This window comes from Salmo salar, chromosome ssa22 (genome assembly GCF_905237065.1).
Source record: "Salmo salar chromosome ssa22, Ssal_v3.1, whole genome shotgun sequence".
NCBI classification, from domain to species: Eukaryota; Metazoa; Chordata; class Actinopteri; order Salmoniformes; family Salmonidae; genus Salmo; species Salmo salar.
In genome coordinates this window covers 47694797-47758935 of record NC_059463.1, presented here as the reverse complement: position 1 = coordinate 47758935, position 64139 = coordinate 47694797, and the positions used below count along the sequence as shown (strand labels likewise).

Sequence of the window (64139 nt, the reverse complement as noted above, 5' to 3'; positions counted from 1 at the left end):
ATATGAACTGTAACTCAGTAAAATCTTTGAAATTGTTGCATGTTGAGTTTATATTTTTGTTCAATATACATACACCCACAAGAGTTTAGTAAGGTGAAATTGGGAAAGAAATATGATGCATATTCAGTGAACCAATGCAAATTAATTGATGGTATTAAATGAATGACTACAGTGATATTTATTTTTGGGGCAGCTAAATGTTAATGATCTAGCACCTATTGCACGCAAGCTACATAAGCAAGTAGGGTAATTACAGTATAGACATTGTTACATATACCCAGGTAACAATCAGTTCTGGGCCATACACCACCATTCACTACTACAGTGATATTTCAAATCAAATTTTATGTCACATGTGCTGAATACAACACGTGTACACCTTACAGTGAAATGCTTACTTACAAGCCAAGAAAGTATTTACTAAATAAACTGAAGTAAAAAAAAATTACAAATTAAAGAGCAACAATACAATAACAGTAATGAGGGTATATACAGGGGCTACCGGTACAGAGTCAATGTGCGGGGGCACCGGTTTGTTGAGGTAATATACATACGTAGTAGAGGTAGGTGGGGCGGGGGGGGGGGTCAATGCAAATAGTTCAGGTAGCTATTTGATTAGCTGGTCAGGAATCTTATGGCTTGGGATAGAAGCTGTTAAGAAGCCTTTTGGACCTAGACTTGGTGCTCCGGTACTGCTTGCCGTGCGGTAGCAGAGAGAACAGTCTATGACTAGGGTGACTGGAGTCTTTGGCATTTGTAGGGCCTTCCTCTTCTACCCCTGGTATAGAGGTCCTAGCACCAGTGATGTAATGGGCCGTATGCACTAACCTCTGTAGTGCCTTGCGGTCGGAGGCTGAGCAGTTGCCATACCAGGCGGGGATGCAACCAGTCAGGATGCTCTCGATGGTTCAGCTGTAGAACCTTTTGAGGATCTGAGGACCAATGCCAAATCTTTTCAGTCTCCTGAGGGGGAATATGCGTTGTCGTGCCCTCTTCACGACTGTCTTGATGTGTTTGGACCATGATAGTTTGTTTGTGATGTGGACACCAAGGAACTTGAAGTTCTCAACCTGCTCCACTACAGCCCCGTCAATGAGAATGGGGCCATGCTCGGCCCTCCTTTTCCTGTAGTCCACAATCATCTCCTTTGTCTTGATCACGTTGAGGGAGAGGTTGTTGTCCTGGCACCACACTGCCAGGTCTCTGACCTCCTCCCTATAGGCTGTCTCATCGTTGTCGGTGATCAGGCCTACCACTGTTGTGTCATCATCAAACTTAATGATGGTGTTGGAGTCGTGCTTGGCCATGCAGTGAACAGGGAGTACAGGAGGGGACTGAGCACGCACCCCTGAGGGGTCCTTGTGTTGAGAATCAGTGTGGCAGATGTGTTGTTACCTACCCTTACCACCTGGGGGGGCCTGTCAGGAAGTCCAGGATCCAGTTGCAGAGGGAGGTGTTTAGTCCCAGGGTCCTTAGCTTAGTGATGAGCTTTGAGGGCACTATGGTGTTGAACCGTGAGCTGTAGTCAATGAATAGCATTCTTTTGTCCAGGTAGGGAAAGGAACAGTGTGGAGTGCAATAGAGATTGCGTCATCTGTGGATCTGTTGGGGCGGTATGCAAATTGGAGTGGGTCTAGGGTTTCTGGGATAATGGTCTTGATCTGAGCCATGACCAGTCTTTCAATATGTATAGGCCTTTTAGAAATGTATCAATATTTGGCATGGGTTTATGTTTCTGCAGCTACCTCTAGTGGCTGACTAAACATCAGTAATAAAGGAAGATAGTGATGTAGCACTTATTACATGTAAGCTACATAAGCAAGTATAATGTAATTACAGTGTAGACATGGTTATTAGCATACTTACATCTCACATACCTGCAGCATGTGTATATATATAACCCTCTTTCCAATGGCGTGGCCTTCCCTGTAGCTCAGTTGGTAGAGCATGGTGTTTGCAACGCCAGGGTTGTGGGTTCGATTCCCACGGGGGGCCAGCACAGAAAAAAATGTATGAAATTGTATGAAATGTATGCGTTCACTACTGTAAGTTGCTCTGGATAAGAGCGTCTGCTAAATGACTAAAATGTAAATGTAAAAATATATATATGCAACCATCTAGCTGTAGTTACAGCATACCAGTCAACGTACATATATTAGGGACACACATTACATGGACATGTGGCTGTTAGACAGACTGAATCATTTGTGTTTGTTGATCAAATGACCATCCAGACATTTGGTATGTTCGCTTCTCCCTGGGTCTCAGGGCAGAAGGTCCTGAAAGGAGCCAGTGTGGGTTAGGAACCAAGCGAGTGATCAAACAATCACTTTTTTCCACTTACTCTGAAAGTAGTCTATGGCCCAGGAGAGAAAGCTGCGACCGAAAAATAACCCACCAGTACATCTCGACCCATCATTTGGGAAAACACTGCTGTGAGGAACTTAAGGGAAAGTGTAATTGTAATGGGAGAGATTAGTAAATACAAGGTTACATTTCTTAACCAATAAACATGGTTGGTGGGAGGACAGAGTAATAAAGCCATGATAGATTCTCAAAAAACTGTAAACAAGGCCTTTAGGAAAGGTGTTGAAATGTTCTTGCTCCACAATCAATAATCCGTTTGGCTATTTAAAACAAAACAAGACTTATGAAATAAAAGCAAAACCGCACCATACTGTACAGTATGTGCTTTAAAAAGTAATGCGCTTGTTCATTTGGACTACCCTTCGTGTAGCTTTCCCTCCCAGAGTTTCAATGATTTCACTGTTATAGACACTAAGCATCACATAGTTGGAGCATACAAACGTTTCTAACATATCTTTACCTTTGCCCTGCCTCCAAAGTCGACCTGTTACATAACACAAGAGAGACAAAAGAAATGATAAGCGGCTTCGATATTTGACATTTTTGTTCTTGAGAATGTAAATCTCTAACATTGTTTTGGTTATTGGCATGATAGACTAGCAAGCCAGGGCAGTATCTGCATTCCACCGTAATACTTATTGTCAGTGTTTCATTCTGCTGTGTCAGACCACATCTGTCAGAGAACTGGAAGCGGCGGGAGAGCAGGGATGAGGAGAAAAGACAACTGCAAACCAGTTTCAAATACACAGAGAAAAAAAGACGTCAATCATTAATACTGTTTTTGCCATCTTTACTGCAGAGCAAGCAGTATTTTATTAATCATCTCAAAGTCAGCTACAACATCCCTTTTAGAGATGATTTGGGCATGAAATATGAAGTTTGCTAATTGGGGTACATTGACTAGCACTGGAATTTGGTTACAAAATTGTCATTTTAGCAGTTGGTGGCAGTGGCTAGTTTAACTAAACCAAAGCGTGGATTGCACTCTCTCTTTGTCCATAGACATTTCACGTATGGCCCAATCATCCCTTTAATAACCCTGCAAGCTTATATTTGAAAACGAAGGCCATGATGGTAAGGTGTAACTGTCACTCAAATGACAAGAAGGACAGCATCTGCTGTGGCAATAGTAGGGCAAAGGAGAAAATTACAGCAAAGTGAGACACAGTCACACACAGAGAGAGACCCAGAGAGAGAGCGCGCTCCCTGGCATGGTCTCTCGCTCTGTGCTTGACACAGATCTGAGGCTGAGCACCCTTGTGATATTGTCGGGGCGTAAGAGCTCACTCACTCCCCTCCCTTCTTCCCTCCCCACCTCCTCCTCCTCCATCAAGCCATCCCTCCTCCTCCTCTAAAAAATTACACTCTGTCCCAGGATTCATTGCAAGCACAATTTTGTCCAGATGAGGTGAAGGGTCCATTTGTTTATGGGAACATGTTCCCAGACAGTACAACAAACTGCGTGAGTGGCTCCACATAAAATGGGTAAATAAAAACAAACTCAGTTTGTTACAAATATGGGGATGGTTTGGTCTCTAAGCAAAGAATTGTTCAGCTCTTCGTGGACACCAGGGACTAGTGAAACTGTACTGTCCCCTACTGGACAACAATGATAAAACGGTGAAACTTTGAGATGACAGAAGACACACAGAAAACGAGAGGAGGTACAGAATGATTCTCCTTGTTCACACTCCAAGTTTGTAACTGAAATTGTTACTCATTTTACATCTGTACTTATTTGCTATTAGTCATCTAACGCTCACATAGAATGGTCGGTAGAATGGTCACACTTTAAAGCTGTAATGTGTAACTTTTTAGGCGACCCAACCAAATTAACTTAGAAACCGGAATTATAGATCTGTAACTCTCATTGAACGCAAGTATGAAGAAATCAGTAGATCTGCGCTATTTCTATGATTCCCGGTTTTGTACACCAGCTTCAAACAACTGAAAATATTTTTGGTTACTGAAAATACATTTCACAGCGGTTTGCACAATGATTCCCTCCACAATGACTGCTTGTTTTGTCACAAACTGAAATTAGGCAAACTATTAGAATTTGATCAACCAGGAAATGGCAGAGCGATTTATGAATATTGCTCTTTTAAACTAGCGTTTAAATGCATCTTATAAAGACTCAAGGAAACCTTCGTAAGATCTTTATTAGGCCTATATAAAATGCATCACTCTGTATAGCACCTTGACTTTTCATGAGCAAGTTTGATCATCCAAAGCACCAGCAGAGGACGCATGGGTCCATACCCCGCACCCTGCCATTGTGTGAACCATAGAGAGAATCATAGGAAGAGGTACATTCCACTCATACTAGATATAAACTCAGCAAAAAAAGAAATGTCCTCTCGCTGTCAACTGCGTTTATTTTCAGCAAACTTAACATGTGTAAATATGTGTATTAACATAACAAGATTCAACAACTGAGACATAAACTGAACAAGTTCCACAGACATGTGACTAACAGAAATGGAATAATGTCCCTGAACAAAGGGGCTGTCAAAATCAAAAGTAACAATCAGTATCTGGTGTGGCCACCAGCTGCATTAAGTACTGCAGTGCATCTCCTCCTCATGGACTGTACCAGATTTGCCAGTTCTTGCTGTGAGATGTTACCCCACTCTTCCACCAAGGCACCTGCAAGTTCCCGGACATTTCTAGGGGGAATGGCCCTAGCCCTCACCCTCCGATCCAACAGGTCCCAGATGTGCTCAATGGGATTGAGATCCGGGCTCTTTGCTGGCCATGGCAGAACACTGACATTCCTGTCTTGCAGGAAATCACGCACAGAACAAGCAGTATGGCTGGTGGCATTGTCATGCTGGAGGGTCATGTCAGGATGAGCCTGCAGGAAGGGTACCACATGAGGGAGGAGGATGTCTTCCCTGTAACGCACAGCGTTGAGATTGCCTGCAATGACAACAAGCTCAGTCCGATGATGCTGTGACACACCGCCCCAGACCATGACGGACCCTCCACCTCCAAATCGGTCCCGCTCCAGAGGCCTCGGTGTAACGCTCATTCCTTCGACGATAAACGCAAATCCGACCATCACCCCTGGTGAGACAAAACCGTGACTCATCGGTGAAGAGCACTTTTTGCCAGTCCTGTCTGGTCCAGCGACGGTGGGTTTGTGCCCATAGGCAATGTTGTTGCCGGTGATATCCGGTGAGGACCTGCCTTACAACAGGCCTACTAGCCCTCAGTCCAGCCTATTGTGGACAGTGTGAGCACTGATGGAGGGATTGTGCGTTCCTGGTGTAACTCGGGCAGTTGTTGCCATCCTGCACCTGTCCCGCAGGTGTGATGTTCGGATGTACCGATCTTGTGCAGCTGTTGTTACACGTGGTCTGCCACTGCGAGGACGATCAGCTGTCCATCCTGTCTCCCTGTAGCGCTGTCTTAGGTGTCTCACAGTACGGACATTGCAATTTATTGCCCTGGCCACATCTGCAGTCCTCATGCCTCCTTGCAGCATGCCCAAGGCACATTCACACAGATGAGCAGGGACCCTGAGCATCTTTCTTTTGGTGTTTTTCAGAGTCAGTAGAAAGGCCTCTTTAGTGTCCTAAGTTTTCATAACTGTGACCTTAATTGCATGCCGTCTGAACAGGTGCATGTTCATTAATTGTTTATGGTTCATTGAACAAGCATGGGAAACAGTGTTTAAACCCTTTACAATAAAGATCTGTGAAGTTATTTGGATTTTTATGAATTATCTTTGAAAGACAAGGTCCTGAAAAAGGGACGTTTCTTTTTTTGCTGAGTTTAGTTCCTGAGTCACTGATGCAGGATGAGTCAGCGACAGCTCAAGGAAGTCTTAAAACCTTTAGTTCTACTTGTAATAAACCAAACAGCATTACCTGTTCAGTTTTCAATGCAAAGTACTAAGCATACTGTATATGTCCATTGAATGTAATCAAGTTAATGACTGATGATTGTTTGAGTCTAAGAATAACAAAATGCCACATAAAACCTGTACTTATAGTTGAACATGTTTCAACACAAGACATGTTTCAACACAACAGTGGTGGTTAGGGTCATTATTTGCAGTGAGGCAGGAATAACATGACTTGTCATTGTGAGTCACAGAAGTTGTTGGCTGTTTTCTGGTAACAATCACAGAGCACACAAAGTTCGAGGTCACTTTATCTAGCCCGCCTTGGGTACATTTCCTTCTGTACCATAAAGGTATGGGAGAAAAATCGATAGGAGACCAAATGTTGTGGTTTTTGGGTCTTTGTACAGTGTTTGCAATCCTTGACAACTTCATTTTCAGTGAGAGAGGAACAGGCCTTGTTCTTTATAAATATGGGCCCTGATCTCAAAAAGATAGAACAGGACTAGAAAAGTTTACTTACGAATTTATTCAACCCCTTTGGACGATTCAGGTATGTTGCCACAGATTTCTAGTAACGGACTTGAATTACTCCATCACCTTAAACTCTGGGAACAGGTTGATTAACGGAGGGATGGAGCTGTGTTTGAATTACTCCATCACCTTAAATAAACTCTGGGAACAGGTTGATTAACGGAGGGATGGAGCTGTGTTTGAATTACTCCATCACCTTAAATAAACTCTGGGAACAGGTTGATTAACGGAGGGATGGAGCTGTGTTTGTTTGTTAAGCTCTCAATGATAAACAGACAAAATAAATGAATCATATCTCCGGTAGATTGCTTTTCAATTCAACTGAGGGACTATAAAGTTAATTAAAATTCAAAGACCAGAGTTGTCATGGCAGCATGTGCAGGTGACACCGTTTACACACCCAAGCGAAAGACAGAACCACTAAACCCAACAAAAGCTTCACACCAGTCCAGGCTCTTTTGATCATGACCGCCACTGACTGCATGAATAGACCATAGCAATTGATACACAAATCTGAACGGAAACACCCCATTATACATTTTTCAAAACGTCCTTGTCTGATGTATAGGGAAATGAATGGGAGACCACTTCAACGTGGTTTGATCGACTGTACCGATGTGGACGAAGAATGAAGAGGATTAAAATAATCTCGTCACTATGAAAACTGCACACCCACCTTGTACTGAAAAACAGTTCTCAGCAAACAGAATATTGGTTTTCCTAAAAATGTACCTCAGTTCAAAATGTTTCAATATAATATAATTTCTGAAATGTACAGGTTGAAGAATAATTGGGACAATATACATATTTCCCCCTCCCAATACACCTACTAATGGTTTATGATATGCAAGTAATGAGGTGCTGATATAGTCTAGTCACAGATCTGTTTGTGCCAGGACAAACTGATCTGAGTGTAAGCCACATTGCTAGTCCTTTCCAGTAAGGAGGAAACGTCATAGCACACTGATAAGACTTTTTACACACCCGATTCCCGGGTATGAACTCTGATCTTATCTCAGGAAATTAAGAGGCAGGTTGCTAAGGAACGCCCAAACACTCGATATTTCCTTAGGTACTTTCCTGTAAACCGGACATGCTCGTCTCGCATGCACAAGATTACCACATCAACCACACGGAACAGGTCGTTTCATGATAGAAGCAAAAATAAAAGTAACATCTTAAATTTCACTGACACAAACAAGAGTCAAGACGATAGTTTGCATGTTGACATTGTCTTTCAAGACTTTAATAAAAGTAATCTACAAAAACGGTGATACCAGTGAAGCAGTCATTTATACATTTGGACCGGTGTCACTGCTCAACTGTAGGCAGAAAATAACTCTTAAATACTGTCCTCTACCAGATAGGATACATTTTACATACACAACGCAGAGGCAAACAAAACAGCAAGATCAAACTGATACAAAAGAAGCATTTATTTAATTATCCACTGAAAACTTTTAAAGTGTGTGTGCATGTGTGTCAAATATATAAGATAAATCACTACAATTCATGTCTTATGTATTCAGTCATTGGAATTACTAACAGTGTTTTCTGAAGCAGGACAGAGATTTGAATGATGGTTCAGAGGCTCTTTCTTTTGACTTCTCCTACATGCACCTTTTTGGTAACACTTTGGTTAACACTTGAGAAACGGCAAGTTCGACACCATGAGAAATACTGATATTTAAAAATATATATTTTTAAACATCCATTGCCCCACATTAAACTTGATTTCAATATCTGAGATATCGGACAATATACACTTCTGATGATAAATAATGCCTGGAATGTTGATGGCTTGCCAGAGAAGAGACGTGATGACAAAAGAGAATAAACATATCTTAGGACATAATAGTTAACTTCCACCGAGTAAAAATGACCAGGCGTTTCCACCACACTGGATCAGAGAATTATTGTATCCATTCAGTCAAACCCTGGATGTGTGCCAGCTGTTGTTAACATACTACATGAGTCATTATACGCAAGTGTGTATATATATATATATATGTGTGTGTTTAAGTTTGGACGAAGGGTTCGGTTCACCCCTGGTGTCTTTGGACAGAGGGACATCGGTTCTAGCCCACCACAGTGATTGGGTTAAGGGCCAGCACGTCAAACAGCACTCACCCATCCCTAGAGAGGGGTGGTGCACCTCTGAGGAAGACACACACAGGGTGCCTTGTGAAAGCAGCAGAGTAACCCCGCTATCTAGCAGGCTGTCCCATAGATCGTTAATCACCTCATATTATGTTTCCTTTTATGTCCACGCTACAGGCCCCCTCAGAGCATTTATTGGCTCAATCTTTCAGACAGTATTATACTGACCCACTAGTTCCCCACCCCTATTCTCAAATCTGTGGTTTCATCCGTTCAGACCCCCCCCAGTTTCTGATCACCTTATTGGTTTTTCCTGAGAAGCGATTGGTCTTGGGTATAGAGTTAGAGGAGGCCAGGTTGGCGCAGAGCTACGAGGTGAGAGATCTAAGATGGAGAACAGGACAGCCCGTTAAACAAGCATGGTTTAACCTCAGCAGCCCTTCTGGGTGATGGCACCGCCCGAGCTCTTGGTCACCTCCATGGTGGTGAAGATCTGGAAGAGAAGCAGAAAGACCGTTGAGCTCTGCATCGTAGCGAGGTGGCACGACTCGTTCGCAATATAATTATAATTGTTTTTAAAGGTCAGAGCCAAGCGAGCAAAGCTCAAACCATAGAGATGGATAGAGGGTGCGCTTTCCACGAAATACTGATGACATTAGCCTTGAACATTACGTAGTTACCTATAACGGGGGTTCTCAAAGTGGGGTCCCCGGACAAAGTACTGCAGGGGTCCGCGGCCAGATCTCTCATTCATTCATTCTCACACACACACACACACCTCTCTTCCCTGTGGCTCATGGTGTGTGCAACGCCAGGGTTGCGTGTTCGATTCCCACGGGGGCCAGTACAAAAAAAATGCATGAAATGAAATGTATGCATTCACTACTGTAAGTCGGTTTGGATAAGAGCGTCTGCTAAATGACTAAAATGTAAATATATATTTTTGTTATTTAAAAAAAATAAACTAAAAGATTAAACAGACTTTGGCCTAGGAATCTGTGAAATAAGTTGAGGGTGTAACACAATGCACTGTAATATAATGAATATACAACGCATGTTGTTAACCCTGGGAAACATGGGCCTGGGGGCTCACTGAGTATGAAACCACTTTTTTGCACCGTGGAGGGACTTATTATACCTGCCACTAATAAATAAATAAATAAATAAAATATATGGGGGGGGGTCAGTCGGTAGAGCATAGTGCTTGCAACGCCAATTGTAGTGAGGGGGGGAGCAACTCAAATCAAATGCAGCTGGTCTGGGATCAGTCTTACCTCAGCGCAGGTGGGGTGTATGCCAATGGTGTTGTCCAGCTGCTCTTTGGTCAGGCCACATTTCATGGCCACGCCGTAGCCCTGCGTCACCTCTCCCGCATTGGGCCCCAAGTAATGGAACCCGATCACACGGTCCTGCAGGGAGAGAGAGAGAGGGGTGTTACAGGGTCTGATAGTACATTACCGATACACTTGATCTATTTTGTTATGTTAGCCAGACCCTGCATGGAGGAACTTGTGTTCGTCTTCAACATGGGCTATTGAATTTCACATACGTGTCAGTTATTCTAGAATAGCTTTCAGAAACAAGTGACAACAGGTTCGCATTGTCAGGGTGGAAGCCTTCTGTTCCCATTTCCATTTTTTCACCTTTATTTAACTAGGTAGGCCAGTTGAGAACAAGTTCTCATTTACAATGCGAATGTCATTTGTCTGGCTCCCAGACACCCTGTTTTCAATGTGAGAAAGTCTGAACTCTATACGGCAAAATAGGTGACAATAATTGCCGTATCTATGAATTAAAACAGGTAGTCAGGTAAGTTTGGAAAGAGGGTGTTCTTACATTGTCCAGTTTATTACAGATGATCTTTGAGTAGCACTTGTTGTTATCCCTGTTGGGGACGGTGAACTCCAGAGGCCAGAAGAGACTGTGGTACACCTACACAGTTAACAAGGACATTAAATACACATACCGTAATGGAAGAATAACATGTATTTTATTAATAAGGGGGGGAAAAAATTCTGTTAAGTATCAGTTAGAAAAGTTGAAAGAAATGATAGAAATCATAAGTGAACACAGAACCAGAACTCTGGTTTTCCACTGTCTAATAGCTAGCCGTTTTAGCTGGTGAGTCAATGGCTTTGTTCCAGTGTCCACATTTCAACTGGTATGCTAGCTAGAGTGCATATGCGAGCAGAGCCAAAATGTCAGTTGATATCGGTCCAATATGTATTATTCAGTGGCTGCGGGTGTGTGCGATGTGGCTGAAGTACCAATCAGGTTCCTAAAACTAACTTTGGCTACCAGCCACTGTGGCAGGTAGATAAAAATATATATATCTACCAGTCACTCAGATTTTTTTAACCAGCCAATTTTGCTTCCATAATTACAATTTTTTTGACATTATTTTTTAAAGATTGACATGCTTAGTAATCTTTCTAAAACAAGAAATATATTACTAGTAAGATAATGTGGTATATTGCTCAATAAAATTTTATGTGACCTGTCTTTTAACCAAAATATCACAGAGACAAAAACGCAGCTGCCCCTTTAAGCTTACCTAGGTAACGGGGCCTAGAGTCATGTGTGCCTATGAGGAATCTCAATAGCAGAGGCCAATTGATGTCTCTTTGCTAGCAGTAGAAGCAAACTCAAACATTGAAAAACAACGTAGCTTACATAATGGATACTGAACAAAAATATAAAAAACGCAACATGTAAAAGTGTTGGTCCCACGTTTCATGAGATGACATAAAAGATCCCATCAAATTTTCTAAAGCTTATTTCTCAAACTTTGGGCACAAATTTGTTGACATCCGTGTTATTGAGCATTTCTCCTTTCCCAAGATAACCCATCCACCTGACAGGTGTGGCATATCAAGAAACTGATTAAACAGCATGATAATTTAATTGTCCCCCTTGTGCTGGGGACACATTTTTTTTTTTAAACACTCAAATGTGCAGTTTTGCCACACGTCTCAAGTTGAGAGCGTGCCAGATAATTGAATGTTCATTTATTTCTCTACCATAAGCCACCTCCAATATAATTTTGGAGAATTTGGCAGTTGTCCAACCGGCCTCACAACGTGTAACCAGCTACCCGGACAGCTAATGAAACAGAGGAGTATCTCTGTCTGTAATAAAGCCCTTGTGGGGTTAAACTCATTCTGATTGGCTGGGCCTGGCTCCCCAGTGGGTGGGCCTATGCCCTCCAAGGCCCACCCATGGCTGCATCCCTGCCCAGTTAGGCCCTAATCTATGGATTTCACATACATTTAAGGCTTAATGATCTCCTGGTATTAACAAGTAAGATCTTTGAAATTGTTGCATGTTGCGTTCATATTTTTTTGTTCAGTATAAATAGCCAAGAAACACAAGGAAAGTATCAATTCAGTATACTTCAGTAAATTAGACCAACTTTAATGCGCATTGCTTCTAAAAACAAATCTTTCTTGCGCGCACAGCCCCCCAGACAGGCAGTGTTGCTGCACGAGAAGGTATAGCTATAATGTTAGGAATCTTATTTCTTTGTGCATTACCAAATATGAAACAAAATGGCAGAAATACTTCGACAACATCTACTGCAGCATTTATTTTGCTATAAAATCACAACTCACATGTGGCCATACTTGACTTTTGACTATTTTTATGAAATACTACCACTGTAGAGCTCAAAGTGTGACCACCCACCAACATGGATGGTGAATTAGACATTCTTACCCGCCAATCCCAAAATCTACACGTATTTGGCAGGGTGTTCATTTTAGGCCCGGCTACCACTAGGCTGGAAGTGGAGCGTGTGTTGCGTCAGTAGCTACCTCCAGGTTGTCTTGGCCGTACAGCTCCATAGCTTTCTCCTCAGACAGCCCACAGGCGCCATACTCCAGAGGGGTGAACACCGTGGTGGGAACATTCACGTAGTCACACTGCACACAAAATTCAACCGCAATTAGTAACAATTTACTGTCTGTACCAGGCGGTGTCACAGAGGTTCACCAGGCAAAATATCCTACTGTATAATAGAAGCTAGGGAAAAACTGTACATGGTTTCTTCTAGTTTATACATTGTAGGTGGGGCGCAAAGACCCCACCACATAACACCAACGAGGGCCAACATCCATATTTTCATTTGAAAGAAACAAGCTAATCTCCTCAAAGCAGAGACAGAGACAGTACTACCAGAGGGTCACACTGTCAATCTGCTATGGTCTACCAATAGAAAATGGCAACTCCTAGGGGGTAAATTGAAGGCCCGCTGTCTGACAATTACCTTGAGCGAGGCGCCCGCGTACAGGCGGCGTGCCAGCAGCTTGCCAGCCTGGATAGCCACGGGCGTCAGCTCCCACTTGCCCTCCAGGATGTCTCCGATGGCGTAGATGTGCGGCACGTTGGTCTGCTCCTCGTCGTTCACCGGGATCTTACCATTCCTGGGGAAGGCGGAGAAAGCGTGGAAGCTTAGCGAGGGGAACATGACTGGCGACTCCCATCTGACTCATTTTAGATCCCCATGTAGAGAGATATATATATATATATTTTTTTTTTTAATAACAGAACAATCACCAAAATAAATAACGAAACAGTCAGGGAGAATCTGAAATTAATTCAGATACTATAGGAACACGACAAACCATGGCAAATGTTGTGAACTGAATAAAGTTAGCTTTAAAAATGCAAATGTTCTCAGCCCCATGGCAAAATTAGCGTTAAAAATGACAGCATTTTAGTGGGCTATGCCCACGTCACACCCATCACCTAAACCCCATTTTGATCCTGGAAAAACCAGTGTGCCATTGTATTTGCATAATCTGATATCTGACCATGCAAAACAACTCCGACCAGGTCTAGAGTGTGTTTGGACAGAATGTGTGTGTGCGCGTCTATACAAGAGAATTCTATACCACAATGAACAACTTCTCAAGTCACATTAAAAACGAGTCATTTCTCTGTTATTCATTAGACAATTCCTTTGTCAATAATCCCTCCTACACGACACCTAGTGCAACCCCGTAAACGACACCTAGTGCAACCCCGTAAACGACACCTAGTGCAACCCCGTAAACGACACCTAGTGCAACCCCGTAAACGACACGTAGTGCAACCCTGGTGCCCCTTTAGCCGTGTGTCAGTCAGCCCCATGTTAAAATGCTGCTAGGGTCCCAGTCACATGACTGACTCAGAGGTGCAGTCACTCCTAAACCTGGCTCATGCGATTGTCTTATCCCTATGGCCTAAAGCACTTTAAGGCTGACCCGTTCATAACCAAACACCATGTTACGAACATGAAAAACACATCATCCTCAATCCAGTTTACATGATTGTGAAGAAGCCCAAGGTTTTTAAGATAGCGTTGTGTCCTAATGTTACAGCATTTTACGTTTTAGTAATTTAGCAGACGCTCTTATCCAGAGTGACCCAACGTTCTTAACCGCTAGGCTATTTGCCACCCCGGCACAAGGGAGTTTCTCTAATTACAAAGCACTTTAGGGGGTGGATCAGCTATAATATTGATAGAAGCCACAATGTAATTGTCTGCATCATTTCCAATTCCCATACATAGACATTCAATATATTTTCCTTTATTATTTCCCCTAACCCTCCCCTAATTGGAGTAAACTAATGAAGCACAAAAATCCCAACAGTGTCAGTTCTCATGTCTCTCTCACACACCCCCCCCCAGGGGTGGCAATAGTGCTGAATCACCATGACTGAAGTCTTAAAGGTACAGGCACACACAAAACACAGCGCCTTGTCTACATCTCCTTGGTGACGGCTGCAAGTGCGAATCAGTGGATGAATGAACTAAGGGAGAGGAAATAAAAAGGAAGGAAACTTACTTGGGGTTGACTTTGACCCCGGCTTGATCCAAGCCGATCTTTCCTGTACAGGCGTCGCGCCCCACTGCTATCAACACCTGAGTGAGGAGAAGGAAGTCACCTGGTTAACAGGACATTTCTCCAGCTGTAGCATATCATTAAAACAAAGCAGGAATTATTCAATTTTGCTGACAAATTTTTGTTTTAACAAATGCTCTAAGATGGACAACCCTGCAGAGTTAATTCCTAATGCAACATGTTTAAGTAGTATATTTTCAGATTTAACTCTTAGTTTCAGTAATTTATTTGACCATGCTGGTCATTTATGACCATTTTAACATCTTGACCATGTGCTGTTATAATATCCACCCGGCACAGCCAGAAGAGGACTGGCCACCCCTCATAGCCTGGTTCCTCTCTAGGTTTCTTCCTAGGTTTTTGGCCTTTCTAGGGAGTTTTTCCTAGGGAGTTTTTCCTAGCCACCGTGCTTCTTTCACATGCATTGCTTGCTGTTTGGGGTTTTAGGCTGGGTTTCTGTACAGCACTTTGAGATATCAGCTGATGTACGAAGGGCTATATAAATACATTTGATTTGATAAGTGCTAGATTTACTTTGGGACTCCTAACCTATATCGGATATTGAGCATTACGGTGATGGTACGTACAGTGTTGTACTCTCCCTCGATGGTCTCGTCTCCCTCCGTGCTCTTGGCTGTCACCTTCAGCCTCCCAGGAGTACCTGCTTCCAGCTCCTCCACCTGGCGTGTGCACACACACACACACACACACACACACACACACACACACAAAAATATAAAATAAATTGTATGCAAGGTATTTGTATCTAGTTACAAAATGTCTTTAATGCTACAATGGCCAGGGCCGGGCGAACTGAAGGCATCTTTTTCTGAAAGAGCACGTGGTTTTTCATTCAGTTTGCCCTTACAGGCTAACAGCCATCAAAGTTAGACTTAAACTGATGACAACCCTTTAGATAGAGAGCAAAATATTACACAACTTCCCTGATGACAGAGCAATTTAGTACCAGGCATTTCCAAGCCATAACAGCTGAGGAAAGACACAATGTCCTTGTACACAGATCTAGGTTTAAACACTATCTGAAATTATTTTACATACTAGCTGTACTTCATTGAGTTTACCTGTTGCAATGGAACCCATATCTACTACCCACCTGGCATTTCAGGCAGGCAAAAAGCTAAACAAAAGATTTCAAAAAGGATTTTAACCCAGGTCTGGTAGTAGATAAGTCACGCACCTTGACGGGGACGTACTTCCGGAGGAACTTTACACCATGCTCCTCCATGTGCTTGCCGGCACGGTTGGCCATGTCCTGGTCGAAGCCCCTCAGAAGGATGGAGCGTACCATGACTGTCACATCCAGGCCCAGGCCCGCCAGAAAACCCCCGCACTCCAGTGCCACGTAGGACGCCCCGATCACCAGGGTCTTGCCAGGGCAGTGGGGCAGAGAGAACAGGTCGTCGCTGCGTGAAAGGGATGGATACACACAGGAAGAGCAGCCAGAGTGCACCTCCGTTAAAACCATAAAGCTCTTAGATGTATCAATGCCAAAATTCACCCATTCCTTCTGCAATAAGCATGTGAAATACTTGGAATGTCAGATTGATTCACTAAACAAAGTTATATCCTTAAAATGTCAACAGTTAATCTCCCAAACTATACACAAAAAGACTGGTTATGTAGTCTGAAATGAGCCTGGGTCTTTATGAGACCAGTAGATAAGTATGTAATCTGAGAACTTAGTTATTCAGCCACAATTAGGGCTGACCCCATTTAGTGAACTGGTCGATTGTTTGGTCGACCAAGATTTCTTTAGTCGAGCAGTAGCAAAACATTTTATTAAATCATGGTGTACAAGACACCTGCCTGATTGGCACCTGTCTGAATGGACTAATCCATTGCGGAGGACATGGGGATGGCACAGTCCATCACTAAGACGCGCTACTGAAATTGTATATGTTATATTATGCAACACAAAAAAAGTATATTATTTTATAACAAATGCGCCTTCGCCCACGTTGGAAAGCGGTCGCTGTCCACGGTTCTGAAACACACCAGTGCGCTGTTGAATTGGCGCCATTTCCTAGACCATGTTGCTATGTGCATAATAGCACATTTTACCAGCATATTGGTGTTGAGAACAATGCGGCGGAGGAGACAGCGGAGTTAAGAGACGAGAAAACATCCATTGCCTTTAATTGTCTAAGAAAAGTGAGAAGAGAGGAAACGAACTTAATTGAATCTATAAATCAATAGCCTGACTATTCAAATGTGCCTGGCTTTATAAATCATACATATACATCTACAGAAATAATCCACATCCTGCTTCTGTTTGAGTGTTTGTTTAATAGCCTACTGATTCCGTGAGCACCAAGCCTCACGCAACCACATCGGAAAAACACAGCAGCCTTGTATAACCACCATTGAGCTGTAGGCCTAAGACCGCATCCGATTTAGTCTTAACACTAACTTACTGAGGCCTAATATTTCAATACTTACAGTAGCCTAAATACTGTATCAATCATTAATTTGTTCATGTCATCACACAGCATGAATGATTCATGACTTGAAATGCAATCAAGCAATTTAGTTTTAAAATAAAGCAACCATTGAATAATTAGTGTAAACAATAAATAGGCCTAAGCACTTATAATTCAGTGTTGTTTACATTGTTCCAAACGGTCAGAAAAAATATTGTAGTAACCCGTTTCGCACACATAATATGCACACAGCGCTTGCTCCTTACCTTTTTCTTGATCTCAAGTATTTTCCACAACTAGTCAAATTTATTCCACACATCTGACTTCCTATTTACCTCATGAGCAACCAGTAAACATTCCCCCGTTTCGAGTTTGTCACGTCCTCTCCATTTTGCTGTCACACATTAGTGTTAAGGGTTTGATATAATTCTGACATGCTATAGGTCAGGCCCTATTGGTGACGTGCATGTGACGCAGACGTGTCACGTAAAGAGAGCAAGTGTTGAGGGAATAGGGAAGGTTTTTCCTAAACAAATTTTGGTAACAACTTTCAGTCAGAAATGACTGTTCCGGAAGTGTGATCACGCTCTCCAAAGCCAATGTGAGTAAGACCTTTAAACAGGTAAACATTCACAAGGTCGCAGGGCCATATGGATTACCAGGACGTATACTGCGAACATGCGCTGCCCAACTGGCAAGTGTCTTCACTGACATTTTCAACCTCTCCCTGTCTGAGTCTAATACAAACATGTTTGAAGCAGACGACCATAGTGCCTGTGCCCAAGAACACTAAGGTACCTGCCTAAATGATTACCAACCCGTAGCACTCACGTCTGTAGCCATGAAGTGCTTCACCATTATCCCAGAAACCCTAGACCCACTCCAATTTGCATACCGCCCCAACAGATCCACAGGTGATGCACTCTCTACTGCACTCCACACCTAGACAAAAGGAACACCTATGTGAGAATGCTATTCATCGACTACAGCTCAGCGTTCAAAACCATAGTGCCCTCAAAGCTCATCAATAAGCTAAGGACCCTGGGACAAAACACATCCCTCTGCAACTGGATCCTGGACTTCCTGACGGGCCGCCCCCAGGTGGTAAGGGTAGGTAACACATCTGCCACTCTGATCCTCAACACAGGGGCCCCTCAGGGGTGCGTGCTCAGTCCCCTCCTGTACTCCCTGTTCATGCATGACTGCACGGCCAGGCACGACTCCAACACCATCATTAAGTTTACAGATGACACAAGAGTGGTAGGCCTGATCACCGACAACGACAAGAGCCTATAGGGAGATGATTGTGGACTACAGGAAAAAGAGGACCGAGCACACCCCCATTCTCATCGACGGGGCTGCAGTGGTGCAGGTTGAGAACGTCAAGTTCCTTGGTGTCCACATCACCAACAAACTAACATGGCCCAAGCACACCAAGACAGTCGTGAAGAGGGCACGACAAAACCCATTTCCTCTCAGGAGACTGAAAAGATATGGCATGGGTCCTCAGGTCCTCAAAAGGTTCTACAGCGGCACCATTGAGAGCATCCAACTGCAAGGTACTACAGAGGATAGTGTGAACGGCCCAGTACATCACTGGGGCCAAGCTTCCTGCCATCCAGGACCTCTATACCTGGCGGTGTCAGAGGAAGGCCCTAAAAATTGTCAAAGACTCCAGCCTCCCTAGTCATAGACTGTTCTCTCTGCTACCGCACGGCAAGCGGTACCCGGAGCACCAAGTCTAGGTCCAAGATGTTTCTAAACAGCTTCTACCCCCAAGCCATAAGACTCCTGAACACCTAATCGATTGGCTACCAGACTATTTGCATTGCCCCCCCCCCCTTCTTTTACACCACTGCTACTCTGTCATCATCTATGCATAGTCACTTTAATAACTCTACCTACATGTACATATTACCTAAACTAACCGGTGACCCCACACATTGACTCTGTACCGGTACCTCCTATGTATAGTCTCACTATTGTTATTTCACTGCTGCTCTTTAATTACTTGTTACTTTTACTTCTTATTCATTTTTTTTTTACTGCATTGTTGGTTAGGGGCTCGTACGTAAGAATTTCACTGTAAGGTCTACACCTGTTGTATTTGGAACTTGTGACTAATAATAAAAATAAAAAAAATTGTTGCAGCTTCAGCAACACGAACAGCGCGATAAACTGTTAACGTTCTGTGGTGGTCGCTGCAGCAGGGAGGAGAGGGAGACAACAGGTGCTACTCAGTCACTTTCTCTCATTTTCTTTTTAACACAGCAAGTCTGAGCCAGGCCATTCCCTCTAGTCATTTGTCTTAATTTCATCAAAACAGCTTAAAGCATCAGACAAGCTCAGTGCAGATAGTTAATTTGATTAAAGCACATGGGATGTGTTTATATACAGAAAAATACATGTTTAAAAAAAGTCGACCAATAGATTGTCAAAAGAACAGACAACTCTTGGTCAACCAAGATGATTTTTTTTGCCAGGGACAGCCATAGGTCACAATACAACCATTAGACATAGCCATCTCTGTACCATTTAAAGCAGGTTCTATCAGGGTCTGTTCCTATGACAACACACCAGTCTACAGCAGCAGAGGGTAATCTTCTGGGAATCCTGTGTTTAGACCAGTGGGAGATTATAGCCTTACTAAATGAGTACCCTGAATTACAAGGCTTCCTGTGGTGAAAATTAGAAAAGTGAGTGAGTATGCGCATATATATATATATATATATATATATATATATATATATATATATATATATATATATATATATATATATATATATATATATAAATATATATATATATATATATATATATATATATATATATATATATATTTTTATATATATATATATATATATATTATATATATATATTATATATATTATATATATATATATATATATATATATATATATATATATATAAAATATATATATATAAAATATATAATATATATATATAAAATATATAAATATAAAATATATATAAAATATATAAATATAAAATATATATAAAATATATAAATATAAAATATATAAATATATAAATATAAAATATATAAATATATATATATATATATATATAAAATATATATATATAAAATATATATATATAAAATATATATATATATACAAAATATATATATAAAATATATATAAAATATATATAAAATATATATATATAAAATATATATAAAATATATATATAAAATATATATATATATATAGTTGAAGTCGGAAGTTTACATACACTTAGGTTGGAGTCATTAAAAATTGTTTTTCAACCACTTCAAATTTCTTGCTAATAAACTATAGTTTTGTCAAGTCGGTTAGGACATCTACTTTGTGCATGATTTTTCTAACAATTGTTTACAGACAGATTATTTCACTGTATCACAATTCCAGTGGGTCAGAAGCTTACATACACTAAGTTGACTGTGCCTTTAAACAGCTTGGAAAATTCCAGAAAATGATGTCATGGCTTTAGAAGCTTCTGATAGGCTAATTGATATCATTTGAGTCGATTGGAGGTGTACCTGTGGATGTATTTCAAGGCGTACCTTCAAACTCAGTGCCTCTTTGCTTGATATCATGGGAAAATCAAAAGAAATCAGCCAATACCTCAGAAAAAACATTATAGACCTCCACAAGTCTGGTTCATCCTTGGGAGCAATTTCGAAATGCCTGAAGGTGCCACATTCATCTGTACAAACAATAGTACGCAAGTATAAACACCATGGGACCACGAAGCCATTATACCGCTCAGGAAGGAGACGCGTTCTGTCTCCTAGAGATGAACGTACTTTGGTGCGAAAAGTGCAAATCAATCCCAGAACAACAGCAAAGGACCTTGTGAAGATGCTGGAGGAAACAGGTGCAAAAGTATCTATATCCACAGTAAAACAAGTCCTATATTGAAATAACCTGAAAGGCCACTCAGCAAGGAAGAAGCCACTGCTCCAAAACAGCCATAAAAAGGCCAGACTACCATTTGCAACTGCACATGGTGACAAAGATTGTACTTTTTGGAGAAATGTCCTCTGGTCTGATTAAACAAAATATAACTGTTTGGCCATAATGACCATCGTTATGTTTGGAGGAAAAAGGGAGAAGCTTGCAAGCGAAAGAACACCATCCCAACCATGAAGCACCATGTTGTGGGGGTGCTTTGCTGCAGGATGCACTGGGGGACTTCACAAAATAGATGGCATCATGAGGCAGGAAAATTATGTGGATATATTGAAGCAACATCTCAAGACATCAGTCAGGAAGTTAAAGCTTGGTCGCAAATGGGTCTTCCAAATGGACAATGACCCCAAGCATACTTCCAAAGTTGTGGCAAAATGGCTTAAGGACAACAAAGTCAAGGTATTGGAGAGGCCTTCAAAGCCCTGACCTCAAGCCTATAGAAAATGTGTGGGCAGAATTGAAAAAGCGTGTGCGAGCAAGGAGCCCTACAAACCTGACTCAGGAATGGGCCAAAATTCACCCAACTTATTGTGGGAAGCTTGTGGAAGGCTACCTGAAACGTTTGACCCAAGTTCAACAATTTAAAGACAATGCTACCAAATACTAATTGAGTGTATGTAAAACTTCTGACCCAGTGGGAATGTCATGAAAGAAATAAAAGCTGAAATAATTAATCTCTACTATTATTCTGACATTTCACATTCTTAAAATAAAGTGGTGATCCTAACTGACCTAAGACACGGAATTCTAACAAGGATTAAATGTGAGGAACTGTGAAATACTGAGTTTAAATATATTTTGCTAAGGTGTATGTAAACTTCCGACTTCAACTGTATATGTATGCATGCATAATACACACACAGACACGTCAGCATTACAGACAAATGCTTTAATCTGTACAGTCTTGCTAGAGCTGGGTCATATTCACTAGACTCCAAACGGAAGGACACATCCAAACAGGGAGGCATCACCTGATCTTGTCCAATTACAAATACTTGATTTTCCCATTTCCTTTGCAAACGGTTTCGCCACAGTGTGCACTACTGAATACAACCCTGCAGTGCATTTGTCTCTATTGTGGTGATGAGGGCTTTCCCCTCGCTGGACAGCAGTCTAAATGGATTGTGGGTTAAATAATGCCTGCGGTGTGCTGGGAGGGAAGGGTCTCACCTGGTGATGCAGTATTCTTTGTCTCCGGGGATGCCCAGGTAACGCGGCCTCTCGCCTGTCGCCAGGATAAACTTTGCGGCCGTATGGAAGGTCTCCTTCCCTCGCTTGTTGGTCGCCTGGTAGGTGGAGTGGGTAAGTACAGTGTCAAACATACTTCACTAATTTATTTCTCTCGTACACAAGTTAATATCCAGTTTCAGAATACATCATGTGCTTTGCATCTAAAAAGTTCACATCCATTTTCATACTGAATTGACTGCCTTCTAAAATGGGTTAAATTGGAAGAGTCAATTTCGTATGAAAATGAAAGGCAGTCAATTCATTAATAACTGTTGTCAAAGATCTGCTTGTAAACTCACGAAGCGCCTACACACCTTGATTTTGTGCGACTCAATGAACTCAGCGTAGGAGTTGACGTAGTTGACGTTCTTGTCGCGCAGCGCCACCCGGTAGCCCCAGTTCAACGAGCCAATGTAGTTGTTCACCGCCGTCTTCATCGTCTCCCAGTTGTGCTTCACTAAGAACCAGATGAGCATTTCAAAGTCAACAATGACCACAAAAACAAGTCTTTAGTTGTTTACTACCATTACTGAAAAAGTACTCCACTGGAAATGTAACATTGACATTTGTGACGTTAAGTTACCTCAGGCTCATGAAGAGGGCTTAAACAAGAATGTTTTCAAATCAAAAAGTGACATATGCCTTCACATGTTTCATTCCTAGCACTGGCCATTGCTCTGTTCCAATATCCTTACTACTTTGGTTGAGGCCATGTGTTGGGTAGGGATGGGCATTTGACATTTGACTGTTCGAGTACTCACATTATAAAAATGTTTTCCAGAGTACTCGGAAGGGGGGGGGGGGGGGATAAAGATCTACTTTAGAACAAAGGCAAGACCTGGCTGGAAGAAAAAAAACATTTGGCCATTTATCTACGCCAACAGTACATAACAATGCCTAATTTATCATAACCATTAGCGATTACAAACCTTAATTTCCTCATACTGTATATTGAGTCAAAAAGGCAAGAGCCATTTAAGATTAATTTATTGAAACCCTAATATCAACTGGTTATATTATGGAACACAATCTTCAAAAAGGCAGTAACCTCAGCAGTGGCATTTGCTTGAAGACTGTGGCTGTGCAATGGCATAGCCTTGTTTTGTTAATTTAGCAGATAAGACACACTTATTTTCCGAGCCCTTATCACTGTCAAGACAAACCTATTACATAGCAACACAGGAGGTTGCACCTTAGAGGACAGGCTTGTGGTAATGCCTGGAGCGGAATGGATTCAAATACATCAAATGGTTTTCATGCGTTTGATGCCATTTCATTACATCCTCCCCTCAGCAGCCTCTAATGTTAATAGCAAAACACATGAAATATAGCAGAATAAAATACAACCAAATATTTTTCCAAATTAAAAAGTTGCCAGTGCGAAGTGATGCGTGTCTGGAATAGTTATTCTCAAAGGCTGATCATATGAAACGGGGCTTAGTTTGGAGCGTTGAAATGCAATTTCTTTCATGGTTACAAAACAAAATCTGGTCTTCCTTTCGCTATATGCCTACAGGCGTACAATTTAGTTTATTCTGCCTGTTCTTTGGAATTTTCAAAAATTGTTGAATATTTCCACATGGAACACTGCATGGTGCTGAATTACAGCCACAACATGTTTGTTTGGTGAGTAGGCCTAGGCTTAACGATTGAGGAAAATACACTTATCAAAATGATGTTTTTGCACATTTTCAGTGCGGAACCTGTCTATGTTTAGGGGGTTATAGACCAGGCTAACCAATTCTGAAAATGGCACTAGCAGTTTGCAAAGTAGCCCAAGCGGAAAATAAATGGGATAGAATTATTCCAAACTGCAGCTCGTTGTTGGAAACTGTTGTTATTTGGCAAGGAATGTAGCTTGTGTATCCCACCAGTTAAAGGCATTTTTTTATGCCCACCATATTTAATAGGCATTTATTTCTGTAGGCCTAATGGGAGCTTGTGTGCAAACTCCGCATGCGTGTCGAGGGAGTGAGAAGTGAAGGGAACTGTGATGCTTGCCTTGGTTTCTTTTTTGTTGTGTCTGCAAATGCACATGTACAAATGGAACACTAGAGTCAAAGCAAATTAACTTTAGCTGTGTTTGATTACCCATACTACACACACACACACAATTAGTTCATTTTAGTATACTGTAAACGAACGGTATCCATTCAGTTGAGCGTACTAGCGCTTCGCATGTCTACCAGAAGTTGATGCTGTTCCTATGCAATCTCTTGCTAGCTTGTTAGCATAGCAAATTACTAGCTAGACATTTTACGACTTTGGGTGTGTTATTAAAATCCAATCTGGAGTGCCAGAGTGCACTCTGGGCGTTCGTAAATTAAGAGCGTTTTTAGATTGTAAATTCAGAGCGTTTCACTCTGCCAGGCAGTGTCACTGGACGCACCTCACAACCGCAGTCAAGCACCTAAGCTAACTGGCTAGCTACTGCAAGACACAAATGAGACAATTTTACTCGCCCTAGCAGAGCTGGTTAGGCTGTTTAAGTTATCTAGAGCGTTGGTGACCAACTGTGCTGCTGGCAACAATTTAATTACGCTTTTTTGCAAACTGACACCGGCCATATTCAACTGGTGTTGAGTGTTCGTTCGTAAAATCATCAGTTATTCTGTGCTCTGGCACACTCGGACGAGAGTGCTCTGAAATCGAAGTAGATAGCCAGAGCAAATTTACGAATGCACCCGAATGTCCATTGAGAACGCACGACTATACCACTAAACTATGAATGACGGGAATAGTCAAGTCAATAAACATTGGGTAGTTAGATAGCGTATAGTTAATATTCTGGCAAGTTCTATGTAGGGCTGGGCGGTATATCATAAAATAAGGTATTGCGGTATTGGTGCAGGGACCGGTTTGGGTTTTTACTTTACCTTCTATACCGGTATTTGAATGTTTGGTTTGTTAAATGTGATACGCCATGTGGAATGTACATTTTTATAGTTTACTTCGCTACTTGAGTCATCCCTCTCTCCGCACCACTTTCCACAATCTAGCCAAGCCCCCTGTCACTCAAGGAGCGTATTTGATGTTCCTCAACCACGACACTTGCGTTCAGTCTGCATGGTCAATGCAGCACATGCAACAATGTTGACAACAACAGTGCTGTTTTCACTTTGCTTCTTAATATTAATCGACTAGTGTTCTATAATGACACTATTAGTTTGTGTTTCTTACAACAGCAAACAGCTAGTTTGTCTTTTCTTAGGAAGTTGCCCTACATCTTGTGAGACGCTAATTGTTAGCCTCTAATGCTAATAGCTAGCTAGCTAATAAATGTGTAAAAGCAAACGTAGTTAGCTTATACAGCTTAATAATACCAGTGATGGTGTAGGCCTAAATCAGCATGTTGTTTGTGCAACAGTATCTTCTAAATCAAATAGGAACATGCAAAGCAAGAATATGTTAGCTACATGAAGTAGCTAAGAGAGAACATGCAATGTAGCCAAAGCTTATAGGGTCTCCTAGGAAACACTTATCAACATTTTAGTTCCTAGCCTGTTACAATAACTCCTCCCTGGCATTTTAATTTGTTGTCATATCAAACACTGTATTCAAAGTGCCCACTATTATATTCTAACCATAGAACAGTCATTCTATTTCCATGATTCCAACAGTTTTTCACAAATTTGTCAAGTCAAATCACAATTGAACATTTGGTTAAAAATAAGTCCTAGATTATTTGCCCATATCGTGCAGCCCTACGTGGCAGTGTGGAAATTCTCAATTGAGCAGTGGTGTAAAGTACTTAAGTAAAACTACTTTCAAGTACTACTTAAGTAGGTATCTGTACTTTATTTTTTGACAACTTTTACTTTACTACATTCCTAAAGAAAATACTGGACCTTGTACTCCATACATTTTCCCTGACACCTAAAAGTACTCGTTACATTTCATTTTTGAATGCGTCGCAGGACAGGAAAATGGTCCAATTCAAGCACTTGACCAGGTATGTTCTCTTGACATATACTGCCTCTGATCTGGAGGACTCACTAAACACAAATGCTTTGTTTGTAAATGACGTGTTGGAGTGTGCCCCTTGCTATCCGTAAATTAAAAAAGAAAAAGAATGGTGCCATCTGGTTTGCTTAACATAAGGAATTTGAAATGATTTATACTTTCACTTTTGATACTCAAGTACATTTACTTTTGACACTTAAGTATATTTAAAACCAAATACTTTTAGACTTTTGCTCAAGTAGTATTTAACTGGGTACTTTCACTTTTACTTGAATCATTTTCTATTAACGTATCATTACTTTAACTCAAGTATGACAATTGGGTACTTTTTCCACCACTACAATTGAGTGCAGGAAATGCAGAAATGATAAAAGTGCTGAAATTTGTTTTGGTTGAAGTTGAATTGAACAGTATAAAACAAATCAGAATGGAGAAAGACTCATTGAAATCACTTAGAATGTGTGTTTTGCCACCCTAGGATCACTCACTACTCAAAAAGCAAATGTACAACTTTTATTATTCAAAAAATAAAAATAGTCAAATACCATCCACATTTTATTTTATTTTTTAATACTGTGATATAATATTTTGGCCATATCGCCCAGCCCTAGTTTGATGTATTAGTAGCCAACTAATGTTAGGTAGCTAGATAACATACCGGTACATACTGCTGTAATGATATGCTATATGGTTTGTAAGAATAGCGTAGCTAAAAACTTGTCAGCCAACCTAAGGTAACTTATTTGAAAGGTAATTACATTGCTCAACATTTTAACATTTGTAATAATTAGTTGAAGCAGTGGATATGTATCCACTCTCGTTGGACTTCGGCTGCATATTTTCCGCCATTTTCTTCAAATCTGAAAACGTTGTGACGCACGGAAATGGTGTCGACTGCTTGTAATACTTGGTATTTTGGTGACTGTAGTACGATATCCGGGAACTCTAGGCATACTGACTATACTATGACCAATAAGCATGCTATGTACTCAATTTGTCACAAATAGTACAGTTAGTATGACTATTGGAACACAGCTGTTGTCTTCAAGCCACAAAGCACACTCCACCAAATAGTTTTACAGTACTTAAATGTTTTTGTTATCACTGGTTAGAGATTGAGTTTTGACGTCCGTTCGAGTACTCATGCCCGTCTCTAGTGTTGGGCATGCATTCCAAGTGACTAAAATGGACATTGGAACCTAAACTGCTGACCTTTGAGCCAGACGCCAACCCAATTGTTACCTGTCTCCTCCGGCAACTCCCAGCCAAACTTGCGAGCGTCCTGTATGGAAGTCCCTAGCAGGGCTGTCTGGTGCATCAGCTTCTTGGGGATGCAGCCCACGTTCACGCATGTGCCGCCCAGGCCTGTCCCGAACCAAAGAAACACAAAATCACACATTTGGAGATTTAATTTTCATCCACATTGACACATGCAGACATGTTGTTACTGATAACAGCAGAATTCTGCAAGCCATTTTGATTTGGGCTTCGGTGGGCCTGCAGCAGGGGGTATGTTTGATGCACGCGACTGAACTCTTCAATGTCAACTGAAGAGTGTGACACGTGAAGCTCTACTCACCCCATGTGTTCCCTTTCGGCGTGGGCACCACATAGTCCAACACCATCACCTTCTTGCCAAGCAACGCTGCCTCCTATGCCAGGAGAAGCACAAAAGGGCAGACGGCCATTTAGACAACTTGATTAAGACAACCACTTGTCAACTAGCTCAGCTTATATGCTTAGTTTTATTGCTACGATAATGAGCCATCTGAAATCCTCCCCGTGGCTGTCTGAAAACATTACTAGCAATCATGTTCTTGCTTCCTCCGTCCTAACTTCATCTCCAAGCTCTTTAGAGGAAGGACCTTAGGCCCTCTCCTCCAATGCGCTTTGAGAGGAATTGAAGAAACAAGGACAGAGGACACATGGCTTGTACAGGTAGTAACGTTCTCAGACAGAGCCAATGATGGACTGGACTTACAGCCTTCCTTCATGGGCCTCAATACTACACTAGAAAGGTGCAGGTCTGGAGGTAAGGTTGGTTTTGAAAGCGTTATCTGGGAGGCTCTCACCTTTGAGCATGCTAGGCCTCCTGAGCCGCCCCCGATGACAATGAGGTCGTAGTCGTATACCTTATTCTCTCCGCACAGCAGCTGCTGCAGGACACCATCTTTGTGGGCCTGAGAAGAGGACGACAGGTGGTCAGACACAATGGTGAAAACAATATTAACCCAGCAGTCTTAAAAAGGGCACAAACATTTTTCTGCTTCTGGTGGGAAATAGACAAGTGTAATACAGTAAGGATACCAGCATGCTAATTTATGGTCCCAAAATGGGTCTTATTGAAAAGTGTGCATGGCTACAAGTGGCGAAAGGTAGCCTAGCGGTTAAGAACGTTGGGCCAGTAACCAAAAGGTCGCTGGTTAGAATCATTGAGCAGACTAGGTGAAGAAAAAAAAAATGGTCGATGTGCCCTTGAGCAAGGCACTTATTCAGAGCAACTTATAGGAGCAATTAGGGTTAAGAGTGTCTGCTAAATGACTAAAATGTAAAAAAGGTATTCTACATTCAACAGCGATTCTGACACCATTCATGCCGGAGGGATATTCTCCGTGCCACATGACAGAAATAAACCAGCATTTGTTAGAAAAGGGCAGGAGACAGAACACGTGGTGATATTGTCAGGATTATAATGTATCAGGAGAATGTTGGTGGCTTCAAGTGAAATATACACCATTGTGTCATGCTGACAAAGTGCCAGCTTATGCAAAGCATGACCAGGCAAAACAATTGTTTCATTAGCTAAATCGCAGCTCAGTGTAGAGGGAAGAGAAGACTAGGTTTGGGTGTTCCTAAGTAGCCATTTTGATGTAAAAAGACAAATGTAGTGCATTTAGATGTAAATCGGCTTAACCACACTTGACCCAAATAGATTCACTCAACCCTTGTTTCTGGCAAACAGACAAAGACTCTTTCGTAATATTGCAACACAATTAAAGCCTGTGGTGGGCATAATCTACCACACTCTAAAATACAAGGGGAACCTATGAATAACAAAGATATCTTTTGTTGCCAAAACCTGAGATTTTTGCCAAGTTTTATGTATGCTTGAATATCAAGACAGGATGAACTCAAAACTCTAAAGTCAGTGGCACTAGCAAAACCACGAGTGAAATGAGAATGATCTGTGGTTCATGAAAGCTGCTACATCGATCCATACCTTCATTGTTTTGTCACAACCACCGACGTGTGTCTTGTTGATGAAGACATTGGGGACAGTTTTCTGCCCGGTCATCTCAAGCAGCAGTTCTTGATAGTTTGATCCATCCTCTAGACACAAGCATTAAGAGATGTTAGCAGAATAGCAGCTACACTTACATGAAATTAATCATTCATCCTACTCTTCCTGTCATATCGCTGACATGTACACTAGTCATATACATGACTTAAGTGCTGACAGCCTGTGCAGTCTATAATGTAAATGTACTTTGGTTCTGCAAACAAACAGAGCGTGTTTAAATAAACTGCATAATTCAGTACTGAAAAATATTTTCTATGTATTTGCCAGAGCAATAGTTATGTAATACACAGTGTGTATTTATACCAGAACAGCTGTGACTGGTGAGAGATCAAATGGCAGGGGGGAGAACGAGAGAGCGACTCAGCACGTTTTGTGGTGGCCCGTAGCTAATGTTGACAGTGGTAAAACATAACATCTTCACTACGTAAAAACAGTGTATATTTGCAAAAAAGGCACCCATTAGCCTTTTTTTACCTTTCGATCAACTGTCGACATTTAAGAAATAGCAGACAAAGCCATAAGGAAAAGCTAAAAGGTGAGCTTGAGTAAACAAGCTAAGTACAATAATAGGTCCTATACATGTACTACATCACCCAAATGAGTGGATTTGTCCATTTCAGCCACACCCATTGCTGACAGGTGTATAAAATCATGTTTTATGTGCCGATTACAATAGTTGTAGACCTTATAGTGAAATGCTGACTTAGAAGCCCTTAACCAACAACGCAGTTTTATGAAAATCCCCCAAAAAGTAACAGATAAGAATAACAAATAATTAAAGCACAGCAGTAAATAACAATAGCGGGGCTATATACAGGGGATATCGGTACAGAGTCAATGTGTAGGAGGCACCAGTGTCAAGGTAATATGTACATGTAGGTAGAGTTATTAAAGTGGCAACACTCACTACCGAGTTCCAAACTGCCTCTGGAAGCAACATCTGCACAATAACTGTTCGTCGGGAGCTTCATAAAATGGGGTTCCATGGCCGAGCAGCCACACACAAGCCTAAGATCACCATTCGCAATGCCAAGCGTCGGTTGGAGTAGTGTAAAGCTCGCCGCCATTAGATTAGTGGAAACGCATTCGAGTGATGAATCACGCTTCAACATCTGGCAGTCTGATGGACAAATGCATAGTGCCAATTGTAATGTTTGGTGTAGGAGGAATAGTGGTCTGGCGTGGTTTTTCATGGTTTGGGCAAGGCCCCTTAGTTCCATTGAAGGGAAATCTTAACTCTACAGCATATAATGACATTCTAGACAATTCTGTGCTTCCAACTTTATGGCAACAGTTTGGGGAAGGCCCTTTCCTGTTTCAGCATTTCAATGCCCCCATGCACAAAGCGAGGTCCATACAGAAATGGTTTGTCGAGATCGGTGTGGAAGAACTTGACTGGCCTGCACAGAACCGAACTCAACCCCATCAAACACCTTTGGGATGAATTGTGACACCGACTGCGAGCTAGGCCAAATCGCCCAACCTCACTAATGCTCGTGGCTGAATGGAAGCAAGTCCCCGCAGCAATGTTCCAAGTAACATCTAGTGGAAAGCCTTCCCAGAAGAGTGGACGCTGTTATAGCAACAAAGGTGGGACCAACTCCATATTAATGCACATGATTTTGTAATGAGATGTTTGACAAGCAGGTGTCCACATACTTTTAGTCATGTAGTGTATTTTTATGTTACGCCATTCAAAACATGTACTGCAAATGTTTGTATGTTCGTTGATCCTTAGAGTACTCAAGACCTTTGGAACTTCAATTGAAGGCAATTCAATGACATCCCAAAACGTGTGTGAGTATATAACATCACTGTTATTAAAATCCAACGTTGCAAGTGTAGAAAGATTACTTTTTTTTTTCAAATCCTCATATAGTCTCATGAAAAGGTATGTGCTCTGCTCTGTTTCTTGTGCAGGCTGCACATACTTCATCAGTCTCTCATTCACAATTTGACAAGCACTCGATAATATTCTCACCCATCAGGCTATTCTCAATGTAATCTGGTCTTATTAATAATGATGTGGAATATTTTTTATTTCAAATGGCCAACAACAAAAATATCTACATACACATCATCCTTAACCTGCACTGGAATAGTGAATGGAGGTTGTGTTCGGTTACGTTTGTAATATGCCAGGTAGGCGACACTGGATTTATGTGCTTAATATAGCAGTACGAGAAAGCTGCGATCCTGTTATAAATAGCGGCCAGTCAAAACTCAGTTTCACACGCGACTCCGTGGGCTTATGAGAACACATTCCCTAGGTTCTGTAGGTTATGGGCTCTCCAACACTGTTCCAGGGGTCCCATGCCTATAGGCTACACTTCAAGTTATTTGGCCACTTTAGTTGTGATGCAAACCTTATCAAAAAATATATGCCTATGGGCTAGGCTACAAGATGCATGCAACAATGATTTGAAAAGTAAAAAACACTGGGCATCATTCACAAGTGATAATATTCTCACCCAGCTGACTATTATGCAGTTACTAATTTTCTTCACATATACTAAATAAAATGGGTGAATTTAGTTTTGATTAGGTCATTATCATGCACCTGTCATAACAGGGTGTGTGGGGTGGACAACCCTTATGCACTTGAATAGTGAATAGTGTACACTTCTCCTGTGTTTCATTTTCATGCCTGCCAGGTAGACTACTCTGGTTGTAAAGCGAAGCAATGTGCTTAATATTAGGAAAGTTGTGACAAATAATAGGCCTAGCCTATAGAAAGCTGATGGGCTCTTCCACTTTTAGATAGAGCCATTACATTTACATCATTTAGCAGAACCTCTTATCCAGAGCGACTTACAAATTGGTGCATTCACCTTATGATATCCAGTGGAACAACCACTTTACAATAGTACATCTAGCCATCAAAACTATTTCTTCATGCAACTGCATAGCCTATAGAAATGTTGAGCAACATGGTCTTATAGGAACACTTTCATTCCATGCATCAACCAGCTATGTGGAGCTGGCTCTCCCTGCGCAACAGGTCCTATTCCACTCAAACTCAATGCCAGGGCTCTCATTAAGTGTTTGATTTTCGATTTAATTTGCATTGATGTCCGAGTGATTAGAGGGGCAATAAAGTGCTGAGAACCAGGCAAGTTTGGTAGGCTACTAATCAGCGCGCAGTTTTGGAGAAGCCTAGTTACCGTGACGTGACTGCCGATAATACAGTCACCCCAACAGACCTAGTTGGTACAATTGTGATCATACCAATCAATGATAACTACATGTGGTGTGACTGGCATAAATTGAGAATATACAGTGCGGAGTACACCGGTATTTCAAGACAAAATCTTGACACATACTGGGAACAACTCCTTACCAATTAAATCCAACTCCACCACATTGCAGTTCACGTTCAGCTCCTTGAACAGATCCTTTACCTGGAAAGAAAAACAGATATGCTGCTTGAACCCCGTCGTTCTGTCGACTCGGTTATCTATTGGTTATTACTAGCGATGTACCTCGCTAGCCAGCGTGGTAGTCATCCAGCTAGCTTTAGATACCCACAACGGGGAGATGAGTGGTGCCTCAGTCAATACATTTTTATAACGGCAAGCTAAAACACTTGTTAGTAGCAAAAGACAACTAAAAGTTAGTTATGTTAAGTTTTCTAACGTTAGCCCAAGATAACTACATAGCTATACCCTAGACCCGACTAGTATCCTAACAGGTCCGGGTCTAGACCCGATTGGGTGGACCCGTGAAGAACTCTACTTGCAGCCAACTAATGTTACTTGCGGGAGAATGCGGCTAACTTACTCGCGGGAGAAATAAGTAAGACAAAAGCTAGCTAGCCAGCCAGTTAAGACAAAAGGTAAACGCATATGTTGGACTTACCTTCACACAAAATGGACAGTAGCTTTTACTGAATACCAACACTTGATTAGAATCAATAAGCTCCTGTATCCGAGATTTTAGTTCATTCCTCCCGGTGTCATTGTCGATGGGAGGCATTTTCGGACTATTTCGGTCTGACTTGCCTCTTGGCAGCTTCAATTTGTGTCTAACAATGGAAAAGAGGAGCGAAATTCCCTCCAACAACTGGTTGTCCTTGCGAATCTCAGATAAAGAGAAACTAACTAGCTTCCTGGACCACTTGAAGTATAATATGGACTACAATTCCAACGGGACAACTTTTGTCCTCATGTCATTTCAGCGCCCGCCCAGTAGTACATCAACACAGTGAAAAGTCTTGCGTAAATTTTAGGGTCTGCCTGCAGCCACGAATGTCTAAACCACGCCTATTTCTGCTAATATTTTTCTTAAAATAAAACCCGAGTTTAAACCTAAACTTACCAACACTGCTAACCTTAAATGAAGACAAAAAAAAATAAACAAAGAATGGTTGTCATGAATTTTTAAGATATAGGCAATTTTGACTTTGTGGCTGTGGTAACTAGTGAAAACCCTGTGTGCTTCTGCATGCGTAAAGATCAGTGGGATGTCTGTTTACTTTCCTAAATAAATACTAACACTTGCTTCAAACCTTATTCTGAAGAAATGTATTTATATGTGATCCAACCACATTATAACATGAAACTGACGAAGCAGTGAAATTGATATCGATAATGGATGTAATATTAGGAGGACCATCAGGCAATATCTTTAGACAGCTAAAACATTACATTCGGTGGCTTTCTGAGGGTCCTAAACCCCGGTATTTTGGTCATGTCTAGATGTAATGCAGTTTTTATCGTCAAAGATAGGTTTTTGGAGGGCAATTTAGCTAACCCTAACCTAATTCTCCTAACCCGCTACGTAAAGTCAATTTTGACAAAACTGTATCCCTTCTAGACAAAACCGCCTACTTCTACAATGTATCTTCTTAAAATCTGATTTTAAACCTTACCAGAGAAGTGAAGCCTCAATCAATATAATAATGTATGACCTAACCACACTGCTAACCTTATGCCTAACCCTAACCTAAAATGAAGACCAAAAATATTATTTTAGATTTGATACAGTTTTATGATATAGCCAATTTGGACTTTGCTGCTTTCCCTTTTATTGGAAACCTTTCTGGCTTTACTAGTGTCGGGTCGCGTAAATTCGTATCTGGTGTCAGAACAAAGAGAAACTCTGGTCGCTAGTACCGTTTCACAGCTGTTTATTAAGCTAAGTAAATAGTGATAAATGCAATGTTCGGAAATACGGGCTCACTGTAACACCTCGCAGGGCAGACAGAGAACTGAGTGACACATCCTTTGCGTTTCATTAAATACTCTGCCAGAGATAGTTCCTGCTCACTGCTGGCCTGTCAGAGGGAGGATGAGCGTGGTTTAAACTTACTCATCCTATCGTTGGCGTGCAGGCTGGTCCCAGCCTCTAGACGCATCTTTGTTGCCAAGCATAGTTGTCTTCTAGCTTATCTTCATGTGTATACCCGAGAGTCAGACACCCAAGGACAGTGCCTGTTTTTATGCTACAGTTAGGACAGTTTGTGCTTTTGTGCTACAGCCATCTTCCATTCTACCAGCCCCTCCCGTACACCTGTCCTTGAGCGGCCCCACAACCAGGCATTGTGTGTGTGTGTCACGAGTCTACTCAGCCTACACTCCTACTAGCCAGCAACCCTCCAGTTAGTCATGTCCACTATATGTTGCTCAATCTATGCTAATACAATATAAACCTCTTATGTTTAGCATCAGTATTCATAAACTATGCACCACAACTAATTTTATTATATAGGTTTAAATAGTTGTATTATATTGGTTATGCAAACAAATAGTTGGTTAAACCCTAACACTAGACCAAAATTGTTAATGCAATGCAGTATCATTGGGACGTCCCTACCCTAAACCCTAACCTTAACCCTTAACTAACCTTAACCTTTTTAAATGTCAACTTCAATGGAGGGTAGGGACGTCACAAGGATTCTGGATAGCAAGAGAAAATACTTGATAGCCACATGCAATATGCTTGAGGGGGAGAGCACAAAGAAATACATAAATATGTATTTGCATCGTTCTATATACTACATCTGTTTACACATGTATGTGTTACTCAGTATAAGGATTTAAAAAAGTATTAGACCATAAACTTAAATTCTCTGGGTCTGTACTTTTTTAGGCTACATTACTTATTTGATATAAGGCTGATATAATCCATTGCAATAAGAAAGCATAACTCGGACCCAATGTTTCGGCTCATAGCACCGTCTGCTGGAAAGCAAGTGTACATCACGTTCCCACTCCCAGTGTCCAAACCATATAATGAGCTTTAAACAGTAAATTAGACCACATACTCGCTTTTCATTATTGTTTTAATTAATGATTTATGTCTTCAAATGTTCACTAGTAAATCACATATCATCATCACCCACCCCCACCAATTAAGGTAAAATGAGCTTCGAACACACCGACTGTGTATTGCGTTTTGGTACACCAGTACATTATTTTCCAATGGAACGCTGCGTTTGCCTAGCAGCATTGCGTTGCAGAGGCAGTTGCAGTGTGTTCAAATTGTATGCATAGACTTGACAGAATGTAGAAAAATGTGAATGTTTAATTTTTGTTGCACACATATGCAGTAGAAAAATGTGGGATTACATGATAAAAACAGTTTGATTGCATCATTTCTTTACATATTTTATTCATTTATTTGATGACATCTACAATTTTATTGTGAGAGCCTATAATTTTCCCCCAAAATGCATAGTTTTGGAGCGAAATTTAATAATAAATAGTCAAGATAGTAAAGAGTAGTCTCTTTCAACAATGAGACTAACTTTGAGAAAGAGACTAACTTCTGATCGCGCTGTTGGGCTGGGACCAGCCCCGCCGAAAGTGCAGGTCTGTGTGGGTCCAGAGATGGTTGAAGTCCCGAAAGCATGCAGGGGCGTTCCACCGTCTCATTCAAGAGCTTCAACTTTTGAGAGGAATTTCGAAGTTACTTTCGTCTGGACCGAAGTGAGTTCGATCACCTGCACCAGATGGTTGGAGCCAGGATCGCCTGGATGGATTACAACTACCGGGAGTCCATTAGCCCAGTTGAAAGCCTGGAGATCGGGACTCCATTAACCCAGATAAACACCTGGCGATTTGTGTTCGGTAAGCTAAATTCTAGTGAATTATTAAAGCCTTTGATACCGTAATTGATTGATATTAGATATAGATATTTTTTATTTCATTTCACCTTTATTTAACCAGGTAGGCCAGTTGAGAACAAGTTCTCATTTACAATTGCGACCTGGTTAAGATAAAGCAAAGCAGTGCGACAAAAACAACACAGAGTTACACATAAACAAATGTACAGTCAATAACACAATAGAAAAATATATGTGCAGTGTGTGCAAATGTAGAAGAGTAGGGAGGTAAGGCAATAAATAGGCCATAGAGGTGAAATAATTGCAATTTAGCATTAACACTGGAGTGATAGATGTGCAAGTAGAGATACTGGGGTGCAAAAGAGCAAGAGGATAAGTAACAATATGAGGATGAGGTAGTTAGGTGTGCTATTTACAGATGGGCTATGTACAGGTACAGTGATCGATAAGCTGCTCTGACAGCTGATGCTTAAAGTTAGAGAGGGAGATATAAGACTCCAGCTCCAGTGATTTTTGCAATTCATTCCAGTCATTGGCAGTAGAGAACTGAAAGGAAAGGTGGTCAAAGGAAGTGTTGGCTTTGGGGATGACCAGTGAAATATACCTGCTGGAGCACGTGCTATGGGTGGGTGTTGCTATGGTGACCAGTGAGCTGAGATAAGGCGGGACTTTACCTAGCATAGACTTATAGATGACCTGGAGCCGCGACGAAAATGTAATGAGGGACAGCCAACGAGAGCATACAGGTTGCAGTGGTGGGTAGTATATGGGGCTTTGGTGACAAAACGGATGGCACTGTGATAGACTCCATCCAGTTTGCTGAGTGTTGGAGGCTATTTTGTAAATTACATTGCCAAAGTCAAGGATCGGTAGGATAGTCAGTTTTACGAGGGTATGTTTGGCAGCATGAGTTAAGGAGGCTTTGTTGCGAAATAGGAAGCCGCTTCTAGATTTAATTTTGGATTGGAGATGCTTAATGTGAGTCTGGAAGGAGAGTTTACAGTCCCATCTGTCTATCGCCTCCTTTGAATTCCATGCTGTCACAGTTACCAGCCCTTTCAAGCTTAACATCCTTATCATTTATCGCCCTCCAGGTTCCCTTGGAGAGTTCATCAATGAGCTTGACGCCTTGATAAGTTCCTTTCCTGAGGATGGCTCACCTCTCACAGTTCTGGGTGACTTTAACCTCCCCACGTCTACCTTTGACTCATTCCTCTCTGCCTCCTTCTTTCCACTCCTCTCCTCTTTTGACCTCACCCTCTCACCTTCCCCCCCTACTCACAAGGCAGGCAATACGCTTGACCTCATCTTTACTAGATGCTGTTCTTCCACTAATCTCATTGCAACTCCCCTCCAAGTCTCCGACCACTACCTTGTATCCTTTTCCCTCTCGCTCTCATCCAACACTTCTCACTCTGCCCCTACTCGGATGGTATTGCGCCGTCCTAACCTTCGCTCTCTCTCCCCCGCTACTCTCTCCTCTTCCATCCTATCATCTCTTCCCTCTGCTCAAACCTTCTCCAACCTATCTCCTGATTCTGCCTCCTCAACCCTCCTCTCCTCCCTTTCTGCATCCTTTGACTCTGTATGTCCACTATCCTCCAGGCCGGCTCGGTCCTCCCTTCCTGCTCCGTGGCTCGACGACTCATTGCGAGCTCACAGAACAGGGCTCCGGGCAGCCGAGCGGAAATGGAGGAAAACTCGCCTCCTGCGGACCTGGCATCCTTTCACTCCCTCCTCTCTACATTTTCCTCTTCTGTCTCTGCTGCTAAAGCCACTTTCTACCACTCTAAATTCCAAGCATCTGCCTCTAACCCTAGGAAGCTCTTTGCCACCTTCTCCTCCCTCCTGAATCCTCCTCCCCCTCCCCCCCCTCCTCCCTCTCTGCGGATGACTTCGTCAACCATTTTGAAAAGAAGGTCGACGACATCCGATCCTCGTTTGCTAAGTCAAACGACACCGCTGGTCCTGCTCACACTGCCCTACCCTGTGCTTTGACCTCTTTCTCCCCTCTCTCTCCAGATGAAATCTCGCGTCTTGTGACGGCCGGCCGCCCAACAACCTGCCCGCTTGACCCTATCCCCTCCTCTCTTCTCCAGACCATTTCCGGAGACCTTCTCCCTTACCTCACCTCGCTCATCAACTCATCCTTGACCGCTGGCTACGTCCCTTCCGTCTTCAAGAGAGCGAGAGTTGCACCCCTTCTGAAAAAACCTACACTCGGATCCCTGCGATGTCAACAACTACAGACCAGTATCCCTTCTTTCTTTTCTCTCCAAAACTCTTGAACGTGCCGTCCTTGGCCAGCTCTCCTGCTATCTCTCTCAGAATGACCTTCTTGATCCAAATCAGTCAGGTTTCAAGACTGGTCATTCAACTGAGACTGCTCTTCTCTGTGTCACGGAGGCGCTCCGCACTGCTAAAGCTAACTCTCTCTCCTCTGCTCTCATCCTTCTAGACCTATCGGCTGCCTTTGATACTGTGAACCATCAGATCCTCCTCTCCACCCTCTCCGAGTTGGGTATCCCCGGTGCGGCCCACGCTTGGATTGCGTCCTACCTGACAGGTCGCTCCTACCAGGTGGCGTGGCGAGAATCTGTCTCCTCACCACGTGTTCTCACCACTGGTGTCCCCCAGGGCTCTGTTCTAGGCCCTCTCCTATTCTCGCTATACACCAAGTCACTTGGCTCTGTCATATCCTCACATGGTCTCTCCTATCATTGCTATGCAGACGACACACAATTAAACTTCTCCTTTCCCCCTTCTGATAACCAGGTGGCGAATCGCATCTCTGCATGTCTGGGAGACATATCAGTGTGGATGACGGATCACCACCTCAAGCTGAACCTCGGCAAGACAGAGCTGCTCTTCCTCCCGGGGAAGGACTGCCCTTTTCCACGGTTGACAACTCCATTGTGTCCTCTTCCCAGAGTGCTAAGAACCTTGGCGTGACCCTGGACAACACCCTGTCGTTCTCCACTAACATCAAGGCGGTGACCCGATCCTGTAGGTTCATGCTCTACAACATTCGCAGAGTACGACCCTGCCTCACACAGGAAGCGGCGCAGGTCCTAATCCAGGCACTTGTCATCTCCCGTCTGGATTACTGCAACTCGCTGTTGGCAGGGCTCCCTGCCTGTGCCATTAAACCCCTACAACTCATCCAGAACGCCGCAGCCCGTCTGGTGTTCAACCTTCCCAAGTTCTCTCACGTCACCCCGCTCCTCCGCTCTCTCCACTGGCTTCCAGTTGAAGCTCGCATCCGCTACAAGACCATGGTGCTTGCCTACGGAGCTGTGAGGGGAACGGCACCTCCGTACCTTCAGGCTCTGATTAGGCCCTACACCCAAACAAGGGCACTGCGTTCATCCACCTCTGGCCTGCTCGCCTCCCTACCTCTGAGGAAGCACAGTTCCCGCTCAGCCCAGTCAAAACTGTTCGCTGCTCTGGCACCCCAATGGTGGAACAAGCTCCCTCACGACGCCTGGACAGCGGAGTCAATCACCACCTTCCGGAGACACCTGAAACCCCACCTCTTTAAGGAATACCTAGGATAGGATAAAGTAATCCTTCTAACCCCCCCCCCCCCTTAAAAGAATTAGATGCACTATTGTGAAGTGGTTGTTCCACTGGATATCATAAGGTGAATGCACCAATTTGTAAGTCGCTCTGGATAAGAACGTCTGCTAAATGACTTAAATGTAAATGTAACCAGACACCTAGGTATTTGTAGTTGTCCACATATTTTAAGTCAGAACCGTCCAGAGTAGTGATGCTAGTCGGGCGGGAGGGTGTGGGCAGCAATCGGTTGAAGAGCATGCACTTAGTTTTACTAGCATTTAAAAGCAGTTGGAGGCCACGGAAGGAGTGTTGTAAGGCATTGAAGCTCGTTTGGAGGTTTGTTAGCACATTGTCCAAAGAAGGGCCAGATGTATACAGAATGGTGTCATCTGCGTTGAGGTGGATCAGAGAATCACCAGCAGCAATAGCGACATCATTGATGTATACAGAGAAGAGAGTCGGCCCGAGAATTGAACCCTGTGGCACCCCCATAGAGACTGCCAGAGGTCCGGACAACAGGCCCTCCGATTTGACACACTGAACTCTATCTGAGAAGTAGTTTGTGAACCAGGCAAGGCAGTCATTTGAGAAGCCAAGGCTATTGAGTCTGCCGATAAGAATGTGGTGATTGACAGAGTCGAAAGCCTTGGCCAGGTTGATGAAGACGGTGTAAGTGACTCCAATAAGAATTGAATGAATGACAGTCATAGACTGAATTGTACTGTTTCAAGGCATTGCTAATGATGGTTGATGAGTATTACAATATAATTAGTAGAGCATAATAAACTGTAATGAGGTAGATATATGAGTAGATAGAATATGTGGGTGGAATTTGAAGTTAGACAATATTGATAATTATTTTGAATTATATTTCAGATTCTTGGTGACAGGGGACTCCTACAGGACCATTGGATTCAGCTTCCGAGTTGTACGGTTCACAGTGGCAGGCATGCGCCATTTGGGACTGTCTGGTTGGTGAATACATGCCTGTCCCCAAGGAGGAAGACTGGAGGGCCATTGCTGCAGAGTTCCTGGAGAGGTGGAATTTCCCCAACTGTCTTGGCTCCATTGCAGGTAAACCTGTAGTAATCCAGGCTCCACCGTGCTCGGGTTCACAATTCTACAACTACAAGGGTACATATTCAGTTGTACTCTTGGCTGTTGTCGATGCCTTCTACTGTTTCCGTGTCGTCGATGTTGGTGCGAACGGCAAGTGAAGTGATGGCGGGACCCTCCAGGCACTCCAGGATGGCACTTTGGAGATTCCACCACCTGCATCACTCCCTGGGGCTGAAGACCTGGGATCTGTTCCCCACGTCTTCGTCAGCGACGAGGCCTTCCCTTGAGACCCAACCTCATGAGGCCCTAAGCTGGACGCCAGCTGCCATTGCCAAAGCCTGCAGTGGTCTTTAACAAACAACTATCCAGTGCAAGGTTGGTTGTTGAATGCGCCTTTGGGATTCTGGCAGCCCGCTGGATAATGTATTGGAGAGTGCTTGGTCTCAGCCTCTGAAATGTCGATGCCTGCGTGAAGGCTTCATGTGTTCTCCACAACTACCTGCGGAGGTCATTCCAGGAGCCGTTCCGGATAGAGACGGGCACGCCAAATGGTCACCTACCTGATGTCTCCAGGGCAGATGCCCAGACAGGCACTCCATGTGAGGGAGAAGCTGACCAACTACTTCTCATCGCCAGCAGGTGAAGTCCCATGGCAGTATGCCGTGGAGTGAAACGGCTCTTTTAAGAGCCCCCTAACACCAAGGTTATTTTAAGAACCATCTACGGTTGTCCATAAAACAGCATTTTTTCCCTGATTATTTTATGTCTCTCTTCATTTGGAAGTTATATTTAAGTGAAATTTGGGAGTAAAGACCACACCTTAACCCCTTCCCTCTCCCATTAACGTCAGTATTATACACACCTGGCATGGTACATCAGGTGTGCAGGACCTCTAGTTAAGGTTATACAACATACAGTTAGTATGATAACAATGGGAAAAGGTAACCTAGGGTCCATACAAATAGCACAGTTTACCACCATCTTCACTGGTCTGACAAAATGCAGGTGGAAAAAAACTATTAAGAAGAGAATGTGTTTTTACTTTAATCTTGTCTTAGATCTGCAAAGGTGTAGGAAAGAAATAAGCAGATTAAGTATAAATGACATATTAATAAACAAATGAAACTGACTATGAAAACATTAGAATTTAATAAGTATTCAAGTACTCGAAAGAACATGACAGGTACGTGTGTTGTAAAAATGTTACAAAAAATAAAAACTATTGAAAGAGGTGTGTGTGTGTATGTACAGTTGAAGTCAGAAGTTTACATACACTTAGGTTAGAGTCATTAAAACTCGTTTTTCAACCACTCCACAAATTTCTTGTTAACAAACTATAGTTTTGGCAAGTCGGTTAGGACATCTACTTTGTGCATGACACAAGTAATTTTTCCAACTATTGTTTACAGATTATTTCACTTATAATTCACTGTATCACAATTCCAGTGGGTCAGAAGTTTACATACACTAAGTTGACTGTGCCTTTAAAAAGCTTGTAAAATTCCAGAAAATGTCTTGGCTTTAGAAGCTTCTGATAGGCTTTTTCAAGGTCAGTCTTGCAAAAATAAGCATTCTTCCGTTCTAACTACCCGCTATTAAAAGTGCTCTGAACAAATTAAGGGAATCGTTCACAAACATTGGCACATTCTAAGATCCGATGATAGTATCGGTAATGTGTTTTCAGACCTTCCCTTGGTCGTATTCTCGCGGGGCAGAGATCAACGGGTAAACTCTGATTTACCACCCCAAGATATCCCTACACAACGTGTATTTGCGCCCCTACTGGATGGAAACTACAAGTGTAATGGCTGTTCTCAATGCAATGGCACTTATAAATGTAGATCCTTCAAACACCCCCAAACAGGGAAACAGATCCCAATCAAAGGTGTTATCACGTTCTCCACTAAGGCAGTTATTTATCTTACAACTTGTCCTTGTAAAAATTATGTGGGTAAAACAAAGCGTGAATTAAAAGTACGTATCTTGGAGCATCGTCGCACCATTAGGTGCAAAAACTCGACTTACCCAGTTGCGGCCTACTTTTTGGAAGAAAACCACTCGATTTCGGCTCTGCGTTATATTGGCATCGAACATGTCACCCTCCCTAGGAGAGGGGGTGACCTCGACAATTTATTGTTGAAACGAGAGGCTGCTTGGATCTTTCATTTAAAGACGCTTGCTCCCTTCGGTCTCAATGTCGACTTTGATCTGAAGCCATTCTTGTGATTATTGTGATTTTGCTATTGTAAATGTTTGTAGGCTTACGTAGCCAAATTGTATCTATGATCGTACGCTATCCATTTGTTTTTTGTATACTATTTTAATATATGAGAATTAACCAATGATATCAGGCCACACCCGGCCATGATTACAGACACCTGTGTGTCTTTTGACACTATATAAATGAGTCACCCGCAGTGTTTGTCATTACACCCTGATGAAGACAGCTTGTCTGTCGAAAACGTTGGACATAAATATTTTTGCATCTGAGCTCCTAGAGAGTGCGGCTCTCCTTTATTTTTTTAAGTGTTCCACCGCGCTAGCTAGCACCTCGCCTAAATAGGTGTGCGTTTCTTTCGCCTCTGGATTATACTGTAAAAATTACCGACTTCACTGTCGCAATACTTATGACACTACCTGTATAGTGGAGAATTTTTTTTACCATTGAACTCGGCATTGAAAAGCAGCTGATGAATTTTAACCTTGACTGCTGCTTTTCTTTGCTGAGGCAGCCTCTTCAGTGTTGACACCAGGCTCATGGCAAAGAGGGTGTCTTCATCCTCCTTCCTGTGAGCATCAGGTTGGGCTGCATCCCTCTCGAAGGCTTGGAGGAGCCTCTGCTGAAATGAGTTGATCTGGGGTCTGGTACCGCTGATGGCAACGTTGTTCCCCTTCGTTTCTCTTCTCGTTTCTCTCCACGGCCACATCCTGTTCAACAAGGTCCTCAGTGGTCACTTCTGAGAGGGTCATAATAATCTCAGGTGGAAATAGATCCAGAGGTGCTTCCTCCATTTCATCATCTTCCATAGCTGCACTGGTGGTGGTCATACTTGTGGATGATGTAGACGTTGTAGAGGGTCTCGCTGCACCGGCGATGGTCGCACTAGTAGATGACGTAGTGTCTCGCTGCACCGGTGGAGGCGGTGGTCTCACTTGTAAATGACGTAGAGGGTCTTGATGCACCGGTGGCGTCCACACTTGTGGATGATGTAAAGGGTCTGGCTGTAAAATTGCCAGTTGTTGCCCTAGGCACAATAAATGGATCCAGAAAAGAATGTGGCTGAAGCACCAAAGCTGCTGGCCTGAAGCTGCTGACCCAGACCTCTTCTCTTTCTCTGACCTTCTCTCTCTGATACCTGTCCCTGAGTCCTCTCCACTTCCTCCTACAGTCTTCTTCTACATAGACATGAACATGATAAGCCAAACCATCACCTAGCATAGCTATAGTTTTTAGGTAGCTATCATGGTCATGTCACCTACTGTACACACAGACACATGGTTATCTGACCAAATTATCAGGGGTACAGCAGTATCTACCATTTCTATTACTATTTATCTGACATACACACTCATACTCTTTCAAACATGATTATTTGGGCAAGTTATCAGGGGTAGTAACTAGCATAATTGATATTACTATTTCTTACACACACACACACCTCATTAGCTAGGTTAGCTAGCTAGCTAACTAGCCACATCATTTTTGCAAATGTATAAAAATAAATACAAAACTGAAATATCACATTTACATAAGTATTCAGACCCTTTACTCAGTACTTTGTTGGAGCACCTTAGGCAGCAATTACAGCCTGAAATCTTCTTGGATATGACGCTACAAGCTTGGCATAACTGTATTTGAGGAGTTTCTCCAATTCTTCTCTGCAGATCCTCTCAAGCTCTGTCAGCTTGGATAGGGAGCATCGCTGCACAGCTATTGTCAGGTCTCTCCAGAGATGTTCAATCTGGTTCATGTCCGGGCTCTGGCGGGCCACTCAAGGACATTCAGAGACTTGTCCCGAAGCCACTCCTGCATTGTCTTGCCTGTGTGCTTAGGGTCATTGTCCTGTTGGAAGGTGAACCTTCGCCTCAGTCTGAGGTCCTGAGTGCTCTGCAGCAGGTTTTCATCAAGGATCTCTCTGTACTTTGCTCCTTTCGTCTTTCCTTTGATCCTGGCTAGTCTCCCAGTCCCTGCTGCTGAAAAACATCCCCACAGCATGATGCTGCCACCACCATGCTTCACCGTAGGGATGGTGCCAGGTTTCTTCCAGATTTGGCATTAAGGCAAAAGAATTCCATCTTGGTTTCATCAGAACAGAGAATCATGTTTCTCATGGTCTGAGTCCTTTACGTGCCTTTTGGCAAACTCCAAGAAGGCTGTCATGTGCCTTTTACTGAGGAGTGGCTTCCGTCTGGCCACTCTACCATAAAGGTCTGATTGGTGGAGTGCTGCAGAGATGGTTGTCCTTCTGGAAAGTTCTCCCATCTCCATAGAGGAACTCTGGAGCTCTGTCAGAGTGACCATCATGTTCTTGGTCACCTCCCTGACCAAGGCCCTTCTTCCCGATTACACAGTTTGGCCAGGCAGCCAGCTCTAGGAAGAGTCTTGGTGGTTCCAAACTTCTTCCATTTAAGAATGATGGAGGCCACTGTGTTCTTGGGGACCTTCAATGCTGCAGACATTTCTTGGTACCCTTCACTTGAACTCTGTTGAACTCTGCATCCAGCAAATGAGTAGATAAAGTTTGTCTGGTTGGAGGGGTGTATGCTGGGCGAAGAACATTCAGAAATCTCTTCCAATACACATTGCCTGTGAGCATCAGAGGTGAACCAGTTGCATACACAGCTCGAGCAAGACATTCATCAGTATTTCTCTGACTACGTTCCTCCATTGAGTCCAAAAAACTTCTGATTCCAGGAGGACCATGAGCTGTTGCTATCGATAAGGTGTCTGATTCATCATTTTCACCTTGAATAGAAGTAGAGGGACTTTTGTCAGAGGTTGCTTGTTGTGAGCGCTGAGGGAACTTTATGCACTTGGCCAGATGATTCTGCATCTTTGTTGCATTCTTCACATAATTTGGCACAGTATTTGCAAATGCACACAGCTTTTCCTTCTATATTAGCTGCAATGAAATGTCTCCACACATCAGATAGTGCCCGTGGCATTTTCCTGTAAAGATTAGAAAAAAATGACTAAAAAAAAACTAAAACAATTCCATGTACAGATAAATAGTTAAGCAGTTAGATTAAACAACTCCTTTGTAAGATAAATGTTTTAAAATGAAACATGTATGAAACAGGTGAATTAACACTCCTCAGTCAGCAGGCTCAAGCAAACTAAAACCCACATGATAGCAAAAACTAACTAGCAGAAATTGTTAACAAGTTCAAAATTATATAACACACTTTGCTGTAGGCTACTATTTACTAGTTAACAAAAAATCATGTTTGTCATATCAAATATATTCACCCCACACAGTATTGTAATCAAAACTTACCAAAAAGCATGTAGTCCTTGGCTCAGACAGTGTAGTAGTGTGGGCTCAATAGCATCTCATTAGTGTGCAAGATCTTGAGAATCAGCTGTACATGTGATCGAAGAATGCACTGTGCATTCAGAGGGTTGCAATTCCATTGAATTGGAGATAGTTTAACCGAAATATGCCTCAAGACCTAGAATTGACTTATGTGTATCCCACAAAAAACTTTCACTGTTATAAGCTTTTTGATGAATTTAAGAAAAATTCCCAAAATTACAGGGCTTAACTTCCCATGGAAAATTTCCGGAAAAAAATCTGGAAATTTACCAGAAAGTTTCTGACCCTTTACAACCCTAATCTGTGTAGATGAAGGGGAGGAGACAGGTTAAAGAAGGATTTTGAAGCATTGAGACAATTGAGACATGGATTGTGTATGTGTGTCATTCAGAGGATGAACAGGCAAGACAAAATACTTAAGTGCGGGGTATGGTAGTAGGTGCCAGGCACACTGGTTTGTGTCAAGAACTGAAACGTTGCTGCGTTTTCTGTGTATATCAAGAATGGTCCACCAGCCAAAGGACATCCACCGAACAAGCATTAGAGTCAACATGGGCCAGCATCCCTGTGGAACGCATTCGACACCTTGCAGAGACCATGCTCTGACAAATTGAGGCTGTTCTGAGGGCAAAAAGGGGTGCAATTTAATATTAGGAAGGTGTTCCTAATGTTTTGTACAGTTTATAAAACACAGGAAACTCCAGAAGGGTGCAATTGCGGCCCGCAATTCGGGGGGTTCCTGCATGTGGCCATTCCTGCAGCTGCAAGAACCCTTTCTTTATAATTCTATTGGTTCATTTTTAAGCTAGGTACACTAGCGGGATGCGCTCCAGTACAGTAGGTGGCGGTAATGTATCATAACATTGGAAGAAGAGGCGGGGGTGACAACGGTAGCATAGATAGAACAAGGAGCAGTTAGGGTAATTTATAAATATCTTTGACAGTAGCTAGCTAGCTAGCAGTGTCCTTCATCCCCACCCGTCTCGCACCGCTTTCCGGAAGTTCTGTTAACGATGGCAGGTGTTCGGCAGGCAGTCTAAGACACTGTGTGCTAGCTAACTAGGAGGACTACAGTACACAGCAGGCGGGTGAATTATTTATTTCTATTTTATTTAACTAGGCAAGACAGTTAAGAACAAATTCTTATTTACAATGACGGCCTAGGAACAGTGGGTTAAGGCAGAAGGACATATTTATACCTTGTACGCTTGGGGATTCAATCTAACAACCTTTCATTTACTGGCCCAATGCTCTAACCACTAGACTACCTGCCGCCCTAATGGCTGGCCGCAATCACACTCTATTTGGAAAATCACGTTTTTGACTGCCCTGACAAAACGGCTGCATTGGACCTTTAACTAATTTACCATGATGTCACCAGGGCTGCCTTCAGACGTTTTTACGTTCTGGAATATTCAATTGAATGGAAACAGTCCTGTCCTGAACGAGCAGTTTAAAAACGGGGAGGGGTTGTGGGTTAGGGAATGATGTCAGCATGGCCTCTTCTCTTTTAAAACGTCACTCATTGCTTCAACCCACACCCATCAAACCGGATGAAACATACCTCAAAGTCTGTTCAAGAACGTTTTTGGGGGGAAACGTGTCGTTCAGTACCAACCATTCAAGCGAACTGAACCCACCTCTAGATATAGAACAGGAATAGAACAACAAGTTAACGTTTCGTGTTTTTCAGGTGAGTAGTATATTCATCCTGCGATCTACCTGTGTTTGGTTGCGCAAAAGCATTGCGTTTACTTGCGGATGACGGGATAAGCATGGTGTGAATCACGGAGGTGAGTCAAGTCTAGTCTTTATCATGTTGAAGCAATTTCTTGGATATTGGGTAAATATCTCTAAAGACACCGCCCTCCTGCCGCAACGTAATATTCACTGACTATTTTACAAGTTTGTACAAGAGGATCGAGTATGTTTCATGTTGTCTGTCGACTTATTTTGAAACCAGCATGTTATTACCCGTTTCATTGCAAGATAACATTTTTGAAGCTGGCACAAACATTACATGGGTATACTACAGCTAAGTCGCGTGTGTGTTAGAGAGAGTCCTCTGAGATCGGAACTGAATCTTCCTCTCCGCCCCCCAAGTAACTCAACAGATATAAGCACCAGAGCAGCGGCTTAACAAGAGGAATCATACATAGACCGCAGTGAGAAGACACGATGGCAGAGAACAAGATGGGGCCAAACATCGGGGCTGGGGCTGGAGGTTTTGCCAAACTGGTACAAAAGTCATTGAATCGAGCTCAGGAGAAGGTAAGCAACTAGTGAACCGTGGCATCTTTGTTACCCTGAAATCAAGATTGCCACAATTCTTTAGGCTATTCTACACGACTATCCTTGTTATTTGGGCTACTTGAACTAGTGATGCTCAAGTTATTGGCCTGTTTATGCATATTGATATTAAATTATTATGGTGACAGTAGGCCCACGTTGTCTGTTACAGTAATACAATTTCTTCAGACATTGTCTATCGATGCTGACTGTTGTCTGGGGGTTTAAGTATTTCATCTGTTTGAAGAATCATTATGCTGAATGTAGGCCTTTGATGTTGATATCTCCCAGCTTAATTCCTTGAGACACAAATAAACCCAGTTCAAACAATATTCCATTGACCTTTTTTTTGAGCTAGCCTATATAAAGTTAGTTGTCTATTCCAATAGAAATCAGCCGAATTAACTCTCTCGCCTTTATGGAGGAATTTCCATGGGCTTTGTCAGTATTAGTTTGTTAATTCCTTTTTGTTGATGTTTTTGCAAATGCCACTTCCTGCCTCTGCTGTACACTTCCTCTCCCCTGCTACTCTTACTTGGTGGCTTTGTGGTTCACTGCTTGGCCTGGGTTCTGCTCTGCTAGTTTCACTTTGCTGCTGAAACCCTCAAAACAGAACAGAGCGTGTCGTTTGATGTGTTGTCAGATATTGTAGTCTATGTAAAATTAAATCGGTTCAGTTGTGCCCAAGTTCCATCCTATCATTTGGGGTCAACCACAGAGGTCATTTTTGGGAAGGGGAATGCAAGACATGATGTTGGCCTCTGTATAGAAAATAGTGTGGCCCTTATCCTATTACAGTTCGCTTTTTAACTCGTTGATTAGAATCATTATGGAATACAACGTAGGGCCTAGTATAATGTAAGTGCGATTGTTAGTACCTCACACTGGTCAACCTCAACAACAGTACCTGTTTAGAGACTCAAGTCTTTTTAATGTTAGCTGGGGACCTATCCACAGGTTTCAGACATGTTTGTTTTCATCTTGTCATAGGTCATGCAGAAGCTGGGTAAGAACATGGAGACAAAAGATGAACAGTTTGAGCAGTACTCCCAGAACCTTCTCAAACAACAGGTACCGATGGCGATGTATGCATTTTCTTCAATCAAAATAAACGTTCAACCATGTTATTTTTGCAAAACCTATTAGATTCTGAGTTCGGACATTGTTTGTATGAGAACTATTTCTAAGATGCATACTTAGAGTTATTCCGAACTTGCACATCATAGGGTGTCTTGCACTACCGGTCCTGGCACAGCAGCAGATCTATTAAATCTGCGTTCCAGCCGTATAAGCAGTTTACATTTTTTAATCATTCGTAAGATTGCTCAGAAAATCAGGTGTTTGAATCAGCGTATGCGGACTTCAATTTTGACCGTACGCCAATTTAAGATAAGCAGAGTAAAATTTTTACATGGCTATTGCTATACTCGGCCTACTGCCATAATTAGTGTAATGTCGAATTATTAGTGTGCATGTTAACATACTGACTGATGCACATCGATACAAACTTTATGTAACTTATATTAGGTAATGAGTCGTACTTACTGTTGGTTGCTCAAGTCTCTTCTAGAGGTCGACCGATTAATCGGAATGGTCGATTAATTGGGGCCGATTTCAAGTTTTCATAACAATCGGAAATTGCTATTTTTGGATGCCGATTTGAAATAAATAATCATTTCTTTTCTTTTTTATTATTATATATATATATATTTTTTACACCTAACTTTAACTAGGCAAGGCAGTAAAGAACACATTCTTATTTTCAATGACGGCCTAGGAACAGTGGGTTAACTGCCTTGTTAAGGGGCAGAACGAGATTTTTACCTTGTCAGCTCGGGGATTCAATCTTGCAACCTTACGGTTTACTAGTCCAATGCTCTAACCACCTGCTCTACATTGCACTCCACGAGGAGCTTGCCTGTTACGCGACTGCAGTAAGAAGCCAAGGTATGTTGCTCGCTAGCATTAAACTTATCTTAAAAAACAATCAATCAATCATAATCACTAGTTAACTACACATGGTTGATGATTATTACTAGTTTATCTAGCCTGTCCTGCGTTGCATATAATCGGTGCGCATTCGCGAAAAAGGACATGAATTTCTTTTAACTAGGGAAAATGTGTCACCTCTGCAACAGAGTCAGGGTATGTGCAGCAGTTTGGGCCGCGTGGCTCGTTGCGAACTGTGAAGACTATTTCTTCCTAACAAAGACGGCCAACTTCGCCAATCGGGGGATGATTTAACAAAAGCGCATTTGCGAAAAAAGCACAATCGTTGCACGACTGTACCTAACCATAAACATCAATGCCTTTCTTAAAATTAATACACAGAAGTATATATTTTTAAACCTGCATATTTAGCTAAAAGAAATCAAGGTTAGCAGGCAATATTAACCAGGTGAAATTGTCACTTCTCTTGCGTTCATTGCATGCAGAGTCAGGGGTATATGCAACAGTTTGGGCCGTCTGGCTCGTTGCGAACTAATTTGCCAGAATTTTACGTAATTATGACATAACATTCAAGGTTGTGCAATGTAACAGGAATATTTAGACTTAGGGATGCCACCCGTTAGATAAAATACGGAACGGTTCCGTATTTCACTGAAAGAATAAACGTTTTGTTTTCGAAATGATAGTTTACGGATTCGACCATATTAATGACCTAAGGCTCGTATTTCTGTGTGTTATAATTAAGTCTATGATTTGATATTTGATAGAGCAGTCTGACTGAGCGGTGGTAGGCACCAGCAGGCTCGTAAGCATTCATTCAAACAGCACTTTCGTGCGTTTTGCCAGCAGCTCTTCGCAATGCTTCAAGCATTGCGCTGTTTATGACTTCAAGCCTATCAACTCCCGAGATTAGGCTGGTGTAACCGATGTGAAATGGCTGGCTAGTTAGCGGGGTGCGCGCTAATAGCGTTTCAAACGTCACTCGCTCTGAGACTTGGAGTAGTTGTTTCCCTTGCTCTGCATGGGTAACGCTGCTTCGAGGGTGGCTGTTGTCGATGTGTTCCTGGTTCGAGCCCAGGTAGGAGCGAGGAGAGCGACGGAAGCTACACTGTTACACTGGCAATGCTGAAGTGCCTATAAGAACATCCAATAGTCAAAGGTATATGAAATACAAATCATATAGAGAGAAATAGTCCTATAATTCTTAGAATAACTACAACCTAAAACTTCTTACCTGGGAATATTGAAGACTCGTTAAAAGGAACCACCAGCTTTCATATGTTCTCATGTTCTGAGCAAGGAACTTAAACGTTAGCTTTCTTACATGGCACATAATGCACTTTTACTTTCTTCTCCAACACTTTGTTTTTGCATTATTTAAACCAAATTGAACATGTTTCATTATTTATTTGAGGCTAAATTGACTTTATTGATGTGTTATATTAAGTTAAAATAAGTGTTCATTCAGTATTGTTGTAATTGTCATTATTACAAAAATATCGGCTGATTTTAATCGGTATCGACGTTTTTTGGTCCTCCAATAATCGGTATCGACGTTGAAAAATCATAATTGGTCGACGTCTAGTCTCTTCATCCCTTAAGTCACATAAGGACCATATTCACACGACTGAAACTTTTTTGCATTGCTAATTTAATGGATTTAAACTCCAGGCATTTGGAACGGTGGTCTTCCTTGCACTTTGTTTACATTCTTAGTAAACATGTAATTTTACTGGCTGATATGCTGTCAAATGGCTTACTGACTCTAGCCACTGGTCAGTCACTCGTTTGGAAAAAGCACTTTATAACAGATGTTTTGTCTGCTTAATAATTTTGTTTTTACTGTCCTTGTGTTGGTCAACCATACAAATGTTCTCCGATAGATTCAGTTTATATCTTGAAAGTGAGCCATATCTGACGTTAGGTTAACCGTTTAACTGCCCTCAGAGCTGTGTGTCATCTTAAATCTCTGTGTTTTGGGGCATTTCACCAAATCAGCATGTATCATTTGAGAAATAGTCATTAGTCTGAACATTTTCTCCGAAATAATTTTAATAAATTCCATGACGACCTGTCCGTTAACCTCTGACTTTTCTCAGCTCTGACCAATTTTGTGCATGCCGATAACATGACATGTCACAGGAAGGAGCTCCACCCTTAGACAGTTTTCACTCTTATATCGCACTTCTATTACGAAACCGAGTAGGCCGCCCCCGTGATATTTTCACCAGACTGTCTTGTGTAAAACAATATCCTCCTTTATACTGAAATGTTTTTAAAGTCATTGGTTTCTCTTGCTCCTTGAAGCACAAAAATATAACCATTTGACTTGTTTTCAATTTGTCCCTTCAAAAAGAAGGAGGACCTTTTCAATGACTCAAGTGTCACTTTTAATACTCGAACACTTTGTACTCTTATTGTTTGTGAAATGTTTCCAAAATGTGACTGTACAACTTGAATTGTGAAGTTCCTGGTCTCTTATAATGTTTATGGGAGATTTATCTTCTGTAAAGGTGAAGTCAAACTGGAAAGGGTCTTTTGATGGATGTTCTCACTGTAAGGAAATATAACCCCCTCATAGAATCTTCTATCTTTACAACCAACAGAATGATGGCGGCAGGCTATTCAAAGAAGTCAAAGCATACTTCACTGCAGTGAAAGGTAGGATCTGTCTACATCTCAATCCATAGCAGAGGTTGCTCTCGGGCATGAGAGCACCTATGGCCCTAGATCTGATTAGTCAAATCAAATACATTACCGGTTTCTTAATTGAAGAAAAACAGGTTATAGACTCTGTACTTATTTGTAGTGTTGCCCTGCACATTTGGGCAGTTCAAGCTGCCATATTCATATTCTGGTCAAAACCAAATATCAAGTTATTTTTTTGTATTTTTTATATATAGGTATTTTCATGGCCACAAGATCTGAAATCATTACTTTGGTCTTCTTTAAACTGTTTAATATAGTAGGAGGGCTATATCTTGTACAGTAGTGTTCAACTTAACACACTGGCCAGTCTTTTTTTTTATGTTATTCTTTTTTGTTGTTGTGTAAACTGACCATACTTTCAAAACCTCTCTGGTAGCATAACTGTCAATTTATAAAATCAAAGAACTACCAGCCATTAAAAAGGGAAGACTCTGCAAATGAACCGGTTATTAATTTGAGCAGGAACAATAATGTTTTTTTGTTTGTTGGTGCTACCATTTGCATACTACTTCAAGTGAAGCCCGTCTTGTTTTGACCTTTAAGTGTAGGTGTAGCCCGACTCTGCAGTGTGCCACAAAACCATTTCATCTAAATGTGCCATCCATGCTGATTTTTGTCATACGAGCTGTGTAAAGGCCAAAAGCTTGGTGCTATTCATTAGTGCACACCAAAGCAAAACGTTTTGCAACAGAAAACAAGCGTTTCTTATTGGAAAAGTTCAGGTTCTGTTTCCATCAGATTGGTGCCTAATGAATACAACCCTAGTTTCAAACATTCAACCCACATCCCCAGACTCTGACCCTTGGTCTAGCTAACAAGGTATCTGCTAGGCAAGCTACACATCTCTACTTTCTCACTTGGCTGTCCTGAACAATAGCTATTAGCTTTATAGTGTCATCTAAATGCATTAGTTTTGCTCTAGTTCACACGTTCCTTCTGTCCTTCTCCACAGTGATGCATGAGACTTCCAAGCGACTGTCCCAGACGTTAAGAGATGTCTACGAACCTGACTGGCAGGGAGGAGAGGACCTGTCTGTCATCATGGAGGTGGGCCATAGATGGGTGTTTTCAGACAAGTGGATTTTTTTGTTGTAGACTAGAGGAAGAACCCCTGACGAAGATCTATTGACCAAAATGTTGGTCTGAGAACCATTAAATAAGAGCCGAGTATACAATAATACCAGTGTGTTGACCAGAGTTTCATTTTCAGACTACAGTTAGGCAAAAGTGCTTTTCATGTTTCAGGTGAGGCAGTTCTTTCGGTGTGTATTTATAATAATTGTTAGTATACACTGACACGGTGGCTGGATTTGATCAGGAAGTCTATAGGGGATTTTCCCACTGTACGATTAAAACCTATCCGATCCAGAAACCATGGATAGATGGCAGCATTCGCGCAAAAATGAAAGCGTGAACCACTGCATTTAACCACGTGACTGGGAATATGGTGGCGCACAAACAGTCAGTATAGAGACAGAGTGTATTCGCAATTCAACGGCTCAGACACCAGACTTATGTGGCAGGGACTCCAGACAATCATAGATTATAAAGGGAAAACAAGCGATGTTGGGGACATCGTCTTGCTCCCCGAAACAAGCTAAACACCTTCACCAACTTCAAGGGAAACAGTACTGCCGATGCAGGCTACCGTGAGCTCTCGTGCTCTGTGGTTAACATGAGTAAGACATTTTAAGTGTGTTAACCCTCGCAAGGCTGCCGGTCCAGACGGCATCCCTAGCCTCATCCTCAGAGCATGCACAGACATATTCAATCTCTCCCTATCCCAGTCTGTTGTCCACACTTGCTTCAAGATGTCCACCATTGTTCCTGTACCCAAGAAAGCTAAGGTAACTAAATGACTATTGCCCGTAGCACTCACTTCTGTCATCATGAAGTGCTTTGAGAGACTGGTCAAGGATCATATCACCTCTACCTTACTTGACACCCTAGACCCACTGCAATTTCCATAACGCCCCAACAGATCCACAGATGACGCAATCGCCATCACATTGCCCTATCCCATCTGACCAAGAGGAATACTTATGTAAGAATGCTGTTCATTGACTATAGCTCAGCCTTCAACGCCATAGTACCCTCCAAGCTCATCATTAAGCTTGGGGCCCTGGGTCTGAACCCTGCCCTGTACAACTGGGTCCTGGACTTCCCGACGGGCCGCCTTCAGGTGGTGAGGGTAGGTAGCAACACATCTGCCATGCTGATCCTCAGCGCGGGCCCCACAAGGGTGCATGCTCAGCCCCCTCCTGTACTCCCTATTAACCCATGACTGCGTGGCAATGCACGCCTCCAACTCAATCATCAAGTTTGCAGACGACACAACAGATGTAGGCCTGATTACCAATGACAAGACCGCCTACAGGGAGGAGGTGAGGGCCCTGGCGGAGTGGTGCCATGAAAATAACCTCTATGTCAACAAAATGAAAGAGCTGATCATGGGAGACAGCAGAGGGAGCATGCACCCATCCACATCAACAGGGCCGCAGTGGAGAAGGTGAAAAGCTTCAAGTTCCTCGTCGTACACATCACTGACAATCTGAAATGGTCCACCCACACAGTGTGTTGGAGAAGGCGCAACAGCGCCTCTTCTAACTCAGGAAGCTGAAGAAATTAGTCTTGGCCCCAAAGACCCACTCTAATTTTTACAGATGCACCATTGAGCGCATCCTGTCGGACTGTATCACCGCATGGTACCGCAACTGCACCGAATGCAACCACAGGGCTCTCCAGATGGTGGTGTGGTCTGCCCAACACATCACCGGGGGCACACTGCCTGCCCTACAGCACCTGGTGTCATAGGAAAGCCAAGAAAATCATCAAGGACCTCAGCCACCCGAGCCATGGCTTGTTACCCCGCTACCATCCAGAAGGCGAGGTCAGTACAGGTGCATCAAAGCTGGGACCGAGACCAAAGCTGTTTTTCAGTCTCAAGGCCATCAGACTGTTAAATAGTCACCACTAGCCGGTACCCTGCCCTGAACTTTAGTCACTGTTATTAGCCGGCTACCACCCGGTATTCAACCATTCACCATGGAGACTGCTACCCTGTGTACATAGTCATTGAACACTGGTCACTTTGATAATGTTTACATACTGTTTTACCCACTTCATATGTTTGTACTGTATTCTAGTCAAGGCCATCCTGTTCAACTATTGCTGTACATATTCTTCAGATATACTAAATATTCTATCCACATACTGTCCATAATGTCTAAACATCCCATCTCACTCACAGACGCACAAACAAACAAACAAACTGGTTGGTGCGAGCCCTAAATGCTGATTAGACTGTAAACTCCTTCCAGACTCACATTAAGCATCTCCAATCCAAAATTAAATCTAGAATCGGCTTCCTATTTCGAAAACAAAGCCTCCTTAACTCATGCTGCCAAACATACCCTCGTAAAACTGAAAATTCGACCGATCCTTGACTTTGGCAATGTCATTTACAAAATAGCCTCCAACACTCAGCAAACTGGATGGAGTCTATCACGGTGCCATCCATTTTGTCACCAAAGCCCCATATACTACAACACCACTGCGACCTGTATGCTCTCGTTGGCTGGCCCTCACTACATATTCGTCGCCAAACCCACTGGCTCTAGGCGATCAATAAGTCTTTGCTAGGTAAAGCCCCGCCTTATCTCAGCTCACTGGTCACCATAGCAGCACCCACCCGTAGCACGCGCTCCAGCAGGTACAGTTGAAGTCGGAAGTTTACATAAACTTAGGTTGGAGTCATTAAAACTTGTTTTTCAACCACTCCACAAATGTATTGTTAACGAACTACAGTTTTGGCAAGTCGGTTAGGACATTTTCTTTGTGCATGACACAAGACATTTTTCCAACAAGTTTACATACACTAAGTTGACTGCCTTTAAACAGCTTGGAAAATTCCAGAAAATTATGTAATGCTTTAGAAGCTTCTGATAGGCTAATTGATATCATTTGAGTCAATTGGAGGTGTACCTGTGGATGTATTTCAAGGCCTCCCTTTAAACTCAGTGCCTCTTTGCTTGGCATCATGGGAAAATCAAAAGAAATCAGCCAAAACCTCAGACGAAAAATTGCTGGAGGAAACGGGTACAAAAGTATCTCTATCCTCAGTAAAACGAGTCCTATATCGACATAACCTGAAAGGCCGCTCAGCAAGGAAGAAGCCACTGCTCCAAAACAGCCATAAAAAAGCCAGACTATGGTTTGCAACTGCACATGGGAACAAAGATTGTACTTTTTGGAGAAATGTCCTCTGGTCTGATGAAACAAAAATAGATCATTTTGGCCATAATGGCCATCGTTTTGTTTGGAGGAAAAAGGGGGAGGCTTGCAAGCCGACGAACACCATCCCAACCGTGAAGCATGGGGTGGCAGCATCATGTTGTAGGGGTGCTTTGCTGCAGGAAGGGACTGGTGCACTTCACAAAATAGGTGGCATCATGAGGACGCAAAATGAGGTGGATATATTGAAGCAACATCTCAAGACATCAGTCAGGAAGTTGAAGCTTGGTCGCAAACGGGTCTTCCAAATGGTCAGTGACCCCAAGCGTACTTCCAAAGTTGTGGAAAAATAGCATAAGGACAACAAAATCAAGGTATTGGAGTGGCCATCACAAAGCCCTGACCTCAATCCTATAGAACATTTGTGGGCAGAACTGAAAAAGCGTGTGTGTGAGCAAGAAGGCCTACAAACCTGACTCTGTTACACCAGCTCTGTCAGGAGGAATGGGCCAAAATTCTCCCAACTTATTGTGGGAAGCTTGTGGAAGGCTACCTGAGACGTTTGACCCAGGTTAAACAATTTTAAAGGCAATGCTACCAAATACTAATTGAGTGTATGTAAAACTTCTGACCCAGTTGGAATGTGATGAAAGAAATAAAAGCTGAAATAATTCATTCTCTACTACTATTCTGACATTTCACATTCTTAAAATAAAGTGGTGATCCTAACTGACCTAAGACACGGAATTCTAACGAGGATTAAATGTCAGGAATTGTGAAACATTTAAACTCAGTTTATTTGGCTAAGGTGTATGTAAACTTCCGACTTCAACTGTAGACTTTTCTATTGTGTTATTGACTGTACGTTTGTTTATCCCATGTGTAACTCTGTTGTTTTTGTCACACTGCTTTGCTTTATCTTGGCCAGGTCGCAGTTGTAAATGAGAACTTGTTCTCAACTGGCCTACCTGGTTAAATAAAAACAATTAAAATTGGCTGACAGCCCTGGTATATCAGACCGTATACCATGGGTATTACAAAACGTTTATTTTTACTGCTCTAATTACATTGGTAACCAGTTTATAATAGCAATAAGGCACCTCTGGGGTTTGTGGTATATGGCCAATATACCACGGCTAAGGGCTGTATCCAGGCACTCCGTGATGCTTCGGGGCCATTTACCACACCCCCTCGGGCCTTATTGCTTAAATATTACACACACTCTGGACTCCGACATTGCTCGTCCTAATATTTCTAAATTCAATTTTTACTTTTTTAAATGTGTGTGTATTGTTAGATACTACTGCACTGTTGGAGCTAGGAACGCAAGCATTTCACTACACTGGCAATAACATCTGCTAAATATGTGTATGTGACCAATAAAATTTGATTTGCTTTTGGCAAATATTTCTGTTGTATAGTAAAAAGCAGCCTGAAGTTTTATTTATAACATAATTTTTTTTACTACAGAGTGAGGACTTGCTGTGGAATGATTATGAAGAGAAACTAACAGACCAAATAGTTCGCACCATGGAGAATTACACTGGACAGTTTCATGAAGTCAAGGTAGCGTCTGATATAATCTTATCAATTGTTTCTGGTCCGATAGAACTAGTTCACGTCAACTCTTCTCTCCCCATGTGTTTACATTGCTGATTGGTCCTACAAACAATCATGAGTGACTAGTGCCATGTGGCTCATGGGAATTGTGCTCAGAAATATCGCTTCTCCCCCTGCTTCTTAGGAACGAGTAGCCAAACGCGGTCGCAAGCTAGTAGACTACGATTCCTCACGCCACCACTTGGAGGCGCTGCAGAATGCCAAGAAGAAAGACGATGCCAAAATCACCAAGGTGTGTTGAAAATTAAATGTAAATTGAATCTATACAGCTTTTTTTTGTTCTTTGTCTATGTATTTGGATAAAGACACAAAGCATTTGGACTCTGATCTCTCTGATCAGGCAGAGGAAGAGTTCAACAAAGCCCAGACTGTGTTTGAGGAAATCACCAAAGAGATGAGGGAGGAGCTTCCTGTTCTCTATCAAAGGTGATGTCAATGGACCACAGCACATTGGGGTCGTGTTCATTAGGCACCAAACGGGGAAATAGGGAGGGACTACTGTTGCTCTAGTATAACATTTTCCCTCTTGTCTAAAGCCGGATTGGATGCTACGTGACCGTCTTTCAAAACATTTCCAACCTGAGGGATGTCTTCTATAAGGAAATGAGTGTGGTAAGCCTACATTCTGATATGGATGTTATTCTCCCAAAAAGAATAAAACATCACAATATATTTAACACATCTTTATCACAGATCTAAATCATTGACTGTATGTGATGTAGTATAGTATCTCGCTGTTCAGATGAAGAAATGTACTGCAAGTCAACTGGTATTGACTAATAGAATAACCACACGTGATTGCAGCTGAACCATGAGCTTTACAGCGTGATGAAGAAGCTGGAGACTCAGCATTCAGGAAAAGCTTTTATCATCAAGGGCCTTAACAGGTCAGTGTTTCAGATGACCATAAGAATGTACCACTTTTCTTTAACCCCTTATAGTCTTTATTATGTGATAGTTGGTGGTAATATAGTCATGTGAGAAGTTTGAGAATTTATTTAACTTTTTATTCATTCATTTTCCATGTAGAAAAAATAAATATACTTTAATTTGAATAGTTTTCTTCTCATCAAGTCTAGAATCTGGGATCTAAGAATGTCCAACCTGCTAACCAGCCAGATCATCTCACCCTCTATATCCTCTCTTAGCACCAAGTCCAAGAAGAGAAAATCCCTGGTCATCTCAGCGCCCATCCCCTGTAACACAGCCTTCCCCTCGGAACACACAGCTCTCCACGCATCCACAGCCCCGGAGAACGGCAAAGAGACCTGTACCCAGAGCATCCCTGAGGAGCCCGCTGCCATCTCAGGAGAGGCTGACGAGGGCACTGGCACGGCGGACCCCAGCGTCTTCACCTCCGAAACGTCCGACTTCTCGGACGAGCTGAGCTCCAACGGCACCACTACACCCAACAGACGGTCGGCGTGCGACAGCGACAACGGGGTCGGGAGTGACGTCGCTTCAGAGGGTCTGAGTGACCTCCAAGAGGGCGGTGCTTCGGAAGAGCAGGGCCTTAGCCAATTGCAGGACTCCTCTGCCATAGAAGAGCAGGTTCAAAGGTCAGAGGTGACCTCTGGAGGTGAGGTCATTACCAGTCAGAAGGCTGTGGCTGAGTCCACAGAGAGCGAAGTCCCACATGACACTGACCAGGCTGATCTTCCAGAGCATGGCAAAGCCAAGGCTCCACCGCTTCTTCCAGAGCATGGCAAAGCCAAGGCTCCACCGCGTCCTGCGCCACAACTTTCCTTACCCCCCCCTGTGAGGCACTCCTTCCCCCCTGCAGAGGCCAGCCAAGTGGAGGTGGTGGAAGAGAAGGGAGAAGGAGCTTCCCAGGCGCTGCAGGCAGGTGACACAGAGAGCACTGGAAATGACTCGGACTCCCAGAATCCACCTGGTTTCATTTACAAGGTGATTCCCTTTGCTAGTAATGGTATTCTCTTTATAATATATTATAGTGTGGTGTGTGTGTGTGTGTGTATATAGAGTCCATTGTCCTAACAGTCTTTGAAATGTAGATGTTAGTCAATCAATTATGAAGGCCATGTTTTTGGATAAAGTGAGAAGACCTCAGTGTTTCACATGCCTGAAGTGGTGTAAATATAAATGTATTAATTAATGGCCAGCTCAGTGCATTAGGTATCTATTGCCAGCACATACTGTATGGGCCCAGTCCTAACTTGAGATTCCATTGACATCAGTACATGATTTACAATGCAAACAATTTAAGCTTGAGCCTTACATGAGGGAAATGAAGTCCTTAGCACTTTAATTCAAAATGTTATATTTTGATGAAACATTTGTGCTGAGTATTTATCTAACAAAGTTGTTTATGTGGTGGTGCGATATCAGGGAGTGACGCTGGAGGGTCACATTTCAGAAGACGGCACACTGCAGTATGACGTGGAAGACGTGATTCTTATCCTCGCCGACACAGAGGAGAAGGTGTGTGTATGCATGTAAATATACAATATTTGTATTCATGTTAGCCTGTCTCCTTGGTGTAGTTTAACTTCCAAATAGGACCACAAAGTAAGTAATACTAAAGGTCATAGTCTTAAACTGAGCACTGAATTTGAACAGTGCATCAGACTGTAACACCGAATTTGAAAACAGTTTCCCCACATGCATGTCACTTTAGAATTATTGGGATTTTCAGCACATTATGTAGCAAGTTGAGCCAATATATGGTATTGCTTTGATTTTGTTGACACTTTCATGGTTCCCTTTTATCAAGATTGCAGAACTGATCCTTTATTCACAAAGCGTACGAGTAGGAGTGCTGATCTAGGCTCAGGTCCCCGTTCTCATTCATTATGTCCTAAAAGACTAAACTGAGCCTAGATCAGCACTCCTACTTTGAGACACGTCATGAAAATTTTCCCTGATCTCTCTTAAAAGGTGAGTAACATGGTGTGTTTTTGTTAACCTTTACCCCGCTACAGCAGGAAGGCATGGCCAAGGTGGTGAGGGAGAAGACATGTATTGAGCAGGGAGATCTGTCAGAATGAGCCAACTTCTACCTGTCATTTCCTGTCTTCCCCTCGAGCTGTGGGGACCCATTCAGTGTTCATGTGCTAGTCAGAACATTTCCGACTTGCTAACTGGTTGTAGTGGTACACGCGCCGCGTTCAACCAGTTTGCAAGTTGGAAATTTCAGAGTTCCGATTAGCACAGCGGCACACACAATGGCAATGGACGGAGATGGTATGGGTGTGGAGGACTACGTAAGAAAAGAAAGAGGATAAACAGGAACACAAGCCCGATTAATCACAGGCTTCCATGTCTCAACTTGTTGGAAGATACCGATGAGTGTCATACTTACCGAGAGAATGTTCTTTTGTTAACACATGTTTTTGATATACAGTATTTTGGCCTTGTTTGTGTTATCATTGTGTAAGCCTTGAAACTGTGAAACTTATAGAAACCTTTTATTTTTTATATCGATGCCATTGAAAGAGTTGTAGTTTAATGAAGTCATATGTGAGAGAGGAGGGGTGTTGTTGAAATAGCAAAAAGAAAAGGATTCTTACTGTTGTAATAGGTTGCATGGTTCTGCTTTAGCTTGGTTACTTAAGCAATAAAGCCCGATGAGGTGTGTTATAGGGCAAATATACCATGGCTAAGGGCTGTTCTTATGCACAGCGCAATGCGGCGTGCCTGGCCACAGCCCTGAGGTGTGGTATATTGGCCAAATATATGACAAACCCCCCTGAGGTGCCTTATTGCTATTATAAACTGTTTACCAATGTAATTAGAGCAGTAAAAATATGTTTTGTCATACCCATTGTATCCAGTCTGCTATAAGCCAATCAACATTCGGGGCTCGATCCACCCAGTTTCTAATATTCCATATGCCCATGAGTAGTCAAGCCCCTGTGTATCACATGTTACAACTCAAGGTGGCGCTAGTGGTCTAACAAACTACAGAGGTTACCCATTTTCACTTGAGGTGCTTTCCCATGATTTTTTTGTTTGTTGTTGCAGTGATTGTGAATATTAGTGTCAACTTCATGGCCGACCTTGAAACTTGGTGGAATAACCTCATTTTGTACCAGATGCAACCTATGTCAAGAGAGAAAAGGATGATACACCGTCAATTCAGTTAGGATAATTCCAAAGAATCTGACAAAATAGTTACTCTAAATCGGTTATTTATTTATTAATATATAGTTACCATTTATTTGACTATTTTTCTAAACCGGTGTATTCAATATTTTCAAATGAACAACATTTTTCTAAGTGTAATACATAGCAGAATATCAAAAGTATTGAGACAAAACAGTAAAATCCAGACATTAAATGCTTTTTAAAATTAAAGCTGAAAAAAAAAAAGTTAAACGTTATTGTACTATTTACTTAATCAACAGTATCAGTCAAAGGTTTGGACACACCTACTCATACCAGGGTTTTCCTTTATTTTTATTATTTTCTACATTGTAGAATAATAGTGACGACATCAACTATGAAAGA

The 64139-nt window shown here is 42.3% G+C and overlaps 2 protein-coding genes across 6 annotated transcripts; one reads left to right on the top strand and one right to left on the bottom strand.

The window, feature by feature from the left end:
• Window positions 1–7967: 7967 nt before the first annotated feature.
• Window positions 7968–33857, bottom strand: LOC106583642 (thioredoxin reductase 1, cytoplasmic). Its single transcript, XM_014168053.2, has 16 exons — window positions 33504–33857; window positions 32986–33046; window positions 29565–29674; window positions 28417–28524; window positions 27924–27996; window positions 27587–27709; window positions 22696–22838; window positions 22322–22437; window positions 15935–16160; window positions 15324–15416; window positions 14680–14756; window positions 13116–13272; window positions 12664–12771; window positions 10688–10783; window positions 10126–10260; window positions 7968–9344 (listed from the first exon to the last, which is right to left on the bottom strand). The coding sequence occupies exons 1-16, from the start codon at window positions 33618–33620 to the stop codon at window positions 9282–9284; spliced, it is 1806 nt and encodes a 601-aa protein (XP_014023528.2). The 5' UTR covers window positions 33621–33857; the 3' UTR covers window positions 7968–9281.
• A 14456-nt stretch (window positions 33858–48313) lies between these two features.
• On the top strand, window positions 48314–63449 carry LOC106583643 (bridging integrator 2). Of its 5 annotated transcripts, none has more exons than XM_014168055.2 (13): window positions 48314–48561; window positions 48972–49139; window positions 50148–50228; window positions 53714–53768; window positions 54769–54863; window positions 59520–59615; window positions 59794–59901; window positions 60010–60095; window positions 60206–60281; window positions 60474–60556; window positions 60818–61577; window positions 62019–62111; window positions 62612–63449. In XM_014168055.2, exons 2-13 carry the CDS (start codon window positions 49047–49049, stop codon window positions 62675–62677), a joined length of 1692 nt encoding a protein of 563 aa, XP_014023530.1. In that variant the 5' UTR covers window positions 48314–48561; window positions 48972–49046; the 3' UTR covers window positions 62678–63449. The 5 variants fall into 5 exon arrangements, with proteins under 5 accessions (XP_014023530.1, XP_014023534.1, XP_014023531.1 ...); XM_014168059.2 differs by having other exon boundaries at window positions 48362–48661; window positions 62615–63449; XM_014168056.2 differs by having other exon boundaries at window positions 48365–48661; window positions 48983–49139.
• Window positions 63450–64139: the final 690 nt, after the last annotated feature.

Bases quoted from the DNA above. Each gene is read 5' to 3' on its own strand.
- LOC106583642 (XM_014168053.2), bottom strand. From the start codon at position 33,620: ATGCCTCCCATCGACAATGACACCGGGAGGAATGAACTAAAATCTCGG. The intron at 28,525-29,564 runs GTATGGATCGAT...TCCTCTTCTCAG, and splicing joins GTTGTGACAAAACAATGAAG to GCCCACAAAGATGGTGTCCT. The intron at 15,417-15,934 runs GTGCGTGACTTA...TGCACACGCCAG, and splicing joins GGAAGTACGTCCCCGTCAAG to GTGGAGGAGCTGGAAGCAGG.
- LOC106583643 (XM_014168055.2), top strand. From the start codon at position 49,047: ATGGCAGAGAACAAGATGGGGCCAAACATCGGGGCTGGGGCTGGAGGT. The intron at 49,140-50,147 runs GTAAGCAACTAG...ATCTTGTCATAG, and splicing joins TGAATCGAGCTCAGGAGAAG to GTCATGCAGAAGCTGGGTAA. The intron at 59,902-60,009 runs GTGTGTTGAAAA...CTCTCTGATCAG, and splicing joins ACGATGCCAAAATCACCAAG to GCAGAGGAAGAGTTCAACAA.